The following is a 71710-nucleotide window of genomic DNA, read 5'->3' as shown; positions in this document are numbered from 1 at the left end:
ATGGGCAACTACAGCTCACACAGGTGGCACTGTGGGTTAAAGCACAGAGCGTAGGGCTTGCCAATCAGAAGGTTGGTGGTTTGAACCCCCACGGCGGGGTGAGCTCCCGTTGCTTGGTCCCAGCTCCTGCCAACCTAGCAGTTTGAAAGCACGTCAAAGTGCAAGTAGATGAATAGGTAGGAAGGTAAACGGCGTTTCCATGCGCTGCTCTGGTTCGCCAGAAGCGGCATAGTCATGCTGGCCACATGACCTGGAAGCTGTACGCCGGCTTCCTCAGTCAATAAAGCAAGATGAGCGCCACAACCCCAGAGTTGTCCACGACTGGACCTAACGGTCAGGGGTCCCTTTACCTTTACAGCTCATGACCAGAAAGAAATAACCTGGACCAGAAAAGTTAATGCAAACAATTTGTTGCCCCTGCAAAATCATTGTGGCAAATGGTGTACATAATGACTTTATAGTCTGGCCTGCTGAGTGATCTGCAAACACGATAGTGTAAGCCTCTGCACAAATATATCAGCATTTATAACTGACGGGGAGGAGGAATAAGCTGTAGCAATGCATTCTTTTAAATTAGTTCCCTTTCAGTTGAATTTTTTTTTAGCAAGCTCTATTGTGTCTGTATTAAAGGTTTTTAAGTATGGCTTTGAATAAAGCTCAATAACAAGAAAACACACTCTCTCTCCCCCCCCTACCCCCCAACTTAGCTGCCAAGTATCTGTTTCCTGCTGTTCTCCCGAATGGAGAAAAATCCCGGAAATCCCCCGGATTTCCTACCTGCCAGGGAGCCTCCCTTTTGAGTGCCGCTCTTCCCATCTGTGGGCACCGGAAATCGGGAAGAGCGGCACCGGAAATCACTTCTACGCCCGGCGGCCATCTTGGTGGTGGCGGCATGGCGGCGGCCACCACCAAGATGGCCGCCGAGCCTGCGTAGAAGCGACCTCCGGTGCCGCTCTGCCCGATTTCCGGTGCCCACACATGGGAAGAGCGGCCCCGGAAGTTGCTTCTACACAACTTCCGGGGCCACGCCACTGCTGATCCCACATTTTTCAGCGGGAGACTTGGCAGGTATGCCCCCCAACATGACGGAATGTTGGTAAACTTTGAATATCTGACACAGAGGCATGACCAGAGAACAATGAAATTAGAATGGTAATTTTTAGTTGACAGAGCAATCTTAAACTTTTCTCTGCTATATTAATATATGTACCTTTGTCAGTTACTGGTGTTCACCCTCAGCTGGGCCATGATCAGGGTGACTGCACCACAAGAAAACAGAGGCAGAAATCTATCTTGAGGTGAACAACCTTAGGCTCCTTCTAGGTGCACACAAAAACCTTCCGTTGCTTTCTCTGTGGCATGCTTTCCACAACTTGAGCAGTTCTACATTCCTGCAAGACACAATCCTTTATGTTCTCCCCCCCCCCCCATTCTAAGAAACACCGCATATTTGATAGGGTGGTTTTGACAGAGAGCTTCAAAAACCCGCCTGAAACTTGTTAGAAAAAAAGCTAACCTAAAGTTACAACAGTCAAAAGTTTGACCGAATTCTTCTTACATGCTGTTTTCTATATCTATCTGGCATGGTGACAGAATGGAGAGAAAACCACCCTTACAGAGTGACTAATTTTTGTGACAGGGCTGTCTCTTGCTATTAAGTTTCTCTTGCATCCTTTGTAGTCCCTTTCTATGAGGGGGGGGGGAGTCCTGCAAAGAACTTGAGACAAAATGACCCAAACTTGCCTAAAATGTACTCTCATATGTGAGGAGGTTTATTAAAATGACACTATTCTCTGTTATAGAAGCATGCATCTGATGCTAATAGTTAAAGGCATTTCGGACCAATAAGTCATTAGTCTGTGGAAAACAGAAAGCTTGGGGGGAAGCACATATTGTGCCTCTAAACATCATCAGCCACCGTTGTTCTCTGACTCTTGAGCACCACTTGAAACAACCTCTGTATGGTGACTGGTTCCCATGAAGGTTTTATATGTAGCAAATTCGACCCACATCATGTAGACATTCTCAACCAGGCACTCCTAGTAGTAGCTGTTAGAAGTATGAAAGCAGTCAAAAAACAACTGATGGGACCCATCTGGCAGTCTTCACACATAACGTTGCCATGTATTGTTTTGAGGGGCCTATATGTGGCACTGGTAATAAGTAGACCTGCCATTGGCCTAAGCATAGGAAACTTCTCCATTCAGAGTTGGCCCACCTCCAGTGGCTAGCAGCAGCTCTCCAAGGTTTCAGTCATAGGGCATTGAACCTGGATCCTTCCCTTAAAATTCTGGGTATCATAATTCATAGCATTATGGTCCTGTCTTTGGCTCAAACTACTAAGCTCCATGCCTGGATCTCCCAATGTCTCCTGCTTTCCCTACAAGCAATTGCACCTATTTGAAGCATGGTGTTTGGGATCAGAGCCATAGCATGTATTATGAAAGCATGGAGCTCATAGCAGCACCGGGAGGGAGAGGTTTTGCACTGGGAAATTGCCTGCCCTGATCAAAATTGCCCTTCACCACATGGCTGCTTTTGAAGAAGAATCACACATATCCTGAAATAGGTGAAGTTTGTCCCTTAGTACTAGTTCTTGTTCCAGTATGCCAGTGCTGAGAACCCTCCAGCCTTGCCATTAGTGCAATAGCTATCCTTCAAACTGCTGTGTCATTTCCCCTCTGCCAGCTCCCGTGTGTCAAAGCAGTCCTGTACGAGAGTAATAACTGATAATAAGAGAGGGGTATTTGTTTCTTAGAAAGTGGAACTGAGTCAGCTTGGCATAGTCGTTTTCTGAATTGACCCAGCAATGCTTAAAACCAGGTTCAAGTTGTAATGCTTTCTCAATCTCACATTAATAGCGTCTTATAGCAGCTTTGTTTGAAAAAGTTGTTTCATTTTGTGAATTATCGGCATTTTTTCTGATGGTTCCCTGAATTGGTGTTGTCAATTGACAACGGTGATAAACCAAGCTTTTCATGTTACCAGCTGTAGAAGACTCTGCCAGTAGATACCCACTGGCTCCTTCTGTGCCAACTTTTAAACACCTGCTGATAACTTTTCTATTCTGCCAGCCCTAGGCAGGCCATTAAGAGTACATCCCCACAATTGTCTATAGATGTTTTCATTTATTAATTAATTATTGCTTTTAACTTTTTATGACTTTTCTACTGTCTGGTTTTTGTTTTGTTTTTTGCTTTATATTGTAAACCCCTTTGATTTTTTTGATTTTTATGTTGCAGCAGCATATGAATATTGTAATAAATAACTGGTTTTCTTTGATAAAATTATTGCAGTAATACGTTTCTCAGAGATGGCAGGGTGAGCTAGCATATGGCTACAAACCAAAATGGCTATGTTGTCCTTCCATTGTTGGAGGCAGTTTGCTGGGTATCACAAGTGGGAAGAGAGCTGCTGTGTTCCATTCCTCCGTTTGGGCTTCCCAGAGGCATCTGGCTGGCTACTGCAAGAAGAGGATGCTGGACTAGTTGGGCCATTGATCTGATCCAACAGGACTCTTTTTATTTAAGACCATCTTTTTTGTTGTTGTTGTATTCTCTTCTCCCCTTGGTTTGAGGGTAAAATGAAAGTTGATGGTCCATTCTAAGTCAGCTCTCTCTCTCTTCTATGATGGTCTTGCTCATTAGGCCACTTTGACTGATTTCCCCCCCCCCCATAGCACCATGCAATGAACAGGATCCAGATTGAAGCCACCTTTAGGTGTTGCTTCCTTTTTAAGGATTGCAGAGGGACCCTCTGTACATGTGTGCACACTTAGGGGTCCATGTAATTAATACCCAGTTCCTCACATCCTCCCTGCCCATCATACTGAGAAGGGCATTTTGCTCATTAGAATAACAATGGTCCGTTTCCTTACCTGTCTTTTTAAATGGATGAATGGAAGTGAGGATATACTGACTGCTCTATAAATACTTGGATACACTTCTGCTTTTGTCCCCCAATTCTCACTTCTCCTTCGTTTAGCTGCTCTTGCGTCTTCACCGTTCAGCACCTGGCAAATTCCTCGGTGATGCAAGCAGTTCCAGTCCCAGCTTGAGCAATGGGAAGAGTTCCCAAGGAAACCTGTAAATTGAACAAAGATAACCCCAATGTGTCAGAAGCAGCGCGGAATGGTAACGCACTGTCCTTTCCATCCAAATTGGTAAGGGTATCTAATTAATTTGGCAGTGTTTTCCAGCCCTCAATTACGGCATCTGTTGCAGCACAGAACAATCCAAAGCAACCATCTGTCTTTCTACATGTAAAATGAATGGATGAGCAAAGATATAATTTTATTTTAGCAGCAGAGGGTAGGAACGAGCATGATACCCAGGCTGAAGCTGCGCACTTCAAATTGTCAAGGTTAATTACCAGAGAAATATACAGAGCTGCATACTGGGCTGCAGTAGGCCTGGTGTTCTGTGCCAAAGCACAGTTGGAAGAAGATTAGCAATGAGCAAGTTATACAGGATCATACAGGTTTCATTATATTGGATGTATAAATCTCTCTACCTCTTCCAGCTAATCAGTGCTCCTCCCGGTTGCCCACCTGAGGCCCATCTTTCTGCCAAGAGCATCTTGGGCAAGAGAAGCAAAAGGGAACCGTACACCATCCGCTGCGCCTGGATGTAAGCCCAGCATTTGACTGCAGCTGACCCACTTAGGGGCTTGTAATTTAAGACCTGTTTCTGATAGCACCCATTTTGCATGTGGAAGTGGAGATACACAACAGTAGGCATGGTTGTGTGTGTTTTTTGGGTTTGATGAAACCATCTCTATGGGGTGTATGTAAATAAGCAATGAACTGTGGCTCCCGTACAGCAGAGGGAAGATATCATGTGCAAACAGGTGCTGCGGATGTCTCTCTCGGGGTGGGGTGGGGTTGGGAACAAGGGTCTAAAGTTGAAAAATGAGAGTGCAAAAAATGAGGCCTTATCAAACTGTTTTGAAGAGCACCAATAATCAGTTCAGGCAAAGAATTGGATTCAGTCCACTCATGCATCCACACGTGGTTTTAAAGGTGATTTCAGTGGGGCTTCTGTCCCCTGGCCCAGGTCTTTCCAGTTCTGGTAAACACATGTGTTTCACTTGTTGGATCAAGGCAATAGCTTCACCATCCTCCATCATGAGCTCAGACATGCAGTTGAAGGAGCTTTTGCCTTCAGATGAGCAAAGCAGGAAACCTCTGCATGTGTAGTGTTTTGGTTTGTATGGATCAGTTACATTTTAGAATATACAATGTGGCTTTCTCAGATCTTCAGCTGTTGTCATTGCATACATCTGCAGCAAGTGTTGCCAGAGATGTTGATGTTGTTTAAACAAGTTTCAACAAGAAAGAATCTTTCCAAAGCTCATGGTGTATAAAATAAAATACATAGGTGATTTTCGTCAGGGCTACATAAACCAGAAAACAAAACACAAACCGTTTAGATTGCAATCCTATGGCCCCTGGAAGGGCATCCCTGGGGTGATAGGATACATCAGATTGCTTTAAGTGCTCGTGGAAATTCACCACCAATTTAGTGCAAATTTCTTCCAATACAAACATTTTTTCTAGGAAATTTTGCCTAATAAACATGTTTTGCAAAACAATTTCCCATAATATGACACCTTTGTATGTTCTTATCACTGATATATGCATTTTATGCACACTTTACCCTAGTATATGTTTTTTTGTACAGGTTACTTGAACATAGATCTGCATTGCAAAATTCTGAGGTGTGAATTGCAAATGATGGTCGGTGTTGTTGTTTTTAGTTTGCATATTGTTTCAGAAAGTGCAAATCTGGTAGGTTCGCTTTTAAATTCAGCCAGAAGCAAAGGGCAACAGGGTCATGGCAAAAGCGGAAAATCCCAGCTTGAGCTCCTTAGGTTGCACTTAGAGTTGTATGCCCAGGCCTATCAGGAATGCTTTTGTACTGACAATACCAGCACTCTTAGACCTTCAGTTCTCTTGTGTGTGTCAAACTGGAACATCCTGATTTAAATTTTATTTGGCCTTTATTGATCTTTCTTCTTTTTCTTAGCAAGGAGAAGACATGATGTATATTCCTGTGAGCTAGAAGGAATGGAAAAGCACGATTAAAAATGACCTACTTTAGTATGATAAATAATACGCCAAAAATTTAACAGATGGACCCCCGCTGCTACGTTCAAGACTAATTTCTCACCCTTCTTCATGCTCAGGATTGGTGCTACATTATAACTGCATCATTCTAAGCCTTTCAACTTGACCCGTTTGATAGACGGTGGTTCCTGTATTGAATACAGTATATTCTCTACAGCCATATTTCTGCATGGTTATCTGTGTTAAATCAAACTTGCTGAGAGTGGCATGGGGGTTCCCTGTAACTGCTGGCTTCACCTTTGACTCTGAAAGAGTCTTCAAACTGCATTCAAGTTGAATGCATCAGCACAGAGGCTTCTATTGGAAATGCTGAACGTTAGATGCCTCTTTTACACAATGGGAAGTGAAGCTGGTGGGGAGGAGGACATTGGCAATGGCGTGCAAACCCCCCCCCCCCAATGCAGCTTTATTTCAGCACAGAGAACTTAATGTAGGGTCCGCCAGTGTGGTGCCAGGCTGCCTGCTGGTATCTCCTGTGGTGCCTGAGAAATGTCTAATTATGTATCCCCTCAAAAATCAACACTGTGTGAAATATTCTTTGCTCTTCCTGTGCAATTCCTGTTTGCACTGGCTCAGCCTTTCATACATAAAACACTCTAATAATAATAATAATATAATATATTATTATTATTATTATTTGTACCCCAGCCGCTCTGGGTGGCTTCCAACAAAGATTAAAATACATTAAAATGTCACAGATTAAAAACTTCCCTAAACACGCTGCCTTCAGATGTTTTCTAAATGTCAGGTAATTGTTTATCTCTTTGACATCTGATGGGAGGGCATTCCACAGGGCGGGCACCACTACCAAGAAGGCCCTCTGCCTGGTTCCCTGTAGATTTGCTTCTCGCAGTGAGGGAACCGCCAGAAGGTCCTCGGCGCTGGTGCTCAGTGTCCGGGCAGAACGATGGGGGTGGAGACGCTCCTTCAGGTATACTGCACCGAGGCTGTTTAATAAGCCCACATTTCATTGGATGCCAGCATATTCAGTGGACACTCTCTCTTCTGTTCTGAACAAAGAAGCGGTACACGGAGCTTCTCTTTTTAAGTGTTGTATTGACTGATGTAGGCACCTTTTCCCTATCACATGCCCACACTAATATGTGGTCCTATCTCTTTTTTCTGCTCCTTTAGGTGTGGAAGCCATTTTGTGTTGCCCCACATTCCTATGGCAACCATTTTGTGTTATACTACACTCCCATGGCAGCCATCAAAGTCCCAAATGTTCCCACTGGCCACGAAAGGTTAGAAACCCTGATATAATATCTGAATATTGCTGCCATTATGTTTTTATATGTGTTGGACTTCGGCCAGTGTGGATGGGGCAACCCAGCCAGATGGGCAGGGTATAAATAAGAAAATTATGATCCTCATCATCATGTATGTATATTGCTGCCATGTACTTAAATTGTGCCCATAGTGGTACCCATTTGCTGATTGCCACTGAAAACCTTACTTTATTATTAGAAATAACAATTAAATTTTTGTACTGCCTGTCCTTCATCCGAGAATCACAGGTGGTTTATAAAAACCACAGAAATAAATAACATAGTGACAAACAAAACAACACCCCTCACTATTTTGTGGCTACTAAAATTATGACATCTCCAAATTTCAAGTAATTTTGAGTCTTTTATTTTATTTTTGGAGAGGTGCATTACGCCACACTGCAGAATTCCATAATGTTTTTATGCTGTTGTTCATGAAGCTGTTGTTCATGGCTTGTTTAATGCATGTATCTAGTAAACATTCACTTAGGTTTGCTCACAATTCGGTACATCCTCCTTGAGAACGAACTATTCAAATTAATTATATTGCTAATTAAAGGAGACGGAAAAAAGGACAGACAAATTACTTTCTGTAAGCTCCTTTTAGGTTGAAAAAATACGGTATGTAATACTGGTGCGTGTCTTCTGAATTACATAAAATGTTCATTTTGAACTTAAGCTTTGAACACCTCTTTGGTGGGGAAGACCACCACAATCCAAATGTAGGGTTGCCATATGTCTGGAATTTCCCAGACATATCCGGAATACCACAACAACTTTTCTGTCTGGATTTTCAGTGTTTAGAAGGCAACCCTACCAAATGCATTTCTGTGGTATTTTATTTGTTTTGCTTATTCACCACCATTGACCCTCCACAGCTAATTAACACAAAATATTATACTTATTTCCTGAGCCAGATTTGCAGGGCCTGCCTTTCCTATACAAGGGATCAAAGAATCATATCTGGTAGGTATACCAGCTTTCCCCAACCGGGTGCCTTTTAGATGAGCGGCTACAACTCCCATCATCACTTTCCATTGGCCATGCTGATGGAAATTGTCTAAAGCATCAGGAGTGCACCAGATTGAAGAAGACTGGTGTAAACTAACTCATTTATATCAATAGAATCGTGCACACTTCCTGTGCCCCTTTCAATTCAGTCCCCCATAGGTTTCTGAAGCCCCTCAGAATTGAAAACACAAGTTGTCATCTCCTACCTCCACTAGTGCCTAGTGAAATGTCAAATTCTTCTGAATACTTGTTTGTGGCAAATTGGTGTGAGAAGAACTAATAGTAATGGACAGAACCCCCTACCCCATGTACACGGACAGTGGTACCTTGGTTCTCGAATTTAATCTATTCTGGGAGTTCGTTCAACTTCTGGAACGGTTTGAAAACCAGTGCCCGGCTTCTGATTGGCTGCAGGAGCTTCCCGCAGCCAATTGCAAGCCGTGTAAACCATGTTGGTTGTTCGGCTTCCAAAGCACATTCGCAAACCAGAACACTCAGATCTGGGTTTGCAACGTTCGGAAGCCGATTTGTTCGATAACTAAGGCGTTTGACAATCAAGGTACCACTGTCTTTAAAATCCGCTTTGAGCCCCCCCCCCCCCAATCAATCGGTGTATACATTTTATGAAATAAACAAATATAACCTCTTGCTGTCATATGAGGAGTTTTGCTGAACTGAGACCGCTGTGTTGAAAAAAGATGGAATGGGACTTGACACAGTTGAATGGGCATTGGATCAAATTGGTTGTCATGTGGAAACAACCGCTTTTCAGTGCTGTCATCCAGCTGGCATGTCTCTTTAGTGCACAACTGGCAAAGTGGAACACATCTTGTTGACGAAGATCCCCTTTCCATAAAAAGTAACAAACCAAAACCATGGCAGAAAAATAATTGACACTTCACATCCATTATACATTCGTACCAGTTCCAAAGATGGTGTAAATCCAACCTGACATGGCACATATGGAAAATACGTGTTCCTTATTGCTCTGAATATAATGTTGGAAGTGCTTTTAATGTAACATAAACTTCCGGCTACAGGCAAAGGATTCTTAAGCCTGTCTTCCCAAGAGTAGCAAGACTGTTGGCAGAGGTCTCCTTTTATGCTTTTTGGCTGCTTACTCCTGTATACAAGGACCCAGGAAGAATCAGGGGAGAGTTTGTTGTTTGTGCTTAGCAGGAAAGGGTTAAAAGGTGCTTTGTGTATGCCTGGTTCATGGGGGAACTGCAGGAAACAGAGCAGGGGTGCCATACCGGGGTGAAGCCGTCTTCTTCTATTTGTCCCCGTGTCAGTTTCAGTTTATTGGTTAAATTTACTAGGGCTGTTTCCCATACTATTAGGTACCATTGGTCCATGCTTACTCCTGACAGGTCTCTCCAGTGTCTGGTTATGGTGTTTCTGGCTACTGAGAGTAAGTGGGTTATGAGTTCTTTGTGATGTAGGTGGGCAGTATTGTCTTGGAAGATGATGTTGTAAATCAAGAAAATCTTTAATTTAAAAAATCAGAGCAGGGGTGCAATGTAGGTAGATAATTTTAGACTCTGGACTTAATGTTCTGGTGCTATTTTTGTGTGTTGCGGGGGAGTGCTCGTAGGTGTATTACTTCACTCCAGAATGTGGCAAGCCAGCTGTAGTATAGGGGGGGGGCTTCCTGCTCTTTCTGCAGAGGGGAGCCATGGACTTTCACCTGGAAGTCTTCACCTGCACCATTGCAGCAGAATTAATGCTGGCTGGGCCTTCAGCCCTAGCTGCTGTTGTAACCTGTAGCCTATCCACCAGCCAAATCCAAAGAAAAGGTGAATGTATGTGCACACAAGGACTGATGTGATTTAGTACCCACCAACTAGTTTTCCATACAAAACTCTACATAGTAGTGATTGGATTTGGTTCCACAGGGTGGATGTTTCTATCCTCCCAACATGAGAATGGACAGTGGCAAATAACTGGAGTGCAGACATGAGTAAATAAGCGTTGCCTGCCTGAGATATGAGCAGCTAGCATACGAAACATGAATACAGTGGAACAAGTAGGAGGCAGCTGTTTATTGTGGAAGATGCATACATTTTTGGCTGATGTAATCTGCTGAAAGCATGCAGGTGAATGAGCTGTTGATGGTGTGACATTATTAGGACAGGAGTGCCAAAGTAGATGGAGGGCCTGATCTAGATTTGGGGTTTATTCCCTAACTGTTGCTTGGTCCAGTTCTGCTGATCGGAGGTGCCAATTTTGAAATCAGTAGGGGGGTCATTTCACATGGGTGAAATGCCTGCTTTGAGATATATTCAAGATACAAGATTTGATTCTAGTCACACTTATGTAGGAGCAAGCCTCACAATACACGGCAGAATTTGCTTACTGAGTCAACATGCGTAGGATTGTGCTAACTTGCAAAAAAGGAGAGGCCGCTTTTCCTAGCTCCATACCCTGTGGCCCTCCTAAATGGCACCTCTGCAGTTGGTCAGTAGCTGTTTCAGATTGGGCCTTCTCCCAGATAACACCTAAGAGAATTGTAATATTTGAGTCTTGAGTATAGAGATGCTAACTTGTCAAATTCAATGGGAAAGTAGGATGCTGCCAGGATAAAGATATCCCTATAGCAGCCGCTTGAATTCTGTGAAACGCAGTAAACAGAACTGGGGATGGAAGCCTTATAGTTTATATCATATGTCTGGAATTATTACTTTGGCAGGAGTGAGGTTGGCACAGGTGGCATTCTAATGCCCCAATAGGTGCATGAGCAAATTCGTACTTGGCAGTTAGCTGCCCTCTGTCAAACTGCAGTTTAAGGTTTCCGAACACTAAATGCTGCTGTGGCAACCACTCACACATCTACAGGCATTCAAGTCTTGGGAACTTGCATTTTATCTATGATCAAGTACAACTCAGTAGGCAGACACAAGCTCCCAAGTCCATTCATTTCATGTGTGTATTTATCATTTTTGAATACTCAAGTCTGGCTCCCCATGATATTGTGCTTGTTGCCATTTCTTTGGGTGCTTTAAAAAATTGTTGTTGTTGTTTAGTCGTTTAGTCGTGTCCGACTCTTTGTGACCCCATGGACCAGAGCACGCCAGGCACTCCTGTCTTCCACTGCCTCCTGCAGTTTGGTCAAACTCATGTCCGTAGCTTCGAGGACACTGTCCAACCATCTCGTCCTCTGTCGTCCCCTTCTCCTAGTGCCCTCAATCTTTCCCAACATCAGGGTCTTTTCCAAGGATTCTTCTCTTCTCATGAGGTGGCCAAAGTACTGGAGCCTCAGCTTCACGATCTGTCCTTCCAGTGAGCACTCAGGGCTGATTTCCTTAAGAATGGATAGGTTTGATCGTCTTGCAGCCCATGGGACTCTCGAGACGATCAAACCTATCCATTCTTAAGGAAATCAGCCCTGAGTGCTCACTGGAAGGACAGATCGTGAAGCTGAGGCTCCAATACTTTGGCCACCTCATGAGAAGAGATGTATAATTGTTCTGTTGTATTTTACTGGGAATCAAATGTGGGGCACCTGCCAATAAGAGGAAAAATCCCTTTGGGTACAATATGTAACAGTTTGAGATGTCCCTCTCCCCCGTCCCCAACAACCACTTACAATATTTTTCTGATTTAATCATGGAATGCCCCACTTTTCCTTAGGATGTCCTCATTTTCATTGGAGAAAATAGGGACATGAGCTAATTGAGGGTATGACCTTCGTGACTTCTCAGTTCCAGGATACACATGTCAGGGTCCTTTTTGCATACCCCCAGGGGAAGCCATGCCACATCAAGACTGGGGCCAATGTCACATAACTGTGGAATGGGGCCATTGGCGCAGTCTCACTGCCCCTTTCTTTGAGAGGCCTTTTGTTGCTTGTATAGACCAGACTTGACCACTGAGAATTCATATGGCTCCCTCAAAGACAGCCAGAGGAAGCTAGAGGGGACTGTACAGCTATCTGTTCCATCTCTTGTTTATCTTTTCTCTCATTGGCAGCTGATTGTGGTTGCTCTTCCCAACTCCTTGGAAAAAATAGCCACCAAATGAGAGAGATATAAGTGTCTCAACAGCAGACAAAAGTGGTCAGTGGAGCTATGATGAGAAGCATGAAGGAATACTGGAGAAAGGTGATCAATGGGTCTGCAATCCCTTCCAACTTTCTCCTTGAAGAACCTACATAATTCTCAACAGTCAGAGTCTTGCTCTTCTTCGGAACAGTTTCATGTGATGAGGTAATATGCAGCCAGGGTCTCAGTAAATGGGAAGCTGCAATGGGTTAGGAAGGCATTTCCATTTTCCAACCCTGTTGAAGTCCCAACTAAAAAGGATGTGGAAAGTTATCATTACAGGGCACAATGAGACATCCCACAGGGAAGTGTTGCGGAAAATTCTTCTGGTCCAGTTAAGATAAATCAACCTGACAATGTCAGAAGTGACTATCAGACACTTGCTGGTGCAAAGGGAGCGGAAAGGAGACATCTCTTTAGGGACAAGAGAGGTAGAAACAAAACAAGAAACAGAATGTCATCTGATACCATAGGACAGCCGACACCAAGTCTGAGGTCCAGTCATGTCAACTAAAGACAGCTCTGAAATCTGGCTAGGAGGTTTGCTGAACCACTTTCTTAGGCAATCAGTGAGATTCTGGAAGCAAGCAGGCAGAAGGAGGCTAGATATTGACTGCTGTCTTGTTCTGCAATTAGGAACCTACGAGCTGTGAGTATTGGCAATATGATATTCCAGGGCCCAGGGATTCACCTAGACTTCCAATATCTTGCCCCCCAACATGTCTTGCCTCTCCCAGTACCTTCCTTATTTCGTGCATTAAGTCAAAACATGAACAAGGAGCAAGTTAGTGTCTAGAAACTCATGCTTTGCAAATGGAGATTTTCCACAGCTGGTCAGGGAGCTCTGTGAAGAACCTCCTAAGAATTCTTAGCACCATTAACAAACTACAGTTCCCAGGATTCTTTTGATGGAAGCCATGACTGGTAGAAGAGTGCTTTAAAAGTATGTTGCAGATGTGACACCTTATTTTGTTGACCCATGTGAAGTGGAGATAAGCAGGAGGGTGGAGCAGGCAACAAAACTAGCATTCTGGGGTTTGCATCTTGGATCAGCCCAGAGCAAATATTAAGGAACTAGTCTCATTCAGCCCGTTAAGAAAACGGGCGCTAGAGGTGCGACAGGGCCGCGGCCTTCCCTCCCTTTCTGCACTCGGCCGCGGGGCGCGGCAGGAACGCAATTAAGTGAAGCGCTCTCCCGTCGTGTCCCGCGGCCGAGCGCAGAGAGGGAGGGAAGGCCGCGGCCCGGCCGCTCCTCCCACAGGCCAGGTAGGGTTGTCAGGAGGAGGAGGCGGCGGACCAAGATGGCAGCATCGGGCTCCGGGGCCGCCTCATCCCTGGAGCCCGATGCCGCCATCTTGGTCCGCCACTGCAGGGGAACGGGAGGCAGAGGGTTGAGGGGGGGGAGAGCACGCGTGTGTGTACGTCCCGCCTCTTCCTCCAGTCCCTGTGTCCGTGGGGCACATGCACATTAGCGCGGACACAGGGACTGGACGCAGAGACACAGGGACTTTATTATATAGGATGGGAAGTTAGGAGGACAAAGAGATTTCCTTCACCATCCTATATATACACACCAGCATAAGTCTTGTCACAGGGCTGGGTGGAATGCTTAAATAGTTAACAAGAAGTGCTGTGATTATGTAAGTGTGTTTTAAAATCTTGTAGTGAGCATGAAGTCTCATTCCTAAGGGCATAAACTAACTGCTAACCAAGGAGGAGGGGGAGAAAAAACACACACCATCCCTTGTGGCGAGGTCATTCTATAAATGTCTGCTGCCAAGTCTGTAAAGTGCTCTGGAAGCTTTTGATGAAAAAGAATTCACAAGTATTTGTGGAAGGAGGGAGGGGGGGGGGGAAGATGCTGAATGGCCTAGTAGGTGTCCGATTAGGTCTTTCCTTCCAGTCTCAGAATGTCAGTCAAGTGGTTTACATAGTGCCGCACCAAAATTGTACAGCAAAAGGGAAAAAAGAGATACCCGAGTTTTATCACATGGCCATAGGAGCCAACTCCTAGGGGCTGAGGTCCCTTCGCCCCCCCCCCCTAAAATATTTGGAAGGGCCAGTTCCCCCCCCAAAAGTTGATGGGCATTGTCATTCAAATGGTGTGCATGTGTTGCATCATGTGATCAATAATTTGGGGTGAGGCTTACCTGTCCTACAATGTCCTATTCAAGTTGGCACTCAACTGCAGCTTATTTGTAACATTTCAAAGGCATTCAAATTTGTAAAAGCATGAGTAAACAGACAAGGAGACTTCAGCTGTGAGTTAACATGTAAAGGATCGGGCTGCAGGTCACATATACAGCAGAGCAACGAAAGATTCTCATTGAATGCTGCTTGTAGGGAAGCATGTTTCACAGGAAATCATTAGTGCACTGATTTGATTTGAATGTGCTAACTTATTTCCCATGAAGCTCCTGGAATTTGGGGCAAACAACAAGCACTTCTGGTGGAAGATTACCCCAAGGTACTTAAAAACGGCTGAACTGGAGGTTTAGACACCTCAAAGTAATCTCATGAAATATATAAACTCTGGAATGAAGCTAATTAAAGCCTCCATAATCCTTAACTCTACCACTTCTGAGAAGGGTTTCGGAAATCTTTAAGATCTTTATAGAGAATTTAGTCTAGGTGCTCAGTTGAAAAGAGCACTGCTGAGAGACCCACTTCTTGGGGAGAATTTACTACAAGAAGAGGGGTGGGTGGGAAAACTGTTTGGATGGAAGAGTATAGGTGTTGGACTGTCACATATGTTTTCTGGTGATGTGGAAGGGAGAGATTCTGCCCCCAATGAGCAGTTTCCTTGCTCCATTGTTTTAAGCACGTTTAACAGCTTGATCGTAGCCTTATGCTCACTTTAAAACAACACCCAAATGATTAAATGTCTTCTCTGACAGCAGTACCCCAAGGTCTCAGGCATGCGTCTTTCCCTTGGAGATCCTTTAACTAGAAGAGCATGCAAAACATGTGCTCTCCTAGTGAGCTAAGGCTCCCTCCTGCCTGAGAGAGGAAGAACAGGGCAGCCATTGATTAACCAGTGCCACTTTTCAACGGGAAGGGAATCACAGGCTTTGAGGCCTGATGTGGCCCTCGATATCTCTTTGTCTGGCCCTTGGGACTTTTCCCAGGCTACAGTTCTTCCCCAGCCACACAGCCCTCTTCACAGGCCACATTGACACTTGGTTGCAGCGTCCTCAAGTGTTTTCACCTGGCTGGAATGTATGCTTGAATTCTTGCTTGCTTAGATGGAGGATAGCTAAACTTGACCTTCATTTCTCCACCCAGTCTCTGGCCCTGCCCATCACTGGCAAGTGGGGCTGCTGGAAGGTTTTCTATCAAAGGAAGTAGAAGTAGAAGTAGAAGAGGAGGAGGAGGAGGAAGGTTTCCCATCCCTGCCTTAGGATATCCCTTTTAAACCACACCTGAAGCAGCAGTGATACTCGACTTTGCTCTGACTAGCTGAAGAAAAGCTTTCTGAAAGTAATGACAAGGCAGGTCTTTGATCATAATTTGTAATACATTTTGAAGTAGCCTTTGTTATGCTGGTCCCTTCCATATACTTTGGCTCTCATCAGCCTCTGTCATGCTTGCACCAGTGTGGCTGTTCTTAGGTAATATGGAAAACTAACAATGCACAACCCCCCCCCCCCAAGTAATACGGACATACTCTTAGGGAAGGACAAAATAAATACAGACACAGTGAAAAATAGATATACTATATTTTAATAAGCTATTGCTCCTTGGTATTCTCTCTCTCTCTCTCTTTTAAGATTGTACTTTCCACAATGAGAAGCAGCTCAGAATTCTGCTTTTGATCAAGCAAGGTAGCCCTAGATTTGCACAATCTCAACATAAACAGTCATGGGTTTGTGTTATAGGCAAATCTCTGAATATAAGAAGATTAGGGGCAACCTAATCAGGGATTATTGTTAATAAACTTGAACTAAGCCACACGTGGTTAGGTAGCAAGAAACTGACCCAGTAATATGACAGCTCCCGTGGAAATGAAATCTTAAATACAAAAATAAAATAAAAAATACACACGCACAGATATACTCTCTCTATTCAAGTGGCATAATCATGCACTGTGATTATGAATAATAAATAACAATAATTATATTTATAAAGCAGCCTGCACAGATAGTATGATGGCACTTGTGATTCAGTGAGCTGTTTCATCAAGCAGAGTATGATTAAATGAAACAACACTTATTTTGAAAGTACATTTTAGAAAACGAAACAGGGAAAGGATGAAAAGCATATCTGTACTATTTTATATTTTCCAACCCTGTTGTTTCTTTCGCCACTGATTAGTCCAGGCCACTGGACTTGCCTGTTCTTATATAATATTTGACCCAGTCACAGAGATATACATGCCCTCCAATTGTATACATGTCTACTCAGAAGTAAGCAGGCCTACTGAATTCAGGGGGACTAACTTCCAGGTAAGTCTGCATAGGAGAGAACAGAAAGTTTACCAGTTTGGGGGGGGGACTAGTGCCATGTTGATTTTTGGGGATGTGTAAAATTCTAGCTGCAAAAGTTTTTTGGGGGGTGGCATTACAAAAATGTTCACGAACCTTGCACTCTGCATACATAGGGGACAATCTCATTTGATTAATGTGCACTAGGGCTTTTTCTGCGGTGTTGCCCCAAAAGTGGAAAACACTCTCTCAAGAGATTCGGTTATCACTCTCTCTTTAATTAAACACTGTTCATTGAAAAGATCCATGTTTAAATAAGCTTTTGAGTCTGTTACTGCTTGACGTGTTGATTTTCAGTCCTGAAATTGCCACGTTGTTGTTTTGGCTGCTGTCTTTAGTCTGATCATTTGTGTTGGATCGTCGCTGGTTGTTTTGTGGAGGGGAGAAATAGGGTACATTTTAAATAAATAAATAAATAAATACACAATTATAACCGAAGTCACTAGAACTAGAGGGTTGGCTAAAAATATAGGTGCTCTGCTGGTGAATTTACATTTAATTCGTGGAAACCCCACTTCCAAATTGGGGTCTCTGCACATAAGAACTTCTGTATAATGTCTTGTTTCACTAGCAGCAGAGATTTTGGTTTTTAGCACACGTTGCCTATTCAGAGGAGCCAGTTTGTCTCCGGCAATTTTTTCTTTTTCAATATTTGATTTGCAAAGGGTTGAAATAATGTTTTGCTCAAGAGACTCTGGACTTATAACACTATAGAACTGCCATTTACTAGGATTTTTAAAGGACATCATTACAGTACATAAATACCTAGTGTGCAAGTGACTCTTCTTTTTTCAACTGCCCTTGAAACTTGAGCTTATATGTAAGCACAGGGCCAGGACTAGCTTTGTCTGAAGATTAGCAGTCAATCAAAGAGCCCCTACAGATTAAACCTGCATCAAGGTAGACCGGATCTACTTTGGTATTTGGTAGGAAACAGCTCATTCCATAAATCCAAAGAGGGAAAACAGAAGGAAAGCAGCTGGCGAAAAAAGATTACTTTTATCATTCCACAGTACATCACATTGTACTGCAGCTCTCAAAGGGAGAATAAATGACGACTAAATGTTCAGTGACTGAGGGATTAGAGAGTTCAGTTTAATAAACAGGTAGAAGCCCTAGTAATTCCTAGTGAAAAGAGACTTTAATAACTCACTTTGGATACGTTGATAACAGGAATAGGCGAGCAGTATAATAGAGACAGAGTGAAAAGTGACAGTCACTTTCAAACTTGCTACTTTGCCGAATGATTGAATCGCAATCATTGAAGTCCGATGGGCTCTTGAGTTTGATGGAACAGGGAAGCAGCCATCACTAGGAATAATTTATAAATAACTTTTCTTATCTCATGAAAAGTTCCTGTTTGAGAAGCAGTACTTTAGTCTTCCTTGTTGGGTACAAAACAAATATATATTCTCGTGCACTTAATTATTCTTTTCAAAATGCTTCCAGATTGCTAAGGAAGGAGATGGCTTACATTGTTAACGTACTATGTGCAAATGTGGGTCCAGTGGCTTTATTTGTACAGTCAAGATTGGCCTTCATTCAAACCGCACTTGATTAAAGCTTTGGAGTCTTACTACTTTTAAGCATTACGCAATATGATCTGAATATGTATGCACAGCAGGGCGGGTCCAAGACATGTTACTACCTGAGGTGGAGCAACAAATGATCTTCCCCCTCCCCCACGAGTCATGCCGTTTTGTATCCCAAGGTAGCTGAGACAGAAAATTTCACAATCGAGGATTTGTGCAATCCCTTCCTGGCTGCAAAAGTACAGCAACAGTAAATTTAATAGCTAACAATATGCTCTCCTTTCATGATACCCCAAATCAGCTGCCTGAGGCAGTTGCCTCCCTCTGCCTAATGGTAGGGCCAGCTTTGTCTCACAGGAAACCTGTTCTTTGCCATATATTGGGCGAAGGTTTGGTACCATTTCCTAAATCTTAAAGTATTTAAATGCAGGCAGCAGAAAGATAAAATGCTCTTGTTTTTAAAATTAAGGACTTAAAAACCAAAACTCGTTTGTCTAGAAATGACAGGGAAGTGTCAGAGCATCTTCCGTGCATGCAGAAGATTCCAGGTTCAGTTGTTGGCTGGGAGAGAATTCTGCCTGCAATTCTGGAGGGCTGCTGCCAGCCACTGCAAACAATACTGTGCTCAGTGGTCCAATGGGCTGACTCAATATAAGGCAGCTTCCTATGCTCCCATTCAATTATTATTTCTAGCTAAACAGTATAGTGGTACCTCGCAAGACGAATTTTTCGCAAGACGAATGCGTTTTGCGATCTGATGGTGATCTGGTGACTCGGAAGATGAATTCGTTTTGCGAAAAATTCGTCTTGCGAATCGCGGTTTCCCATAGGAATGCATTGAAATTTAATTAATGCGTTCCTAGGGGCAAAAAAAGAAATTTCAATGCATTCCTATGGGAAACCGCGATTCGCAAGACGAATTTTTCGCAAAACGAATTGACTCGTGGAACAACTTAAATTCGTCTTGCGAGGCACCACTATACATACATTCAAGTAAACCGTTTGCACAATGTGCTGTGGAAAGAGTAGGTTCAATAACCTGCAGTCCTTTCCCCCTAATTATGCCAGGTCAAGATTGCATATGATTTGGCCTATGCGCCTTGGACTTTGTGCTCGTAGGCATAGCTGATATGTCAGTTCTAATGTGCAAAGAGGAGTGCCAGGTTGCTAGGTTGGTATGAGCAGAGGTGAGGCAGGTTTGGCACCAGAACAGAATTGTCTCCATTGCCCCACACTGTACTCTCACTTGCATATGAATAGGGTTAGTGTAGATCTGCGTTGCATAATTTACGCATTATGCAAACTGTTTCCTAATGCTGCACATCTTCCTCTGATTTTGTTTGGGAAATGTACTAGTTAGAGGGTTTTGAATGTCTTAACGAGATAACGCAACTGGATGCAAATCAATAGCGCACAAGGCTTCAGCATGCAGCTGAGCACAGACTTAGGCTGGGAGTGTGTCTGAGAAGGCAACTGAAACCCTGAGCTTCCCTGCAATCTTGAGGTGGGCTTGTTATGGGGTTCAGAGTTCAGTTTCCTCAGAATGAAGGTCAGCAGAGACTGGGGGGTGGGGGAAGCCCTCTGAACATTGAGGGTGCCTGGCCCCTTTGAAAACAAAAAAACACAAAACCCATTGGCCCCTAGGACCTCTAAAAACTATCTGTAATTGCAAGTAAAGTCTTGTAAGAGATAACCTCACAGTAATAACACTTTCGTTTCCCTGTCTCATCCCTTCCGTTGCCCATGCCTACTAGTGCTAGGTGCTGCATCTTGTGACTTCAATTTGCTCTGATTTCTGAGTTGTTGTTTCTTCCATCTCTGCCAGGAATGCTTCTAACAATAAGCCCCTGACAGTTTGCACTACTGCTAAGTAACTTCATTTCGCATACCTCAGCCGCTTAAAGCTAACAAGCCATGCTGCCAAAATTCCTCCACAACATTACAAAACTATTTCCATTATCCTTCAAAGCTTTAGGAGGCAGGGTGTGTTTCTGTGTGCCCAATGAGCTGATGGCGGACATTTGGGCCCTGGTCAAATTGCCACCTTTGGAACTTTAAATAGAACTACCAGGTGCTAATTCTTGCCTTTTAGTTGGGTGGTTTTTAATTGTTCCCTTTTGTTTTGCATGAAACTCCTTGGGTATCGCTGTGCTTGCGTTTTCACAAGGCATGTCAGCGCAGCTGTGAACTAGTGTATAATTGCATCTTTAAAAATAAAATTCCAATGTGTTCGAAACAAATGCAACAAGCCTACCTTCCCCTACCAGAATTATGGGGGAATTTAGAAGGGCCATTAATGAAATCCACAGTCAAATTGTAGCATTTTAAAAATAGTAGGTAAAAGGGGACTGTTGTAAAAGCTAAGGGGGCTTCCCTGCCCCTATAATTCAAGCCCTGCCTTTTCTGCCACATTCAGAATCCTCTGTGGAAATCACAATTTGGAAAATAAATTGTTTGTGTCTGTTGCATTGCTTGAGAACTTAAATGTAACTCAAGTTGAAAAGTTTTGCTGGGTTCTTTCATAATAAAAAACGTCATGAAACATTAAAGCAGAGTTTGTTTAATTGTGTGTCGTTTCTTGCGTATTTGGTCCTTTAGGCATTATAAACAGCAAAAGCCTGTCTCTTCCTTTCTCTCTACAGACACTTGGAACGTTTCTCTTTGCAAAACGAGCGCTCCCTTTCCATAAAAAATGAAAGCCTTGCAACCAGCACCAGGGCACTCAAATATCATTGGAGAATTGAAACCTGTCACACTGCATTCCATAATTTTCCAGCATCACAGGAATGATTCACCCTGATTGAGACTGCAGGCAAGTGACAAAATATTGCTGTATTAGCCAAATAATAAAAAAGCGATTTTTGCTTGTTTTGTCTCATTTTTAATCCATCGTATAAGGAAAAGCACATGGAGATCCTAAAAGCACAATTGACTAATGCAAAATCAACACACTTTAAAACTCTCTGAGTTGTATCCAATTGTGCTTTTGCTAAAGCAAGTCAGGGCACCTGATTTTTGCTGACCCCAATCTTTGTTCTGGGGCCTCTTTCTCTGGCTTATATTTTAAAAAAAAGCTCAGAAAATCACGCTAAAATGAGTTGGGTGGGGTGCTGTAGAATGTCATATTGTCAAAAGTACCTTCTATTGAATACCTGAAGGTAGGAGATCCAAATTTCAGGCTGAGCATCAGAGATCTCTCACATCTGCATTTAATTTAAAGCCACAAAAAAGCATTTAACAGCTTTGTGCAAAGGTTCCCCAAGTTTAGCCTTCACTATTTGCAGGCAGGGACAAATTCTAAAGTTTCTGCTACGGATTTAGCCTTTCGTGCAAATTTTGTGAGCGAGCATTGCTCCTGATCCACAGCTAGCCCCTTGTCGAACAAGAATAGCAAGGGAGATACAGTCCAGTGTGCTCCTGAGATAATTACCGGTGCCTTCTTTTTCATATCCTGTCAGCCAAGCTGTACAATCCTTTAAACATCCACACTAAAGAATATTTCAAAAGGCTTTACCTGATGTCTGCAAAAGCAGAAACACTTGAAAACTTAATCCCGCTTGATAAAAGCTGGCTGTGCTGATTGATTTAAATCAGAAACACAGGATCTGGCTATTGGGTACAGAAACTGTAGAACAGTAAAATCAAATTCCCACCCTTTCTGTACAATGGATTGCAAGGGAATTTCCAAGATCTTAGTTTGATTTACCGCACATTGCTTTCTTGAAATATACTTTTGCATCCAAACTGCTAATTGTTAGCACTTAACAAAGTTATTAGTGAAATAATAAAAAATTGAGCATCAATGCTACTGTTGATATTAGTAGTTTGGGGCAGAATAGTCTTAAAAGATGGAGGAAAAGAAATGCATTGAATCTCATTATTTTGAAAACACATGTGGAGCAGGACCAGTTTCCATTGGAGTGGCCTGTTGAAAGGATACAGTTAAGCAACATTCAGTGCAAACTGCAATCTATAGAGCTGGAGTGGGTGTTTGCAAAGTGATTGTGATTTTGTAGACACTGAATGATAAAGAATGAACTTGCTATTTGGAGATGAATGACTGGATGTGGTTCAGAGGATGACTGCTGTGGTTACTACTAGCTGGTTTATTTTTGGGATGGAAATCAGCTGTTTGTAGTATGTTCTGATACCTTTTAGGCACTTGCGTCAATATTGCAGGTGGCAATCTCTGGGGAAATGTACAATTTCTTTAATGAGGCTGTTTGTTTAAGGAGCTTTTGATACTGCAGACTTCGATCAGCCCCAGCCAGCAAAGCCAGAGGTCAGAGAAGGCAATAGACATGGCTAACTTTGGTAGATTAATTTCAGTGGGTCTACTCTAAGATTTAGCTGAAGAAAACCCAGTCATGGCTCATTGTTATGCTTCTCAAGAAGAGTCCCTTGCTAGTAAAACAGGCATGACGAAACAAAGAGTAGATGGTTTTGCCTCAATGCCAGGCTCTCTTGGCATCGAGGAAAAGACCTCATTGCCATCATATTCTTCTGTTTTTCACTGTTTGGCATATGCTTTATGTTGTAGCTGTTTTGCATGCAATGTCTAAAGCAAGGAACCTGTGGCTTTCCAGATGTTTTTGGAATGGAAATCCCATAATCCCTGGCCACTGACTGGGTCTGATGGGAGTTGGGAGTCCAGCCACATCTGAAGAGCCACAGGTCCATTCCTGGAACAAACAATTCCTCAAATACACATTTTAGTGATAGAATTTGTTGCCGGCTTTCAGATTTGTAATAAGTCCAGCACTTTGCATATCCAAAGCAGTAACAGGATGTTAAGACAGCAAGCTTTTGCCTGGCATCGTATTCAATAATCTAGTTTTTCCTGTTTGAGCAAGGAGTTGGTCGTGGCATCGTTTGGAGTACCTGTCAAATAATTTGTTGTACAGGAAACAAAAGCGTAGGAGGTGGCAATTGCTCCTGGTACTTGTGTTTGAACTCCATGGTAGTGATCAGTCACTACTTCACCCTGCAGAAGTTTCCTAATGAATTAGTGAGCTTGTCATTTCTATTCAGACAGACAATGAACTGCATACAAAGGAGGAAGAACCACCCATCACCTCGCTCTTTTCGTGTTTCGCAGCCCCTCTGCATGTTCTGGTAAGTTTTACACAAATGATGCCGTTTGCAGTAATTTGTTTTCTCTTGGAGCAATTTGTCAATAGCACTATCGCTAGCAAGAAGCCCCGACATTCTGTTTTGAGCTCTTTTTTTGGTGTTCCTGCCAGGGAAATGACACTCCCAATTTCTTGCTTTCCTACCCAGGGTTTGTAGAACAGGTGTTTTAGCTTTTCTTCAAGCTGTTATTACTTGGAAGTGATTTCCTCCTCCTCCTAAAGTAAGCTGTTGGTGTTGTGGGGCCACAGGCAACTCGTTCCTATATTGAGCATTTTTCATTAGTGTTCCTCATAGTTAAGAAAGCATTTATTTACATATTTTATTAGCTGGTTGACTTCTGCCTGGCTTTCCAGAGATTAGGCTCCTTGGAGGAGATGGTAACTTTGAGAACTTGTCTTAAGAGGGGGGTAGGTAGGAATCCTGGAGCACTCCATTGTCCCATCAGCTCATGAGTGTCTGAAACAGAAGCTCCAGTAGAAAAGGTGGGGAGAGTGAAGAGGATGAATACTCGAAGCCATTTAAGAATATCCAAAGAACAAATGGTTTCTCTGCTGGTTGAGAGTTTGGGCCACTAGTAAATCCTCCATCCAAACATGTAGTATGGCATTTGGGCACCCCCATTGTAAACTCTAAAGGGACCCAGGTGGCGCTGTGGGTTAAACCACTGAGCCTAGGGCTTGCTGATCAGAAGGTTGGCGGTTCGAATCCCTGTGACGGGGTGAGCTCCCGTTGCTTGGTCCCAGCTCCTGCCAACCTAGCAGTTTGAAAGCACGTCAAAATGCAAGTAGATAAATAGGAACTGCTACAGCGGGAAGGTAAACAGCGTTTCCATGTGCTGCTCTGGTTTGCCAGAAGCGGCTTTGTCATGCTGGCCACATGACCTGGAAGCTATACGCCGGCTCCCTCGGCCAATAATGCGAGATGAGCGCGCAACCCCAGAGTCGGTCACGACTGGACCTAATGGTCAGGGGTCCCTTTACCTTTACTGTAAACTCTGTGTGCGTCTCTGGTCAGAAGGGTCAGTGATGGCAGTAGCAGCTAGCATGTACATGTTTTAGCAAGAATTGGCACTGACCAATGTTGGGCTCTTTCAAGTAGAAACCCAGTGTTGGTAGTGGAAATTTACCTATTATCATGCTGATTCATGTATTCTTTTTGCAGCTGCTTCTTCCCAGTCAGTGCCAAGCCCTAGAACTAAGGAGGGAAAGGCAATGCTATATTTCAAAGGAAAGATGCTAGCGTACCCAAACCCAACACAATTAAGAAGGAAATGCTAAAAATGTACAAGTTTACAGCTGATTAAAGTGCTTTGTTGATGGGCAAGGGAGGGAAGGAACTGAAGTCACATGAGCTGTATGCTCTGTACTAGAGTTGTTCATCAGCTCTCTGTGTAACCCAAATAATGAGATGATTGGGGTGATTTTGGTTGCACTCTCACATTCCCGAGTTGGAACATGACATCAACAAGCTGTCTTGAGACTCTCTAAGCTTCTGAGTCATTCTGTGGCCTGGTTTTTACAGAAAGTTAAAAGCACAACCTGCCCTCATATTTTTTGAGAAACAAATTTCAAAGTTCAAGAGGGGAAGAGGTAATGAAGTTGTTTTCTTCTACGTTTTGGCTGAGAGTAGGGCATAAGTGCGGGACCCCAGGTGGCGCTGTGGGTTAAACCACAGAGTCTAGGGCTTGCTGATCAGAAGGTTGGCGGTTCGAATCCCTGCAATGGGGTGAGCTCCTGTTGCTCGGTCCCAGCTCCTGCCCACCTAGCAGTTCGAAAGCACATCAAAGTGCAAGTAGATAAATAGGGACCACTCTGGCGGGAAGGTAAACGGCGTTTCCGTGCGCTGCTCTGGTTCACCAGAAGCAGCTTTGTCATGCTGGCCACATGACCCGGAAGATGTCTGCGGACAAACGCCGGCTCCCTCGGCCTATACAGCAAGATGAGCGCCGCAACCCCAGAGTCGGACACGACTGGACCTGATGGTCAGGGGCCCCTTTACCTTTTTAGGGCATAAGTGAAAACAGAGGGTACTTCCAGAAAATGGGTAGCAGTGGCAAGGAAAAGGTAAAATTGCCGAGATGCTTGACCTACTATTTGTCTGAACTTTGGCTGGTCATACCCAGGGACACTTCTCTCATGTCCCTCTTTTTCAGACCTAGGAGAACATGCTTTTCCTAACATCCCAATATTATGCTTATTTGCTCAGAAATAAAACCTGCAGCCCTTTGGTTCTATAAAAGGCAAAGGCATGTGTTCAATGGGGGGAAAGGGCACATAACACAAACACAACCTAGCAGCATGTGCTAAAGGCTGGTTATTTGTATTGTACTAAAGTCGATGGGGCTATACAACTTGAAGAATTTTCTCTAAGTTACAAATGAGGTAGAATGGAAGGGCAATGTAATATTTCATTTAAAATACAATAAAAAAGAGCAAGAAACGTAACTGAACTTTGAAATGTCCAAACTGTGTCTGTTAAGAATTACAATGAACCCATTTTTCCTTTTTGTTTCACAAATGCAGTTATTTATTTATAACATATTAAAATATAAAACATTATCTATCTGATCAATTTTACATAGAAAATATGAATACAGTAATAAAATACTGAAAATATTTGAAGCACCAAACCATTAAGAGCATTAATTGGCATATGCTTATGAATATATTCTGAAAACATTTAACAAAGTGGAATTAAATCTAATCCAACTCACTGATAAGCATTTTAAAAAATAATAAAAATTTGAGACTTGAATTATTCTATATTTTGTTCCTTACTGAGGAACTACGGTACAATAATAGAATTTAACTGAAGGTAACACAACTGATGAGAGACCAATTAATCAAATAGTTTTGGCTTGTTTGTGAAATATGAAGTGACTTGCATAAGAAAGATATGTTTCTTATGATCAGCTGAAACCATAAGCCAATACAGAACAAATCCATGGGCACAAAGGTAAATTCTGTAAAAGCATTTCATACCTGTATCATTGAATGCTTGACTAAAATCACCTTGCATTTTATTGTCTAGAATATGTTCCATTTTATAAAAGTCAATTCAGTGATCAAAACCTTTGGTGAATGTTTCAGTAAAATGAGTAGGTAGCAAGAGACCCATCTTCCTAGGGTTTGGGATTTGAAACAAGGTGGCACCATATAGGAAGGCAGCAGACTCATAAATTTATTATAACAAGCCAAATAAATCTGCTGTCATCCTCTCTAATTTCAAGCTTAGCTAAATGAACATAGCCAAATTCTACACATTAATGTAACAGTCAAATAGATATACGTGCTTAATCTACTGAAACCAATAGCTGAAAATTTGTTTAACTTGTAAAACTGCATTTCCCACAAAATTATTACTAATAAATTAAAAATAAAATACAAGAACCCATAAGAGTGAGCAGCATTATCAAGGTGAGATACACTGTAGTGGAAGAAGTAGTATGTGATATAAATTATGGCCTCAATTATGAGAGCTTAGTGCCACTGGAGTGAAGCAACATCACTTGCAGAAGCTCAGCTACTCAGGGATTTTTTCCCCTTTACATAAAACAGGAACAGCTGAAGAGTGTAGGAAAAGGTGCCTATGTGCACCTAGAGGTTCTCATACGCAGAAGGAAAGAGGAAGTCCCTGCAAATGCTGTATGCTCCAGAGCATTACCAATGAGTGCCCAATTGCGAGTACAGGCTGGTTTAGATTTTTTGCTTCAAGTTATTCTACAGCAGAAAGAAGCGCTGAGAACTGATCTTAGGACTGCATCTGCAAACATGACTTACTGTACCATGGATTGTTACAACTTGTCTGATTTACAAAAGATTAAATGTTAACCAAAACATGAGCACTCTCTTAAATTTCATATAGCAGTGTTATAGTTATGTAAAAGGAATGTTTAACTGGGAATGTTTTTCGTCATCTTTTAGAATGCTTTCTTGTAATGGTTTTCAAAAAGCACTATTTGCAATTCCTCTGTATACCTGTGTCTTCCTACTTTTCTTCCATATCACACGTGATTTACAACACATATTTGAAAAAACTACACTTACAGGAATTATTCCAAACTTAATTACAAATAATTTATGGTGCTCTATTTGTCCTTGAATTGTAGGAGAACACCAACCTAGTGGGAAACTGACAGTAAAATTTCATGGCATAATATCACTCCTGAACTAGCTAGTTTAGTTCTGTAGACTAAGACACACTGAAGAATGGAGAGTTGTGTTCCTGCACAATTCTTTTTCATGTATCATGATATATAGTAATGTACTATGGCATTCTTGGAAAAACTAACTTTTATTTTGGCTCTTTGGAACCATTGCAGGCATTTCCAGGCAATTATGGCTACAAGGTATTCAATGCAAAATAGTATAATCTTAAATATCTGTAATAATTTCAGAGGGTGGGGGGAGTGAGCAAGAATAAAGACCACCACCCCCAGAATGCAGTTCTTCAATTTCAATGTGTATCATTTCCTTTTATGTACAAATAGCATAGGTGAGGCTTTCCTATATTGTTACTAATTTGCACTTTCATTTCAAGGGAAATACATTTTATGCACAAATTGTTTTGATACATCTTGTATACTTCTGCATGACAGAAATAAAAGTAAAAATACATTAAGTCATAAACATCTTTTGTTCTGTAACAGTTATTAGGTTTCCCAGTGAAAATGACTCCTTTAATATCCTGTTTTACTTCCTGTACTTTAATAAATATCAACAAAGTCACTCTACTTGTTGATTAAAGGCATAGATCACAATCTTGTGATTCACAGTTCCTGGAGAGTCTCATATAGATCTCCTTTTTGGCAGTTTCATAGTACTGGTTCTTTTGCCTTTTCCAAGTGAATTGCAGAGAGGGCTTATCGTACGAAGCATTGATACTTAGCTCCTTGGCGCATACAAGTAGAAACAAAAGGTAGTACTGGCCAGTAATAGAAACATAAACAAGAGAGTCAATTGCTGGAACCAGACGCAACGATCAATCTGTTCTCGGAGTCTTTTATTAGCTTGCAATAATTGTGTTAGCTGGAAAGGGGGGGGAGTAAACAAATAATAATAATCACACAATTTTAATGCCTAACATGTATTTTATCAGTTAGCTGAAAATATGCCTATGTTCTACTATATAAGTAAGGCCTAAGTCTCTGAAAGCATGCTATGCGCTAGCCATACATTCATAGTACAGGCATCCCCAAACTCGGCCCTCCAGATGTTTTGGTACTACAATTCCCATCACCCCTGACCACTGGTCCTGTTAGCTAGGGATGATAGGAGTTGTAGTCCCAAAACAGCTGGAGGGCCAAGTTTGGGGATGCCTGTCATAGCTCTTTCCTTAACACTATTACTGTTCCTGACATTAGATACTGTGGCCACTACATGGCCTAATGGCCAGTTACATAATTTAACTGTGCTCTGTAAAGAAATACAGTACTTCATTTCTTTCTGTCCTGGTTTCCTATCTTTTTTTTTTTAAGAGCAGCTCCTTAGAATACAGCAATAGTCACCCTGGAGGGGAGTCTCCAACCTTCAGTTCTTCAGGTTTCCAAGGGCAGTAAAGGCTACAGGAGGAAGGAGGATATTGAAAGCCCCCAATGCACTGCATATTCCTACAGATCCAGCTGGAAGCTATATATTAATATGCACAAGTGTTACCTGTACGTGTAAATCTTCGTTCGTTTTTGCAGGAATATTGAAGGAATTTTCATTTATTGTTAAAGAAGAAGGTTTGCTGCTTTCCACAACATGACATCTTAACCTGGAACAAATAGAAACAACAGAGCAGTGAAATGTAGTACAATTGTAAGAGGACATGGTTATTTTTTCTTTCTTTCTCCAAGCCTCTTCTGCTTCATAGATTCCATTCCCTGCTGGTATTTGTTTCATATGTTCAATGATGCAGCCTTTATTTCTGCTTCCCTTCCTTGCCCCTGCCCACCACAGTGACCAACAAAGAGAAGATCATCAATTATAACAGTGCTGGACTCAAAGGGAAACCTAACCATATTGCTGAGGAACCAGCAATCAGAAGGACAAGATTACCTGCACAAAACATAAATGGTAATGGTTTGGTAAGCTTGTATAGGCACTGACTAGCTACAGACAGTGACATGCTAGGGAGAACACAATCTGAAAGGGAGTGATGAGAACACTATTTGGGAGACTGGATCTCATCTTCAGCTGTGCACATGTACTAGATTTGAAAGGGAAAGGAAGGAGGCTTGGAAGGGCAATAGATGATTCTGGCTGGATCTAGACACATCAAAGAAGCATTTCAGTTTAAAGCTTTGTAAATTTGAACAGGGAAAACAGGTAGAGAAAAACGGGACTCCATGTCGCCATCTGGTGGCACAAAGTTATATTGCACATACAACACATATAAATCGCTTTTTCTTTACCAGTCTAGCCGATTCCTCTATCTTCCTGTCTCTTATTCCATGACAGAGGCTCTGAGGGTTTTTTGTGTGGTAAAGCTTGCCATGCATGTTCTGCAGCAGGCTACACATGCTGCATTACTCTTCTGCCAGTAGCTTTTTTAAAAAAAAATATTTAAAAGCTGCTCTGTACTCTAGAACAGGCAGTTAGTTACTAGCAACTTTCCTCTTCTTAAATCATTTTTACATATATACCATACTTGTAACTATAAACACTAGCAGTAAATATTTCAAAGAGCTGTATCTGGAAGGAACCAACAAGTCATTCTTTATCACACACCATGCCTATCTGTGGCAAATTTCACCTACCAAGATACTAAGCCAGAGGTAGGCAACCTAAGGCTCGTGGGCTGGATGCGGCTCAATCGCCTTCTAAATCCGGCCCATGGACGGTCCGGGAATCGGCATGTCTTTACATAGTAGAATGTGTCCTTTTATTTAAAATGCATCTCTGGGTTATCTGTGGGGCATAGGAATTAGTTGATTTTTTTCTTCAAAATATAGTCCGGCCCATGACATGGTCTGAGGGATGGTGGACCGGCTCACGGCTGAAAAAGGTTGCTGACCCCTGTACTAAGCAGAGGAACACTTGTTTTCAGTTGCATAGGCAGCTCAATATGTCCCTCAAAACAACATGAAATGCTTACCTATGTTCCATCACTTTGTTTCTTGGAACTTCCTTCCAAAACTGACCCAGTTCTTGTGTTCCTGTTCCAGAACACTGCTCCATTTCTGCTGCCATAATCAAAAAACGGTCTTGCAGGGAAGCTGCACAACCTGTTTAAACAACATGACAATTTTACTTCCTTTGGATTAAAGCAGTTATTTCAAAAGTTTATAGACTACGAGCAAAAAAATCCACACCCCTGACTATACCTACCAGTACATATACAAACAGCTAGTTTGTTACTGAAGATATGCAACAATTAGAAGCACTGAACAAAATTTGCCAATTCACAAAAGTTATGAAAGAGTAGAAGATAAATTCAGAGATTAAAATGTAAAACTATAAAGGCTGTACCTGCAAGAAAGCCACTTGCTGCCATCCTTCTGAAACCTTGTTGGATTTGTCCCCTCAAATGAGGCTTCCATGCCTACAAATTTCACCCCTTCATTTATAGGTGCCCCCCTTAATCTCAATCTACAAGGTGCCCCTTGTAATTGGCAGACTTTATCTACTCAGCAAATTTTATTCACTTTGGTCAAAAGTGGGCATGGGTGGGTAGGTAGGTGATAGTTTTGTTGTTGTTTTTTTAAAAAATAACAAAAAATCCCCATAATAGTAGCAGAGAAAGGCAGAAAGAATCATTTCTCCGAAGTGGGATTCAGACTTTGTGTCAATCTGAAGTACTGTGGTGTGAATTGGGCTGTTTTCCAAAGCATGAATGTGGGTTCAAATTGCATCCTGTAACTTGTGTTCAGATCTCGTAACAAGCCCTGGTGGACATAAGCTAATTGTAGGGTCATGAAAATACCCAGATCTACAGCAGATTCATGGGGCATATACTGGTAAATAATTCGGGATGAATTTATTTTACCATATACCTATCACACAGCTGTCCTAAAATAAATTCTAAAATCTAGTTGCTGTAATTTTTCAAACACAAGTGGTATACATTCTAAGTCTCTCACTCCCTCCCCCCCCCCACATTTTTATAGGATCCAGTATATTTTGAATTCTTAAATTCTCTAGGGCAGGGCTCAATATGTTTACACTATGCACAAACAAAAAAGAATCAAATGATGTGTGTGTGTGTGTGTGTGTGTGTGTGTGTGTATGAGATAGCAACATCAATCCAAGTGCACTCCTAATCATTCTACAAAATAACTCAAATATATTTATGGTACATCAGTAAGGCTGCTACTTATCTGAAATATGTCCCTAAATGTCAAAGCTTTGATAAGCAAAAAAATGGTCATTTAAATAGTACACAACTTGAATCCGAGGCCTCTAACAGTATATTTATTTGTTAATCAGTAGCTAACTTTTTGCATATTTACAGGAAGCATGATGAACAATAGAATTTTTAGAAACAGGCTAGTAATGATAGAGGTTTATAAAGAGATTGACCAATGAACTTTATTAGGGTTTGTTTTGTTCAAATTTTGGCCTATGGAATTCTACCTATAAGGGACTGCAAACAGGCCTCATCTGGGGATGAGTGAAAAGGTTGAACTGGGAGATTTGGACTAGACAGAAGCAGTCATATGAAATCTGAAGTTATTTGGTTTCATGGGGTCACGAAGAGTCGGAAACGACTAAACAACAACAAATGCTTATGTTCTAGTACATGTACATAGAATTCCAGCTGTCAGTAATGTACATTACAGAACTTGTTTATTTCATCCATACAATAGTGTACAAGATTTTACTTACCTCCATGAAGAGATACTATTATATCTAGTGATGTGCCTGGTTCACAGCTGCTGTTACTTGGCTTCACTCTGTACTTGTCAGGAGCAGTTGTTCTAACCTAAACAAAGTGTAACTGTATTAAATGCTACCAGTTTTCTTATTTAACAAGGTAGAAGACTAGATTCTGCTCACAACTTACCAGCAGGACAAAAAATTGATTAGTATTCTCCATTTGTGTTATTTTCCTTTTGAACACTAATCTCCTATTTAACTTCAGCAAAATGCCAAACTTTACTCTCCCAAGTGTGTGTGTGTGTGTGTGGGGGTATCAGGCTTGGGGGAACCCCAAAGTTTGCAATGGGGACTTGGCATGCACAGTGGCCACATAATGCTGTGTGTGTGAGGGAGAGAGAGAGAGTGCAATAGCACAAAGAGGGAAGTACAGGATGCAAAATCAGCAAGAGTTCTGGGAACTTTCTGCATGTTTACTCAACAGGAAGATATGGGTGCCAGACTGTAACCCTGAACAAGAACACTTCACACTAACCTTTTATTGTTGATACCACTTATCCATAACAAATAACCAATGATAACACCCAATTATTCTTAAATGTAATCTAAGTAATGAATTATGTAAATTAAGCCAAAGAAAACAATATACTCTTCTGCTCTCAACTCACTGTACTGCTAATTCTTCATTAGGACACCTCAAGTTCTAGTATAATGGGAGAGTAAGATCTCCTTCTCACTCTTTCCATGTAAGTTTTACACACGTTTCCATATTAGCTTTATAAACTGCATATCATGTTCTTCCTTGGGGTATCTTTCCTGATATTTCACTATTATCTGGCATTTCACTGCAATATTAAAGTGACAAACATTTGATGAGATCCAGTTATACAGTATAATATAAAAAATATATAGTTTATCTAGTCCTGGTTTGACAGTTTTGTCAGCTTGGCATAGAAAGTTATGCATACCTTCTGAAAACCATTTCATCAGCTATTATGGTTACTATTCAGTCAGGTTAATCACCACATAAACACAATATTTACCTTAAATGCCACTGTATTTTTGGTCACATTTGTGAGAACTATCAAGCATTTCTTCTCTCCAGTTTCTTTGGACCCAAAATGCAGTTCTTCTGCTGGACTAATGAAAAATCACAAATTTGTATTAAAGTATTTGCATTACAGGTTTACAAACTTCATCCATTCTCTTAAAGTTTCTGCTTATTTAGAACACTATCTGTCAGTTAACAGGCTCTAACCCAATCCTTCAACGTATACTGTTAAATGTCAAATACTTTTAACAGTCCTTTCAGTGTGATTTTCACTTGAAAAGCAATTCATACGTGTATTTTACTCATATCATTTTGTGTTCCAAGTTTTCAGAAATGTGTTTTTTTTTGTAAAATACACATGTATTTTAACAAAGTATCATGAAGCATCAACAAGCCAAGGGCAAAACAACTATTTGTCATCTTTTTGGGTAAGTAATATATATATATATATGTATGGTGTTACCTGACATGAAATCACATCACTAGTCCATCTAGCTCAGTACTGTCTACTCTGAATGGCAGCAACTCTCCAAACGCTTTCACAGCCCTACTACCGGATATATTTTTTAAACTGAAGATACATAACATACATAACATAACTAGGCTGAAATAATGAAATAATCCTTTTCTGGAAGACAAGTGGAAGTGATGAAATTTCAATCATTCATTTATAATCACATGAAGAATTTATTTTAGTGACAAAATCAAACGCTAGAAGTTCTGAATAATGTTTCTTAGGTTGGAATGTTTCTAGGCCATAGAGTTCCAATAAATCCACTTTCTAAAAATTATCTTCAATTACCTGCTCAGAAACCCATGTGGTACAAACTTCAGATGTAATCAACATCACAATATAATGCAACTGCTACAGATTTTCCACTGCTTCCCCAAAATCTAGATTGATACCAATTTGTATAAACAAAAACTTTAATTCAAATTTCTAATGAAACAGTCACATTTCCAAATTCTTATGACACATCAGGATATTTTCTACATATTTTATGTTACAGCATATGTAAAAGTAAACATCTATATTACAACAGGTGTTACAGTTCAATTTACAGATTTTTCTGCACTATACAAATTAACAAAGTAATAATTAAAGCCAGAGCAATTTTGTAGATCTCTTTTTTCTCCATTCAAGGTATAGTATTTGACTCCCACACTATAACTACCTAACACTAACTGACTACATAATAGGATACTGCTGTGAGGAGGGGGGGGGGGGAAGGCAGCTACAATACACTCATAAAACGTGTATCCATCACAACATATTCCAAATTCATCAGAAATCTAGGTGTCTGAACTTCTTTGCCAAAAGAACCCTGACTTCATCAACACCACCGTGTCCTTCGTAAAGAAACATCATGAGCTTCAGAGAAGACCTCCGAATCAGATGTGAAACAATTATTAAAATATCAAATATATTTCCCTTCACATTCAAGTAATTTTCAAGACACAGAACAGCAATATAACAATATGGAAAGATCTACATTTTAAATGAAATTATTACTAATACCTGATGTGCAATAAAGGTCCTTTAAAAGTGGTTAGTGCTTTCTTTGCATTTTTTGTTTTGGAATCTTGTTTTTCACTCTCTTCTGATTTTGAAGTTTGTTCTGCAAAATTTGCCTAGGGAAACAGAAACAAGGAACACTATTCAGGAGTTAATTATATTTTACTATCAAGTAAAATGACATGCCAAAACATCTGGAGGGCCGAAGTTTGGGGATGCCTGCCCAAGAGGAATGGCGTTCTGGCTGTCCTGTTAGCGCTCCTCTGACAGGAGATAATCATGTGGTGATTGATAATAGTCAGACAGATGGTCTGACTATTCATAAGTCTGGAAGATAAGAGTGATCTGGGAGCAACCTCAAATACTTTGATCAAGGCCATTTTCTGCTGTCTATGCCTGGCAGCTTAGACAGGAGTTAAAATGAGCTGGCAAGCTGAGAAATCGACATTATGCACCTTTCATAGTTAGAAAGATCCACCCCCTCTCAAACACTTCTGGGACAAGCAAAACCGAAACTTAAGAGAGATCCCTCTATCAGCTGGTGAAAATTTAATCTGGAAATTTCTAAGTACTGCTTCCTGTTGTTAAGAACACAAAGGAAAACAAGTCGTTAAAGTGTCTAAGGCAGAGCAAAAAGCTTAATTTATGGTTAGCAATAAAGATTAAACAGAGGAAGGAATACCCTGTATGAAAATTCTTTAACTCTTTTTCTGTTTCTTGCCACTAAAGAACAAAGTACATCAGCCATTACTCCAGCTGCAGGGAAGAATTTTTTGTGAGAGATCATATCCATAGCCTGTCTTAAGGTGGAAATATTAAGGTAGACTGAGTTGCTAATAATATCCAGTATGGCAAAAGTACATCTGGATCTCCCAGTGACTCTTGGTATTTTTCCACAGTTGGTGACTGAAAATGATAGGATCGGTGTTTGATAAAACGGGGAAAGAAAATGAATCAGAGATACGAAATGGAAAATAGCTAGAGACTTCAGACCAAATCAATGAAAAGTTGGCAGGACTGAATGATGAAGTAACTATATTGAAGACATGGACTGAATTGTCTTAACCTTTTTTTCTTTTTTTATGTAACTGACAGTTGGAAAATTGGTCTGGGTCTGGTCAGTGCCTGAGCAACTGACCACCTGGGATTCACATGTACACTATCTTTGGGGTCCATAACAAAATGAAAGTGGGATATTAATGTAAGATCATGAATAAATAAATGCTAGGAGTGTGATGGAATATAGTGCATGCTTTCGAAACTGTAAGAGCATTCAAGTAACTATAATGCCCCAAACTGGAAAGGAACATCTAGCAGAAAAAAACTATGTTTATCTCCATAGTAACCCATACACAGTACTTTTTAAAAAGTGAACATAGACGTTACTTGTAATAGCAGTACAGTAGATCCAAATATGTTACTTTCAACATGTACTCTCAAATAAATAAGGCACCCAAATTATTAAGACAAAATATTATCAAGGCAGTACCATATCACATGGATACCACTTTAGTTGCCAAACCAAGGGTTAAATGAGACATCTCTGATAGTAGTTAGGACTTTAGGGAGAGAGAAAAAGGCTAAAAGTAAGTAAGTAGGAACAACAACTTATATAGATTCTCTGTTCAGGTTTGCAGGACCAAAACTACTGGTACTCTAATGCAGACATTACCTAAGCTCAGATATAGACAAACACACAGGAAAAGAAAAGGTCGATAAACTTTCTATCACTTAAATCATTTATGAAGTGTCCACCACTCAATATTTTAAAGCATGCAAATTTTGCTGAGTGTATATGCTTCACAAAGTAACTTCAGTTCTCATATGAAGTAAAATAAGGAAAGTGTGTGTTTGTGTGCGAAGTGTCTCCTCTAGGCAAAGTCTTCTGGTATCTCAGAAAGATTGCTTAGGATTCCTGGATAATTGGTGCATAATGCTAACAGCTAAGCAACACATTCACAAGCACAGAATTAGGGTACTGGGAAGGATCATCATCCTGGGAAAAAATGCTAAGTGGGGTGCTGCATGGTTCTGTCCCAAACCTGTTGTTCAACATCTTTATAAACAACGTGAACAAAGGAACTGAGAGGATACTTATCAAATTTGCAGATGACATAAAACTGGGAGGGGTAGCCAATGCCGCTGAAGGCAGAATTTGGTTTCAAAATTACCTTAAATATTGTAGAGAACTGGGCCCAAACTAACAAAATAAATATCAACAGGGACAAATGTCAGATTCTACACCCAATGATAGTAGCACACTATTCTGTAACAGTACCACACTATTCTGCCTTGGTCAGACCACACCTGAAATACTGTGTCCGGTTCTGGGAACCACAACTTAAGGATATTGATAAACTGGAATGGGTGCAAAGGCGGATGACCAAGACTATAAAGGGTTTGGAAACCAAACCTTATGAGGAACAGTTGAGAGAGCTGCGTACGTTTAGCATGGATGAGACTGAGAGGAGATATGATTGCAATCTTCAAGTACAGTGGTGCCTCGACTTACAAAGACGATCTGTTCCGCGATCGTCTTCATAAGTCGAGGTCTTCGTAACTCAAAGCGCTGCTACGATGCATGTGTGAAGCGCGATTTTGCGCTTCTGCGCAGAACGTGCGCACCAAAAATACTTCCGGAGGCTTCGACTTCGTAAGTCGAGGTATGACTGTATCTAAACTGTGTAAATCTAAATTGTGTTTTAATTTGTTGGACACCACCCAGAGTGGCTGGGGTAACCCAATCAGATGGGCAGCATGTAATTTTTAATATTGTTGTTAATGTTGTTGTTATTACTAACAGCTGTCACATGAAAGATGGTGCAAGCTTGTTTTCTCCTGCTCAATAAGGTAGTAGGGCTTCAAGTTACAATAAATGAGATACTGACTAAACATAAGGAAGAACTTTCTGACAGTAAGAACTGTTTGACAGTGGAGCAGTCTCCCGCAGGAGCTGGTTTTTAAGCAGAGGTTGGATGACCATCTGTCAGGAATGCTGTAGTTGAGATTTCAGCATTGCAGGGGGGTGGACTAGATTACCCTCAGTCCCTTCCAACTCTAAAATTCTATGATTTTCTGGGCTGGTTTCTTGATTCTGACAGCAAGAACATAATAACCAAACAATGACACTTTAGGCTTTATTCACTGTACTAGTTTAACATTGAATGCTTGGAGGGTTTCCATAAAATACTTTTTTGTATCATTCTTTCCTATGTAACCTTCAGTCCAGGGATACCTTTTTTGAATTAAGTGCTTGTTCTTCATTAGAATCTGGACTCTCCTTGTTATCCATGTCTGTTTCTTCTTTGGTTTCAACTTCATCTTCACCAGTCATGGGTCCATTTTCACACAATGGAGTTTGAAAATCATCATCAACCAATGGAGGATAACTATACTTGAAGGTATCCTATAATACAAAGATGTTAGTGTGTTATCGAGATGGTGGTGAAAGATAAACATAATTACCAAATCATTCTTTGGTCCTCAACTCTGACTGGTTTTATCTGTGCATTCTAAGCAGAAGAAAACATCAATAACTATATTGCTACATTTAGTGTTTAAGGGAATTACGTAAGAATATAAGCAAATTAAAGCATTAGTGTACCATTGGGTATACAACCTGGTTAATGTCCAGTTAATATGTATTAATTCAGCAATTCTGTTATCTCACAAATCTTAATAATTGATGGGAAATGGTGTTCATATCGCATTTCCAGCATTTTCTGCACAGGATGCCTTTTAACAAATTATGGTTGATGTTTAATGGAATTAAAGTATCTAAAACTCAAGTTGCAACCCAAAGCAGGAATATAATAAATGTGAATAGTATGTGCTTTCAGAAGACTGCATGATAGCTTCCACTGCTGAGTGGTAAATCATTATTCACTTTAATGAGAGCCTGAAAGTCTGCCCTCCCAGGAAGCAGGTGGTCTCAAAGGTGACACTACAGGCTGGATTGGAAGCCCTAGTAGGCTCAATCCATCCAAGAAGCCAAAAAAATGATCCCTGCTCTAGAACAATACTACTGCTACTCTGGAAAAAGGTGGTTTGATGACTGTGAAGACTACAGAATTAAAAACAGTATTTAATTATTTATATGCTGAATTGCAACTTCACAGTCCCCAAAGAGGGTCATAATAACAAGACGGAAAACCAGTCAAAACAATCACACAACACAGAAAAAGACCATTGAAAAAATAGCAAAAACAGCTAAAACCAGAAATTAGTAACAAAACAGTAGAACACAATCTTTGAAAACAAATGTACAGTGTTATAATTGTTTACTTAATTCCAAAACTGTGTACAGTACAGTCTATACATTTATTATACTTCCCCTTCACAACATAATAGAAACATTAAGATCAGCAGCAATATACTTACAGTTCCACCCATATAGGGTGGTAGATATTCAGCACTGATATACTCCTGGATTTCATTCTTATTAGTCAACTTCAGCAAACTCACTGCTTCCGGACCCAGCCAACTTTTCACAATTTTAAAAGCAGCTGGGTAAGAAAAAGGTAGTTTGAAAAGAGTTCTACTATTTTGTTTACACAGACCACAATCACAACTTACATTCCATTAGTTTTGTTAGGTACTGTACAGTGGGTCTGCCCTAAAAGAACTTGCTGAGACTTAGGGTTGTAATCGTAGCAAATATTGGAAGTCTATATTTTAGGTGGTATTTGATAGCTAGATTTTTTTTTTAAAAAAAAGCTGTCACTGCCTTCCCTAAATGTTTGGGACAGGAAAGAATAAGACACAAGATACACTATACAAAAACATTAAAATCATATAAAAATTTCCCTGTTAACAATAATAAAGAATTTGCATAAAATATAACTCCCATTAACAATCCTTCCAGATAAGACAAGTTAAAATTTTAACTTACCATTCATTATCCAGGGCAGTTCAAATATCACAATTTTTGCTGCATGAATAGAAGAGGTTTTTTGTGGTTAATATAGCATTTTAGCACTGTCAAATTTCCTATGAAATGAAAATACTTTATTTGTTGGGTAGTGAAACCTCCCAATTGTGACATAATCTTGAAAAGACTATACTGTGAACATGGCAGCTGTGAAGAATTATTTTCTGCTGCTATAAAAAAGTGCCACTTATTTCCTGGGATCAATCTATTTTATGCCTACTGTGATCCATTTTGCAGACAAAATATTTAGGCAGGGGCAGGGGGACAAACAGCGCTCGAATCCACTGAGCATCTCAAAATATACCTCAGACTTCTATGAACTCTTCACACTACCACTTTGTCTCAAATTTCCATTTTCAGGAACCAGCTTCTACTATGGTTGATACCACCCTCAGATTCTAGAAACTCTTGTTTTTCATTTATTTTCTAGATCTATAGTATAATATAAATGCTATTATAATACTTACTGAGGTAATTAGGGTAATAAACTTTAAAGCAGCTGATGATGTATCGGACAAAATCCATATCCTAAAATAAAGACATATTACCAATTAATAAAAGATTAAACCCAACTTAGAGCTTCAACAGCTCCAGTGCTGAAGGTGCTTCAACATTTTTAATGTTAGAATATCTCACCTTATTCGAAAATACAGTGGTACCTCGGTTTAAAAACAGTCCAGTTTAAGAACGATTTGGTTTGCAAACTCTGCAAAACTGGAAATAGTCTCTTGGTTTGAGAACTTTGCCTCAGTCTAAGAACGGAATCCACACTGGCGGCGGAAGGCCTCATTAGGGAAAGCTTGCCTCGGTTTAAGAACGTACTTCCGGAACAGATTAAGTTCGTAAACTGAGGTACCACTATATATCAAGATGATTCTGAAGTAACCCTATAAAATATATGCAAACTGGTCTAAACTGACATGCAGGTCAGTTTAAAGGGTTACTTTATGTATATAGGGCTGACAAATACTTCTGTGATATGGTATCATCTGTGTTGAGGTAGTATAAGAAAATCCAGGCTAAATCTTATATGTGGTACCAGGAAGCATCTGGCAGTCTTAACAAGGTTTACATGGATAGAAGACGTCAAGGCCTTTATTTTTAATGGTTAAGAGTTCTGATACTGTTGAGAGAACAGGCCCTAAATCCTGTGAAAATCAATTGAACCTTGATGCAAAACAGAATGTATGATTGCATCACTTTCTACTGCTAATTAAGTAAGTAGTACACTCAGTATAGTTCTTATTAAACAACTGGTTTTGGCTGTGATTCATAAACAAGTCAATCCAGAACACTTAGATTTATGCTGAAAGGCAAATAATTTAAATCTAAGTACTCCATTATAAAAGGCTTCATAAAGGCAGTATATAACTTTCCAAATGGAAAGGTTTTGTTTAAGACACATCAACAGGAAAACAGTAATATGCATACTTACTATGTTACCAATTCCAGTTTCAGCCATGTCAAATACCACTGTCAAAGGCTTTCCGTGTTCTCTTCTGGCATAGCGTTCCAACCAAAAGGCTACTAGCTTCTTCTTTTCAAACTGAGTTTTAGAATCTTTTACATGAAGTTTCACCCTGAACCAAACTAATGGAGTGGGGTGGGAGAAACAGAAATAAACATGCATGTTTGCCTAATAGCTACTTATGGCACAACCCAGACCCTTGATGCTGCCCCATGGGGCTTTAAGAGCAGTGAGGCAACCACCATATCCAAAGCCCTGCCACATTTGCTAGAGTAGTAGATAGATTGGGGTGGGGTGGGGATTGATCAGGCAGCCTTAAAATGCCATAGCAATCAGGCTGAGAGGTGTGTTCCAATAGAATGCTGCTTCAGAGCTTCAACCTACTCACATAAAAGATGCAGGCCAGCAGGGCTAAGCGAAGCATCACCTCTATACAATTTAACTCACCCCCTCCCACAGGTTGGATTATGCCCTTATTCTTGACCTTTCTATCTCCTAAGGAGATATTCTTATTTTCTAAGGTACACACATTTCTATTTATCATGCGTTAGTTATAATATAGTTTTGTTCACTGCATTTTATTTTAAAGCCCTGGAAGATTTTTTTTACCGAGAGAAGAAAGACGTCATAAAGAAAAATGTGAATCTATATTTTTGCCTCCTCCCACATGCTCTGAAGCATGAATGCAAGATATAAAACATGTCTTCATGCTGAGCAAGTCCTTTTAGGAAAGGATTTTAAAATCAACTTATATATGGTTTGCCCAAATATAAATTTCTCAACGAAACAAACATGATCTATTATAAAATCATATATATGTCTACTCAGAAGCGAGCCCCATGGAGAAGAATAGGGCTACAGACCTAAGAGAACAATCTAGTGAGGTAGTCGAGCTGCCTTTTTTTTTTAACATCTGGCAATGCGCCCCTTTGGTTTCAGATAGTACATGGGCCGGGGAGCCTCCTAGTTTGGTTAGAATCGGGTATACACTTCCAGAGTTAACAATAAATAAATTACTTCTGGTAAATGAGCCACCATAGCTGCTAGAGGGCCATGAAAATGTTTGTCCTGAGCTTTTTAGGTTCATCTACTCACGTACTATCTGAAATCTAAGGGGTCCATTGGTTGGCAGATGTGAAATATATTGCCATTATTTCCAGCTTTCCTACCCCACTAATCTTTGTCCCATTCAATAAACATTTATTTATTCCAATGGAACTGGGTTGCACCATCAGATGCTTTCCTAAGGCATCCACTATGTTGAAAAATTGAAACCACCAAAGGTCTTCTTCAAAAGGTGGAAGAATTAGCAATCAAGTGTACAAAATCAGTCAAATTTCAAGAAGCTATAATGAGGAAAGGGAAAGACACATAAGCACTTTTGAACAGAATATGCTTGAGCATAGTTAAAGTTTCATATGATACTGAAGATGTGTCTTCTAAAACGAAGGGCTAATTAAGTGTTTATACCTTGCATGCCTTCATTAAATAAAATATTGCCCAATAACTACCTCCCTGTGATATGGCCTCAGTATTGTTTTATTACTTCTCAAATATAGATGCTAATAACCTGTTACTGTCTGTATTATCATAAAGTTTAGTTTTCTTCACTCTGAAACCATAATTACATTTGCATTACTTGTAAATGAGTAAGCAGATAAACAGGCAGACTTACAGATTTTATAGCCTTCCTTATCATAACCATGTAGGTAAATGGCACCAGTTTCAAAGAACCGCTTTGGAAGTGAAGATTCTGTCAAGTCTACAGAAAAGCAAGATTGTTATAAGCACATATAGGTATACTATAACAAAATTCTGAAGTTCTAAAGCAAGACTTGGGGGCAGGGCAGTTATTTATTTCAACCAAAACACAGCATCATAACTCCAAATAGTGTGTGTCCACATTATTTAGGGCAGTAATATTTCTATATAGTTGGCTTTGCCAGGGATGCACACAATTGTATACATACTAATTAAACACCAGCTCTCCTTTGCTGCTACCGGTATTTACTTGCAGTATTTTCTCAATATAGAATGTAATGTCTTTACTGAAAGGCTGTTTTTATTAACAACTCACCCTAGAAGCATAGGGACATAACTATCAAGTAGAGGTGCGTGTGGAACAAGTAGCAATGCAGTTTGAAAAGCAACTGCTTTTACACTTAGAAATCAAACATCTTACCATGAACTGCATATTCTTTTCTCCACTGAAAGCTTTCATCAATCATCTTTAATGTGTCGTCCACAACATCATGTCGCCATATTAGAAAATTATCAACCCAGGTATCATCTTGCTGTAGTCTCTCTGTATCTCTAGAATCATATTTATCTGTTTTTGCTGGTCAATAAAATAAGAACGGTATTAGAAAATATGACCAGATTTAAAACTGAGACGTTCATATGTTTCCCAACAATTTGAGCAGGAATACTACAATTTTAAGAGAACATGTTGGGATAATAAAGACGTTATTCCTACTTTATATGTTTTATTATCAAGTGTCTACATATATAAAAATACTAACATATATTAAAATATATATGTTAGTATGTGTACCCTGCCTTTTGACAAGGCCCACAAGGCAACTGTGGCCTAGTAAGGTGTCAAACAAGTCACAGAAATGTTGGTAAATAGGACTATCAGGCTGGAGATGGCTTATATCAGGAGCTGTAATATGGAGCATAGCCTCAATGACCAAGATAAACCAGGAAAAGTCATTAAAAGCTTGTTAAGTTTGCATTTGGCGCGCCAAAAATGCTTACAGGTAGGGAAAGGTCCTTACAATGTAATAGGGTTGTGTAACTGGTTTGTGGCTTTTTTAAAAAACACTAGCTCAGAGCTTTCCAAGCTTTTCATGTTGGCAACACACCTTTTAGACATGCATCATTTTGCGACAAACGTAATTCAGTTTACTAGCAAACCAGAGGTTAAACCCATTTCCAGCCCCAGGCCAGGAGGAGCACGGGGAGTGTTCATGCAACACACCTACACACTAATGTGTTGTAACACACAGTTTGGAAAGCTCTGCACTAGCTCATGATCAGAAAAGGGAAGAATCCGAGAGTGAAAAAAAGTGTCCCCTGACTAAGACATCTTTTGATTTCATTCACTGAGCAATGCACACAGTATCAGAAGTTCACACAACTATATTATTATCAATAATAATAATAATAATAATATTTATACCCCGCCCATCAGGCTGGGTTTCCCCAGCCACTCTGGGCGGCTCCCAACAGAACACTAAAAACAGAATAAAACTTCAAACATTAAAATCTTCCCTAAACAGGGCTGCCTTTAGATCTCTTCTAAAAGTCAGATAGTTGTTTATGTCCTTGACATCTTATGGGAGGGCATTCCACAGGACGGGCCCCACTACTGAGAAGGCCCTCTGCCTGGTTCCCTGTAACTTCGCTTGGAAAATCATCAAGACTTACTTCATCCCAATCCTTCACGTGTTTAGTTTACAAGCAGGTAGCTTTTAGTTAGGCTACAAATTCCTAAGTACCGGTATGTGATGGAAAGTCAAGGCTGATTCAGGCAGGAACAATGACACATTAATGGGGAGGATCACCACAGTGAAAGAATATATTGAACTGGATGTGTTTATTAGGAAGACAACCAACCTACACCTATTAACTAGTTGGATGGATTGCTAACTAATAAAAGTAAGTAAGTGTCAGAGAACAAATAAGAGAACATAGCCTTGTTCTTACTAATATATGTGCAATAAATGTTCACTTCCCCTTTCATACAGCCTGCACTGGAGTTTGCCCTGCAACCATCAGTGGAAATGTGTCAAAATGACAGCTCATGATGCAGCAAGTACACCCTGCCTTTTGACAAGGCCCACAAGAAAAGTATGATCATTTCCAAGTGTCAGACAAGCCATAAAAATTTTGGTAATTGGATCTACCAGGGTGAGAAAGGGCAGCTATCAGGAGATCTGTAGCATGGCACATGGCCTCAATGACCAAGCCAAACCAGGAGAAATCACGAAAAGTTATGATGAGAAGTCAAGGCTCCTCATAAGGAAGAAGTGCCAAGAAACAAGTAGGACACACAAAAAATATATGCTTGTCATTACATACTACATGGCATTGTTGATACAAACTCAGTGTTTCGAATGCATATCGTGTTGCCCTACTATTTCAAGTCTTGCCCATACTAAAAATGGAACACATCCAACAATAGCTAGTTAAGGCTCATCAGCCCCAGGGCAAGGTGCAAAGGTACATGACAAAGAAACCTTGTGGTAGTTACATAGGGCTGGCTTGGTTAGGAAAACTAGGAATTCCATGTACTGTATACTACTGAGGTGTTAAATAAATTAGATGAATGATTGACACTGGCAGACAAGAAAACTCCGCTCACAGAGGCATCTAAGTCTGGTAAACAACTGATAACCTAGTAAGCAAAATGTGAAGGTTAACTAGAGGCGGCCATATAAAATTGTAGCATTTCACTCAAGCTGTCTGTCCCTTGATGTCCAAACATTCCAAGTATAAAAAAATCCTCTTTTTTTAACCCAGTACAACATATTTGGCCTACAATGGGCTACTGGGCTTAAAAGCCACCATTCCTGTATTTGCCATGTCAGGAATACTGCAGGTGTGAGATACAAATAAAATGCTTTGATACTGCACCAACCTTGTATATATTCTGCCTCAAAGCGTCTTCTGGTTTCACTTATTAATGAAGCCCTGGTGTCCTGCTGAAAAGGTAAAAGGAGCACATAAAAGATGCCATTTTCACAAACTTCTACAGAACAGGGTCCTCCTAAAAGTGATAGTTTGCCTTCTTAAGTTGCAGCAGAGCATCTGCCTCATTTCCAGGTCAGAGAATGTTGTTAAGTGACGGCCAAACATCGAAAAGTCGAAAACCAAGGACCCAAAACAATAAACTCAGAGTTGTGGAACTGTGCAGCCCAGACACATTTGACGTTAATGAGGCCTTACAAAGAGGCTGAGCCTAATAGGCACAATGTCGAATTTCATCTCTCTCTTAAATAACTTTAAAAAAAGAAAAAGGGGGAAGCCAAGGCACACCCAAGAAGGGTGTCTGCTGTGCCACAAGCAGGGCCACCTGAGGAAGACTCCCCACCTGTGAAAGAGTTGGGCTGGGGGATATCCGTGCGGCTTTTTCGGCGCCCCACAGGCTCTACCTCAAATCCCCTCAACCCAGTCCCCTCAACTTTACCGACCTAAGCAGCAAAAAGTAAAGTAAAATAAACCCAATAGCCACTATCTCTTTGACCAACCGGCTCCTCCCGCGGTTCTGCCCCGACAGACCCACCGCCTCAGCCCGGCGGATAATAATGTAAACGGGCCGGGAATTTCCCCCCTCCGCGCCCGCGTTTTCTTGACTACTCACATCCGCCATGGTCCTGCCCGCACCAGACTAGAAGTACAGTACAGTAGTAGAAGCAGCAGCAGCAACGACGCGAGGGAAACGGACGAGACCAAGAGCGCGAGTGGGTAGGGGGTGGGCGGAGGCGCCGGAGAAAGGGAGCGCGTGATACAAGGCTGAGGTAAGGAACCAACACCAGCCGACCGCCGAGCGTGCGCACGCACACCCGCACAAACACAGCACGCCGCCCTCCCGGCCTCAACGGCTAACAAAGTCCCCGCCCTTTCTCTCAGCGACTACCAACCAGGCCAGCTCTCGTTCAACAAAAAAGCAAACAAACAAATCATACGTTTCGCACACGCGCGCGCAGACGCGAAACCACAGCCTCCCACTTCCTCCCCCCCTCTCTGGAAGCCACGCCCATTCATTTCCTGGCGTGATTCCGTCCTATCCTACCGCGTCTGACCCTTCGTATCTCCATTTTCGGCCCCGCCCATTTTGTTTGCAACAGCCAATGGCGCTCGGCTTAATGACATAACGTGACGCCATTCCCAGGATTCTTTTGTTTGGCGGGAATCGCGGGATAGTTGGGAGCCTGAGGCTCCGGCTGCTGTTGCTGGAGGGGAATGAATGGGGCTCCCGCGGTCTCCTCGCACGTTGTGTTGAGGCTCATCGGGTCCTTCCCCCACCCGCCCCCTTTGCTCATTCAGATCAGTGGGACCTACTTCCAAGTAAGTGCGCCTAAGGTTGCTCTTTAGTATTCCTACAGAGGGATGCCGACCAGGCAAAGGATGGATATTTCACTCCCTCCCCCCCATGCCAGCGTGTGCCTGTGTGGCGGTTTACAGAACTAATCCCACCCGCTCACAGTGAGGGATTAGTTTGACAATGCTAAAGTCGAGGGATTCTGAGGAGGCAATCTGAACACCTCTTAACTGGGAGTAAGCCCCATTGAGTTCAGTGGGGCTCCCAGCTCAGACTACATGCTTGAAACTTGTGTTCTGTATTTTGTACCCAATAGTATTCCACCTGTATTCTCCTTGCTGCGTGGAACAGTGCATGAATCAGACCTTTGGATTTTGCAAGCAAAGCATTTTAAACTTACTTAACAGAGTGTGCTCCATTTATTGCCAGAGCGCTAGAGAGAAGGGCAAGCTCTGCAAGCAAACTAAATCATTCCCATAGCATGCTGCTGCTTAACTGACTGTTTTAAACCTTGCTGGGGGCTCTTTCCGGCTGGAGAATGTGTAAAGCCCTGCATTTTGAATCTAGGTGCCCAGCCGATTCTTATATTTCTTACTCACACGTGGGTCAGATATATATTCCTCCCACACAAACCAGAGAGAGAAAAGAGTGGTTGTAACCTTATGTGTCATTTGTGTCCTACACCATCAGATAACTAAGATCACATGTGCATGTACTTTTAGAATCGACGCTTCCTTTAAAAAAGAACATATGTGATCACTGGCTCTAACTCAGTGCTGCTGGGTTGGTTGAAATGCAAAAGCTCTTGTATTCTTTTGTAGCTGTTCAGAAGAAACTCTTTAGATTTTATCTCCCTTGATAGCATGACCAGCTGTAGTTGTCAAAATGTCAACTTCCACACAGTGATTAAAGTTACAGGCTTGTCTTCCATTGCATCTGGTCACCTTGGAGCCTGTCTCTTGTATTCCATATCAGTAGTGTATCCCCTATGACATTCCTTTGAGGTTGCTATTGTATACTGTACTTGTTTAACACACGTACATTGAGCTTAGTGGGGCTTGCTTATAAGTAGACATTTTATAGGCGCCCACTGTGAGTCCCTTATCTCTGAAGGATGAAATATCTGAGAAACCGGATCATCTTTAGATTAGAACTTAGCTATTTGTAGCACCATTACTTTTGCATTCCAGAGCAAGAAATGCCTTTAAGGCCTGTTGGTTGAGGTAATTTACATCCTGGGGAAAGCTTGATTATGCTGGACAGCTGTAATTTCCCCTGACATTACATGTGGGATTTACTAGATTTCTGTGTCTAATCTTGATTAGAAACTGTCTAATTTCAGATATTTAGATGTTTGTCACTAGTGACGATTGGCTGGACTAATGCCAGGACTGGATTCAGTGGACCTTACTTCTTGAACATCTATAGGAATTGGCAGCTAAAGAAGGTACCCTTCTGCTTTAACTCGTCTTTAAGTGTAAACAGTACATGGGTGAAAGCAGGGGACCTTATTCAGCCTCACTTGCAGCCTTCCGGGGCCACATCAGTAATAACAATTGCCAAACACTTATTATTTTTCAGATTGGAAAAATGCTGCTCAGGTCAAATGCTGCATTAAACAGAAGAATCATCCTGATGAAAAGCAGGAGACTAACTCATGGTCTTCTTGCAGTGGATGTATTTTAAGGAAATATGTTGATGGATCAGCAAGAGAAGTTGTTGTCATATAATGGGGAACTCCTGATTTTCCAGCTGTCAAAACTGAAATCCACACAGGGCGGCAGTACAAAAGTGATGAAATTGCACGTCAGGAGAATGTCATTTGACAGTTGTACTAAACAGTTTATTGAGACGTCCACCGGGTCATTTAGCGATTGTGAGGATGGTGTGGAAATGATTCATTGCAGCTGTGGATCTGACTTCAGAACAGGAATCCTTCACCCTTGTGTTCTATTGAAGAAGAAGACAAAGAAGAACACAAAATATACTTTACTCTTGCTTCATAACAGTAACAAATTTGAGCTGGTTCTGCATTTTAAATTGGATTATGAACTGAAAGAACCCATAAAGTTGCTTTCTGGCCCAACGGTTTTATGGAGCCATGCAAAAAGCCTGTTTCACATTTCTCCCCAAACTTGCACTGTTTTGTGTGCCCCTGTTCAGCTTTGTTCCATCCAATGGGCGGGTGAGATTAAGGGCGAGGGTGCTGTTGTTCTGGGAACCAAAGCTGCTTGTTTGACAGAGAGAGGCAATGGGCAAAGTGTCCCCAAATCAGATGCATTCATCTGGGGCACTGAGTGCTTTGCCTATGCAGTGGAGAAACAGCAAGTGCTAACAAGGGCCAATTTTGTTCCTCATGCTTATGGCGGCATGGTATCGTGTGTGCACGTTTGCGAAGTCGGTGCCGTGGGAAGCAAGTTCAGGACGTCAGTTGTCGTAGTCACATGCAAAAGCCAAGTCATCATTTTCCAAGATGGTCTGCCAAAAGACATTCACCAGCTTCCATATGAGAATCCTTGTTCTATACAGGTAGCAGCAGTGGAAGGAAACAGCCAGTTGCTAGTTGTAACCTTTGCTTCAGGAGATGTGTGTGCACTATGGAAGCGTAATTTACAGGTATTGATCTGATACTTTGTTCTTAGGCTTGCAAATGTTCTGCCTTCTTATGTTACGCAATATGCTCAACACAAATCTCTGCAGAAACTGATGCATGTATTGAGTGATAGAGCTTGCCTGTATTCTGTTTTTCCACAATAAGCAGGGCCCAAAACGGCTTACAGAAAAACATTCAAAACATTGTATTTCCAGTGCTCTGTATTTCAAATAGAACATATCAGTAAATTCAAAATGACAAACAACAACAACAACAACAACAAAACGCAATTTGGAAAACACAGAATAAATTCAGTATTACAAAAATGCTCGAAATGTCGGTTATAACTGTAGTTAGTGCATTGTGGTCTAGCTGCTGCTGCACCATGCTAGCTTAAGCTATGTAATATGAGAATATTTTCATTTCATGTAGATATTAACAAAATGAAAACATTTCCAATGTCACATTGCATTGCAGGTGGTTTCTTCCTGGAAAAATGTGAGGTCTGTTCTAGTAGATGATTTTGCTGGCATTGGAACAGAACAAATCTTAGTTCTTCTAAAGACTGACTCCATTTCGGAAAGTTTAAATACATTTCAAATATCAAATTTTGGAAATGTTCACCATGTGGTAAGATTTACTGATTGGGGAAATTGTTGGGAAAGGTTCCAGTAAAAGGTATTTGGCAAAGAGTCATTTGCTTTTTAATTAATGTTTCTGTTGTTTGCAGTTTAGTGTGGGGTTGGCATCTATTAATTGGATGCTTCACAGCTTGCTTTGATTCATATTGAAGAGGTTTGGAAGAAGTTGTGCCTTGCAGAATCAAATGCCTTTCATAACTGCAGTGACCTTGTTTTGACATAATGCTGAACCATGCCTCTGAGAACCTTTGTCTTGCATATGCTCCCATCTCTGGCACGGCTACAAGGAAGAATTAAAAAAGCTTCCTTTTTAGATTAACTGCATTTTGCAGTTAATTCAAATGAACCAGTTAATCTTAACTGTAGTCTATTGAACAACTCAACTTAAAAGAATAGTTTCTGAAGTTAAGTTGTTTCAGTTAAGCACATTGAAGATCAATGGCACATGAAACTGGTTAATCTGAAACAGGAACAGAATGTTCTGGTCTTGCAGAGGTGAGATGGGAAGTGCTTGATCCTAATACTTAAAGCTTACCTGAGAACAAGCTGCAGTTATGTCCAAACTGGGCTACTGTGCACTATCAATCTCATATTTCAACTGAAAACCAGTAGGTGTGGTGTAGAATATTTTTAAATGGTTAGACTATAATTAAAGTACATATGTTTTAATAAATCTATATTGCATCAAATCTACAATATTATAATTAAATGTAACATCTATATATATAAAAATGTAAATTGGCCATGTCTGTTAGTATCCACGTTTCAACAAAACTGCTTGACCGATTGCATTCAAATTTTGACACAATGCCGCTTGCGGATATGAGACCAACCCCGTACCGTTTTCAAAGACAGATGTCACACCTGTGCCAGGTAAAAAACCCCAACCCCCGTGTTTCAAAACACACCACTCAGACGAAAATGCATTCTGGGAAAAGAACCAGGTTGCAAACCAGCGCCCTCTAGTGGCGGCTACACTGGTACTGCACCTATAAAACCTTCCCTCTCAACAGCACCTCAGCTCCCATTTACATACTAGGCTGAAGCCTTTACAGACTAGGCCAAATGGAGGTACTGACTCGCCTGGGTGGGGGTTGGGGGTAGGGGGGGGGCGGGATAGGTCAGGACATGGTGGGACCAGTCACAGGGATGAGCTGGGGGTGGGGGGAAGAGGGGGTGTGATACTTGATCGGCACAGTGGGGGGACTCACAGGGATGTGCCTGCGTAAACAGAACATGTGTAAAACAGGGGGCTCTGAAGGTGAGGGGAGTCTGAAGGGGAACTCTGAGTCTCCATTTAACAGACTGAGCCACAGCAACATGTGGCAGGGCCAGCTAGTTTATTATAAAAATACAGAAATGTAAGCTTTGAAGTGGATACAATTGTCATTTTCACTGAGGTGGCATATGAATGGAAGACTTTTACTTGGTCCTTGTGTGGCTCAGAGTTTTCCACATTCGTGCCTCGCTTACTTTCAGGCATAGAGCTAAATATGTTTTGCCTGTCTTTAGAATAACATAAGCTATGAAGATGACTCACATTCTACACAAGAGCTACAAAAGAACCACTTCCTTACTATCAAAGGACTTGAAGCAAGATTGCAGGTTTGGATCCATTATCTGCCTCTTGATATGTCTTGACAACTCGGGGTTTGTTTCGTTTTAACGAACTTCCATGTAGCATAAACTCTGTTTTGGATCACTCCATTTCGTTGATGTTTGCAAATGCAGAACCAGGCAGTTGTACTGAGTATTCCCTGCTATAATTACTTTTGAGTATAAATACAGTTGTGTTGAGGGAATCTTAACTTCCTGGAGTGTTTAACTTGCTCGCTGTATTCTGTGGCGCTTACTTTCAGGTAAATGTGCACAGGGCTATAACCTTGCTGTCTTCAGATTTTGAAGTACTGATAGCCATCACTAGTTTGTTTGGAAGCTAGGAAAGACAAGCTTATTGCCCATGATTCACTTTCCAACCCAAATTAAGCACTAGGAATTACAGTATTGTCGCACTGTTGACTGGCCTCCTTCTACTGCTTTGTATAAGTCCTTGGAAGCCTAATGTTGAGATGATGATGCTTTTCTTATTGTATGTGCCTTGCTGCTGACTTTATTTTACATCACGTTTTGTGCTTGTCCACTGTGGATGACACATATAATCTTAGCTGCTACTTTGCTGTGAATTCCTATGAAACACTTATAAAGACCTTTGATGGGAACATGCCAGTGGCCAGAAATGATAGGAATTCATTCATTCCCATTCAACCTTTACTGGCATAATTTAGAGTTGCAGATGGGCAAAATCGGGAGGGCTACAGATTAGCAGTTTAGGTGTCCAAGGGATACATGCAAAGAGCAGAAGGGGATCTACATCAGCCTAGCTGAGGACAGGGAGTGTAAAAGTAAGGCAGGTTGCTGAAAGAAACTTGATGTCCAAAGTTCAGGTAACTGTACAATTTCTGCAGTGAGTAGCTACAGATTTTTTCTCTCTGCATTGTCGGTTTCGTCAAATAATTATCACAGCAACCACAGAACTTCCCATTTCTATGTTAAGCTATGGTTTTTATTTTAACAACGAGAGAGGAATCTACAAGTGTTAGCTCGTACCGGTCTTATAATACCTTGCAAAAGAAAAGCATCTACTCTCGCAATGCCATCATCATGAACTCTCTAACTCCTTTTGTATCCCATAGGCTGGCTTTGCTTCTGTTCAAGAGCTACAGCAGCATTTACGGCTCAAAGAAAAGGTTCTGGTGGAAAGTTGTGGAGCATTGATTGACCTAGTTCAAGACCAAAAACACAGTCTTCCAAGTGCGGAAAAGGTATACTTCATGAAGATTTTTTCCCCTCTGTAACAGAGACATGGTTTTTTAAAAAATATATAAACAGGTTTTGTTTCCATTCTTCTATAACAGGCTTCCAATACTTTGCATAAGAGTCACTCATAGGTAGCTGTAACCATGTAAGAAATATTTCTCCATGTTTGGGGTCAGCTTTTTTCACTAAAGCCAAAAATAGCCGATCTTTAAGGAAATACAGGTACAAAATTTTGTTGCTAAAGGACATGACTATCACAGAAAGGTTCCTATGCCATACGTATATTTTCAGCTCAAAGCATTGCAATCACTGGTTCTTTTCCATAGTTTATGTGGAGTAATACAGAGCTCTATCTGTTCACCAATTGGTGGAATTCTCTCTCAAATTAGAACAAAGGAACAATTCAAAATGGGCGCAGTTTTTGAAGTTTTCAGATAGGTACATAGCTGCAACTGTTAGTTGGAAAAAAAGAACCCTATAGAGGGTTACGGAAACTCTTCAGCATATTTTTGTTGTAAAAGTGGAGTGTACCATACTGATTAATCTTTTAGCTGAAATATATAAAGAGTAGTAGTGTTTTCCTGGTTCCAGAATTGTTTGAACTGTGACATAATCTTGTTTTGGGCATACGTGTAAATGTGTGTATCTTTTCTTGAAAGGCAGGTCTTGTTTCCCTCTGGGATGAAACGTTGGATAATGGCACATCAACTCCATCTATAGACAAAGAGCAGCTTGTACAGGAGGTTTGGTACCGTGTGGTGGACGACAACTTAGTAGTTGGAGTAAAACTAATGGACACATATGACTTGTAAGTTGCATAAATCTTATACATTGACTACCGATAAACGCTGTTATTGGTAAAGATTATATCGCCTACAACTGCAACATTTAAAAATAGAAAGTAGAAAAGTTAAGAATTGCTCTGAAAGAAGATGCAAAAATAAACAAATCCTGAGTTAGATTTCCTGTACGTTAGATTTATATGGTGTACAGTAAATGAAAGGTATGTTTTTGCTACTATGAAGAAACTGTAAATCTCAAGTATATCAAGAGAAGATCACTGTACATTGCCAATCCTGCATTTCTTTTTTTTTTATTTCTTAAGTCTGCATTTTTCTTTTTTTGTACAGGCTGCTCAGTGACGTCCGTTTATCTTTGGTAATGGGTCGGAAATGCCCTTCGGCTTTTCCAGCTAAGTGCCGCTGCAGCATAGTTGCATTGAAGAAAGCTGCGCTGGCAGAATCCGCATCCCATTGGCATCAGGGGCCGCTGCTTAAAAGGATCAAGCTGGATTGCCATAATGGGAAGGAGGGCAATGGGGAACCTTCTCAGGTGAAGGCGGATAGGACAAAAACCTTCACTGCAGTTACCCAGCTGTCCCCTTTCTTAGCATTGCACGAAGTAGGCTGCGTGGTACTGTTACACGCCACGAAGAGGAGCTGCAGAGACGGCGAAAGTCTGCAGAGAAGCAAAAAGATGACTTTCTTATGTGGGAAGATTTTATTAAGTCTGGCTGAGATTTCTGCTGAAAAACATTCGATAAATCTAAAAGATTATAAATACACAGGTAAACTTTTTTATGCAGGGACTGGTAAGCTACTTGCTGTACTTCTTGTACTATTTATTTAAAAGCTAGAACTACAGGTTTGTAGTATATGAAATGTTGAATTGCAAGTAAGTCTTCAAAAGGTTTTATTTATGTAATGATAAGATGACTTCAAATAGGAATCAATTCCAGTATGATAGTGAGGCAAATAAAAATAAATTCCAGTGGAAAAATCCCAGGACAAGGCCCTGTTTCGACAATTCTTCATCAGCAATGTTTTAATGGTCAGAGTGTACCAAGTATTTGAATTCATCTTATCATTACATAAATAAAACCTTTTGAAGACGTACTTGAAATTCATCTTCCTCCTGGCCCGAGTTCTTACAATTTACTGTTTATTTCTGGACTTCACCAAGAACTCCAATTTCTGCAGTATATGAAATGTTGACTTTAGTTTGCAGACCTGATCAGGAATTGAACCCAGAACAGGTTTACTTGGTTTCTGACTTAGATATTTTGCCAGTTCTGTCCCAAAGAGCTGAATAGGTGGCAATAGTTTTCTTTAGAGCCAAAACATTACTTAAAAAAACAATGGAACACTTAACATTTCTCCCCATCTCTTAAACAATGTCTCTTCTCTCTCTCTCTCATTCCACCCCACTCTGATCTGGATGAAAGCTTCAAATTTAATTTGTGTCACTAGGAAGATGACTTAGTATTTCTGAAGAAGCCACCTGAACAACAAAGAGCTTGTTCTGGGTTGGTTTTAGGGATGATATGCAGTGTTACTACGCTGATTTTAAATTACTTGTTGGCACCAAGAGTTTAAAATAGGGCAGCAAAAATTAACCACAAATGCCTTCCTATCATAAAATTATCATAAAATAAGCTAGTCTAAAGGAATGCAATATCTAGATCTCAGATCTGATCTAGGATTTTGCTTAATTGAAGGATTTAAAATGAAGGGGAAACAGTTGAAGGGATGCTTTGAATTCCCTGCACACCGTTTTAATTTCACGAATGCTTTTCTGCCCCTGCTGCAGGCTCCATAAAAGATCTTGTTGCACTTTGTGCAGTATCACACAAGGTGTCACTTCAAATCATTTCCTCTGACTATACATTGATTCACATAAAAACATGGCTGCAGGAACAAATGGAGTGTGCAGCAATAAAAGAATATCCTGATACTTTCATCTCTTGTAAATCCGGAAATCTGAACGGCACTGTCTTCAGGTGGAATCTCAAAACACCATTCGAAGGAACTTTAACAGTGTTTTACAGGTAATGGCAATTGAAAAGCTGGAGATACCTTTCTCACCTCATTTTGCCTTGTGAGCATGACAGCTATAGACATTGCTGTGCTAGCAATCTAAGTCCATTTTGAATGGCTGTGCTATGCTAGCTAGATGAGTAGGTTATTGGATTCGCTTGTAGACATTTTAATTGATCTGCATAGGTGAGCATGGAAGACCCCGCAACTATAATTACAGCGGCTTCATTCAATGAAGATGATATAAACTTGAAACAAGACACCTTGTGGAATTTTCAGAACTAACATTGCTATCTACCTTATGGAAACATGATGTCCCACTTTGAATTTGGTATTCAAGCAAACCAGGTAGAAGCAGATGGGCACAGCCATAGAAAATACATGTAACTACCCTATAATTTTGCTCAGTCATTTTAGAGGATGTTTTTTACAGGATAGGTTTTCACTGTTAACATGATCAGTGAATATTCTTCCAAGTATTCTACCTTAGTAAGAGCTTTTAAATGCAATAAAACGTCAAGTTGTGAAACACATATCTGTTATGGCTTAATTCACTCTCGCAAACATGTTTAGATCCTATTTCACATAGGGTTTCATTGCCTTGGTCATGGAACTCGGCTCACTGAATAGCTTCAAAGAACCTCATTTCCCCTTTCAAAGATTACTAACACCAAACATAATCAGTTACAATGCATATTTTGAGCACAGCATTTAAACAGATTGTTTAAGTGGAAGCCAGGCGTGGGGAACTCACAGTCCCCATAGGCCAGGCATAGGCAAACTCCGGCCCTCCAGATGTTTGGGACTACAATTCCCATCATCTCTTACCACTGGTCCTGTTATCTAGGGATGATGGGAGTTGTAGTCCCAAACGTCTGGAGGGCCGGAGTTGGCCTATGCCTGCCATAGGCTATTGGGCTCCGACTCTCATCAGCCCTAGCCAGCATGGTCAACAACAAAGAAGGTAAGAGTTGTGGTTGAGAGGACTGTAGGTTCCTCATCCCTGCTCTAAACCTTAATTGTCACTTGACACCTCCTCCTCAGGGAACATTACTGTCAGTATAACTTGCTGAGCCCTGCTTGCTTCTGCCTTTCCCCATACTTCACATTTGTTCCAAAGGGAAATTCCCCTTTTCACCTTTCAGTTAAAGCATAAGTATGGTGCTTCGTGTTCTGAAAGCTTCTGGTTTACATTTAAACTTCTGCTGGTGAATTTTTATGAACTATGATAACTGACCTTTTTTGCTTTCTTTTTTTACAAATCTGCTTTACAGACATAAAACGATTTTGTTCCAGTGCCTTCATAACCTCACCGGATCGTTGCCACCAGCCTGTAAGATAAAACCACTAAGGGTAGGAAGCAAGAAGGTACTTGCTGAACAGCTTGCACTAACTTTAGAAAAGGAAATGGTCACTCTCCGGCAAGCTTCCTCCGCAGCGCTAAGCCAACCTGAAAACCGCTTGTCTCTGATTTATGAGGAGAGCAAAGAAGCAAGTAGCGTCTCTGCAGTGCAGCAGTTCAGAGAGCAGTTTCAAAGGGAGCAGAAGCAGTGCATGCTGGGCATGAACCGAACAGTGGGTGGTGCCCTGTACAGGAGACTCATTTTGAATGTATTTGAATCGCAGCTGAGTTCTGACACAATTGCATGGCAGTGCTCATTACTCGGCAAACTTCTTTGACTTATTTCTTAGCCAAAGCTATAACGCGGCGCACTTCACATTCCTGTTTATGATTAAATTGAGGAATCCATTAGTGCGCTTATTTCTGTTCAGCAAGTGATCAATTGCAAGGGAATCATTTTACAACGTTTCAAAGAGCTACAGTGAAATGCCTGCCTGAGCAAAAAGTATGGTGGTCAGTAAGCTGCCTTCTGTCAGTATTCTGTATTGAGACTCCCCACGCTTGTGCATCTCTACTTAGAGCAACAGGTTGGGAAAGAGAGACAGAGGCCTTGGTTTGCTGTCACCTGCCTTCTTCTGTTTGGCTCACGCTGCTGTTTCGTGTACCCAACAGATTTCTAGGAGTCTGTATTTCACTATAGCTTCGGAAAAGATCCTGCATCATAAACTCGGCACCCTGATACAATGGGAGAGTAAAGATAGCCATTGTTTGTTTTTTCACTGAGAATTGGTTGCGCAGCAGCTTGCTATCCTAAATAGGTCACAGAAGTACTGTGGCCAAAATACTCAACTGAAAATGAGTTGGCAAGAGGTATTTCTACAATTTTTTCAAAACTGCATCTCAGTACATTTCTCTTCTCATGGGTACACGTCTGCTGTTCCGTGAACAAAGATACCCAGAATATATTTCCATTAGGTATCTTTTAAACTTCTATGCATACTTGTGCGAGGAATGTTGCAGACGTTAGCCAACCTGTTGGCACATCCCAAAGTCAGCCTCTGTTTCATGCTTTTATGTTTCCAAAAAGCCTTTCTCCAATGATACTTTTCCTTTCCAATAGCTCCACTACACTCATTTTTCTTTGGACACTTTTTAATCTTTTTGTTGTGGTGGAGTAGAAGCTTTCCACTCATCTTTGCCCAGTTAACATAAAATACATTTGATTCTCTTGACTACAGTTGGAAAATGTAATGCACAACATACATTGCATTTGTGATTTTACAGACTGATACTTGAGTTGCTGAGCAACCGAAAGCTAGCAATGTAGGCAAATCAGATTCTTGGGTTTCTAACAAATGTTAAATCTTGGTATGTCTGGAGACAGGCTTTTTTAAATATTTGCCTTACTTGTTTACATGCATGTTGTAACCTGTTTTTTAAGCTACAGTAACAGGAAACTTGAACATGCCACCTATTAAATATCATCAAACTTCCCAATAAACATTGTTTATTCCATATTGGGATTACAGAATTGTTCTTCATTTCATATATCGGTGAAACGAAGCAGTTTCCCTGCAGCTGTGCAGAGAGCTGAAAGCTCATTAATAATCTTCATGTGCTAAACGGTGTTTTTAATGGGTTTCCAAATCTCTGCTCAGACCTATACATTAGCATGGCTATTTAGTATATGCTTCCACCACCCTTCCACCACCCTTCTGAGTGATCCCCCCTCCCCTCCCCCTCCCCACCCCTCCCCACCCCTTCTCTACATAAGTGCCTGGGGACTTCTATTTCACTGTATCTGAAGAAGTGTGCATGCACACGAAAGCTCATACCAAAATAAAAACTTAGTTGGTCTTTAAGGTGCTACTGAAGGAATTTTTTTATTTTACTTCGACCCAGACCAACACGGCTACCTACCTGTAACCATGGCTATTTAGTGTCATTCTTCTCAATAGGTCCCTTAGATGTTATGTTCTGCAAATGGGGCCTGCTGCAAAATATTTCGGATTGGGAGTCTTCCTGTTGAGAGTTCTTGCCAGCCACGTTCTCTCTTTGTCCCATGCCCTCTGGTCCTCCTCTTCACAATTTTCTGCTTTCCTCTGCAACAGTCCCCTTCTATTCCAGGAAGCATGTTCGGTCTTTCTCAAGCTCTTCTGTGGGTTTTTACCTTTCATGGTATTTTTTTACTGTGTGTCTGCAAACTTGAGGTTTTCTCCATGGATGTTGTCTCCTGTGATTGATGGTGCCATTCTGGCTACGTAAGGGTCTATCATTTATAGAAGAAGCCTGTTTCTTCAAATTTATATCCTTACTTTAAAATTGTTTTCTTCATGTAGAAGAGATGGAGAGGGGGAAATACAGAATATTGTAGGCTACAGCTGCTTCTTTTGCTAGAAGCCTATTGAGCGACAACTTTCTTAGGGCTGGGTTTACATGTGTTGCAAAAGATGTTAAGCTTTTGATAACTACCCCATGTAATAAACTGCCTGCAAATACAAAGAAATATCCGGCAGCCATTTGAGTGACTCCTTGGAAGCTTTGACTGGCAATTTTCTGAAAACATTATCATGCACTTGTAGAGAGTAATCCATTAAACACTCTTGAAAGTAGAATTCTGGTCATTGGTTTGATATGTGGAACGAACTGAGTTCATAAAAGCTGTTCATTTTTGTACTTGTCACTGAATGAAAGAATTTTACCCCTTTTGTGTTGGCCTTTTAACCTGGCAAGACTTCAAGCAAACATCTTCATAAACTCAAGTAACCTCTCAGGTTCGCCAGTGCTTCTCAAGGGCTGCAGAGCCTGCTTTGTTGCACCCATGAGTGCACATAAATGCTTCTGTGAACTCTTGCTTCTGGGTAGAGGAAAAGTGCAGAAATAACTGCTTGACGTGTTAGTATCTCCCCATATTTTCCAACCGGCAACGTCTATTTCAGAATAATTCTGCAGTTTGATTAGGTTTTTATTGTCTCCCTCAGTTCCACAGATTAAAATGATTGCCAGGTCATTGTAATGCTTGGCACAGGCGTGGGAGTCTGTGCAAAAAACAGGACTCCATGTGGCCAGTCATCGCTTGCAGTATTTTAAAGGTTACAGTACATCCTGCTAACCTTATTCTATCTGCTGATTTGCTTACTTCATTGGTGTGTCTCCAGTGTTTTGAAGGGAAGCACAACTTAATATATATATTTAAAGTGTTAGTATGCGCCCAGCAAAGCTATCAACTTTCAGATTTGAAAATAAGGGATCAGCAGCCTCACCTGTCCTGGGGACAGTCTACGACAGGCATAGGTAACCTTGGCTCTCCAGATGTTTTGGAACTGCAACTCCTATGATCCCTGTCCACTGGCCCTGTTAGCTAGGGATCATGGGAGTTGTAGTTCCAAAACATCTGGAGAGCCAAGGTTGCCTATGCCTGGTCTACGGTATATCTAACAATCCAGGATAGCAGCGGGAAACGGCGCTGGAATAAGGGAATTTTCAGCAAAAGAAGGGAAGGATGGCAGCTGTGGCTTGGAATAAGGGAGTTTCCCACAAAAAAGGGAGGGTTGACAGCTACGGTGCCCAGGTTTTTCCCACGTCTTAAGCGCTTGCATGGGCTAGGTGACTGGAGCACCTTCAGCGACCTTCCGATCACAGGAACATTCTCGGAGAACAGGTCCTGGTGCAGTGGACTCACATCTGCTCATTGTGAGCACCTTAAACTCAGCAGAGTAAGAACAGAAACAAAGCTGTGGAGGTTTTGAAGCATACCTAATTTATTTCTAATAGTTACTACAAATCACTACAGACATGCCATCTTATCTCTATATAGATAATAGCAAAACCTCTTTCTGTGTCAGGGACGGAAGAACAGAAGAGCAGTTTCCGCCCCCTTCCTTTTTCCATAACGTCAGATCAGCAGATTCTTGCAATGGGAGGGGTGAAAATACCAACAAAAAGACCTTGTGAATGTGCACTGATCCTTGCAGGTGCTTGTGCATGTCTGTAGCCTGCACAAGATGGTAGTTCTTTCTGAACTCCCTTCTTTTCAAATTGCTTCAGAAGACGCATCAGTCACAGTGTCCTCAAATCCATTCTAGATCACTTGCAAAAGGACAGTTACAGGTAGGTAGCCGTGTTGGTCTGAGTCGAAGCAAAATAAAAAAATTCCTTCAGTAGCACCTTAAAGACCAACTAAGTTTATATTTTGGTATGAGCTTTCGTGTGCATGCACACTTCTTCAGATACACTAGAAACAGAAGTGTCAGACCCTATATATATACAGAGGGTGGTGGGGGTGGGTGGGAATGGGTGGTGGGCTGATGGAAGTGGTAAACCTGGAGATGGCTGTTAATGGCTGCTGGTGGCTGCAATTAGTCCTGGGCTGAGGTACAAAAGGACATTTAGTTTAGACAAGTCTTGCCTGGGTTAGGATAAAGAGGGGATGCCACCTGCGTCAGCATCCTATCCTTCCCTGAGAGCCAATGTGGTGTAGTGGTTAAGAGTAGTGGACTCATAATCTGGTGAACCGGGTTCGCGTCTTCGCTCCTCCACATGCAGCTGCTGGGAGACCTTGGGCTGGTCACACTTCTCTGAAGTCTCTCAGCCCCACCCACCTCACAGAGTGTTTGTTGTGGGGGAGGAAGGGAAAGGAGAATGTTAGCCGCTTTGAGACTCCTTAAGGGGAGTGATAAAGCGGGATATCAGATCCAAACTCCTCTTCTTCTTCCCTAGAACATCACTAGCTGACCGATAGTGTGGTTGGTAAGGAGACCTAACCATTCCGTTCCTAGTAATGCATGTGGATGCACTGAATTTTGCCACTTTGGTACTGATTTAGTAGTTAGTGGAATCTGACAAAAATAGGGAGGTTATCAGAACTGCCTGGGAATTCAGTTTAAATGGGGCTGTAATATATAAGGAATGTCATCAACTTTCGATTTCCGATTGACAAGAGCAGGCTCAGTGGTTACAAGGCGGGGGTGGGGTGGGTGAGTATCTCCCAGCAGAGCAGATGGCAAGGCATTAAAGGAGGCCAAAGTGAAAGCTCTATGATACTTGGACATTTCTAGAGCATAAAGATAAGCAGCTGGAATGAAGGTTTTGCTGCAGTTTCCTGTTGCCTGGCAGCATGCGGTCCAAACTTAGTCTTCTTGCAGGGCTACATCCCAGATTTGTTTAGTTGTGTCCTTAGTTTTCAAGGCCATAAGTGTAACAGAGATTGGGGGGGAGGGGGGACGACGACTCAAAGTGTGATAGTTCCACCTTTACATCTCTCTCCCAACCAGAGGAGAAGTTATCTGATGAAATAAAAGAGGCTAAAACAGAGGGATTAAGATTTAATTTAATCCAATAGCAGTTTCTGGTTTGCATGCCAAAATGGAACTGCATTATGTAGTAGTACATTCCTGCTGTCTATACTGTACAGGGATTGATATGTGTTTTGTAACTTGTGGTTTGAGTGGAGTCATCCCAGATCCTACTCTTTGAGTGTGCAACATGGAACACCAAAGATACTGTGCAAAAAAACCCCTGTGTTGTATATCTACTAGGGGACCAAAGTCCTTGTAAATGCACAGCTGTGAGCCATGCGTAAATTCGTCTCTCGCCTTCAGTCACATTGAATGTGTGAGCCTCCTTTCGAGAAAAAGAACCCAGGAAGGGCAATGGTAGTTCTTTGGGCATTCTAAAAAACATATGCAGACTGGGCTTTCTGGAATCCTGTTGATTGGAAGACCACCAATATACAGTGGTACCTCGGGTTAAGAACTTAATTCGTTCTGGAGGTCCGTTCTTAACCTGAAACTGTTCTTAACCTGAGGTACCACTTTAGCTAATGGGGCCTCCCGCTGCTGTTCTCATCTTGGGGCAAAGTTCTTAACCCGAGGTACTACTTCCAGGTTAGCAGAGTCTGTAACCTGAAGCGTCTGTAACCCGAGGTACCACTGTATCTGAATGCCCTCACCTCTCTTTCATGGTTGTTGATCAGCGAGCATTTGAAAAAAAGACAATTTTTTTTAGTCTTTTGGTAATTTGTAGTGAGCTGCTCCTCAGTACAGGAGTAAGAAAAATCCCAAAGGGCTCTTCTGATTTTTACTGTTGAGCTTTTAGTAATGATTTTTATTGTAACTTACAGTACTATTATTGTTGTGTCTCTGCATTTTAATGCATTGTGATTTTGCATTTTTTTGTGTATTGCTTTTAAATTTTTTATAATGAAAGTGGAATAGAAATGCTTTTAATACATAAGTAAATATGTGGCTTCTGTTCCAAGCTGGCTGGAGAAACTCTGAACAAGAACACTTCTGTCTGGTGTTGTTGACCAATTTATTCTCATCTAGATTTTCCATTCTCTTGTCTTAAAGCCAGAGGTGTTTGTTTGGTTTAAAAAAATAAGAAGTTTGTCTTCCATTGACCAGTAGGAAAGCGTCAACTCTCAAGAGTTTGTTTTCTTTCATCTTTGTTGCATGAGTAAGTACATTTGTTATGCCCTGGTTAGCATTGGGGACTTATACTGTTCTCTTTTCATTTACGTAAGCTTCTGCTAAGGCATTATAGTTTAATTTATAACCAGAAATGACCTGGGTGCACTGTAACAATTAAGTCAACTTTCAGTTCACCAGTAGAAATTAAACTTTGAGTACTGTATATGGATTTGAGAAAGATCCTTGGCTTGTGAAGGTGAAGCTAAGCTCTGTCTTGATTCTGCCACAAAATGGAAACGTATCGGGCAGAATGAGGTTCTTGAGCCCTCCTGCTCCCCATCCAGCCATCCATTAAAACCCCCCTACTTTTTATCTAATCCCAAATTCCACAGCATCTCACAAATATGAGAGATAATGGGAAAAGCAACTGGCAAGACCAAGCAACAGCTTGAAAGGTATTAAGCTCCTTCTTCCTGTTTCAAGTTTCTCAGTAGAAAACTCTGCTTTCTTGGACCTAATTTGCATACAAGAAGCAACAGCCGGATTTTAAACATATCCTCATTAACTGTAGTTAGTCAAGGGTGCTAAGAATTAGCAGCAGACTCCTGTCTCCCTCACAGAGCTACAGTTGTCAGATTTCCCTGTGGAGAGGGATCGATTGTTATACCACCCTGGTAGCTGTGTGAGAGAAATAGGGCCGGGGGGGGGGGGGTGTCTCTTAACAACTCTCAGCAGCTTAACAAACTACACTTCCAAGCATTCTTTGGAGGAAGACATAGGTGCCTAAAGTGGCACGATACTGCTTTCATTGTATATATGGGTGCAGCCTTGATCTTTAAGCCTATGCAACTTGAGGATAGAGAAGAGATAGCATTGCCATGTGATCTGTTCATTCAGCTCTGATAGCTGCGATCACCAGTTTTGGAATACGGAGACAGCGCTTATAACTTTTTACACAGGGAGCTTCCTCCCTGCACCCCATGCCAGGGGTGCTTAATCTATGGCCCTCCAGACAATGTTGTACTCCAATTCCCATCAGGCCTAGCCAGCATGGCCAAAACTTTGGGCATAATGGGAACTGTTGTCCTGCAACATCTGGAAAACCAAAGGTTAGCTCCCCCTGCCCTATAAAAACTGCTGGTGTCTGGAGGAATGATCCAAAGTTTGACCATAGAAGTTACAGGCCCTCTTATCATCCATGTTAAGGTCTCTGGAAGAGACCACCGTGGTGACAATTTGTTTTTTGAAACCTGCTTTTAAAGGCACAGAGACAGCACAGCCTTTACCAAAGGTGTCATGGGCTTTGAAGAAACTCAGTCTCAGGACGCAAGGGAGAAACGTGCTAAGAGGAAGGCACGCTTGGCAAATCCACACTGTGATCAACTCCCGCCTGGAAACCAATGTCCCCACTGTGGAAGGATGTGTGGATCCAGAATTGGCCTCCACAGTCACCTACAGACTCATTGTTAAAATCGTGTTTATGGAAGACAATCTTACTCGGCTACGAGTGATCGCAGAAGAAGAAGAAGAAGAAGAAGAAGAAGAAGAAGAAGAAGAAGAAGAAGAAGAAGAAGAAGAAGAAGAAGAAGAAGAAGAAGAAGAAGAAGAAGACATCTAGTTTGGTCATTGGATGGAGGTGAATTCTGTGGCAATCCAATTTTAAGAGCCACCACACAGCCATCTGCTGTGATTGTCCTTCATTGGATGAGGGCCTGTGTATTGTATATGCATGTGTTCACATGCAAACACAGCGAAGAGTTGGCTTCAAAATATAACAAACGGAGACAGCTTGATTAAGCCCAGAGTCTGACAGTAATGACAGATGAGCGATGTCTGCTCTAAATAAGGTCTTCTCTTTCCCGAAGCGCTGGAAGAACAACAGATGAGAGTGGCATGCTCCAAATAATGAGGGGGGTGGGGAGGAGAGAAAGCGTACTGCCTCCTTCTAAAAGCAAAATATAACATCAAGCCACAAAAATTACATATGCATTATTGAACAGCATTACTGTGGCGAAGGAGGGAAATGGTGGAGAAAAGCTATTTAAGGAGGATAAAACGGGGTCATGAGGCATCTTTTACAAGCCACTTCCCTATGGCACTGAGTCTGGCATACATACAGCTAGATATCAGTTGTAGCAATTAGTACATTGCAAGGCTCTTTAGCCTACTCCATGAGCGCTTTAGTGACCGAGAGAGGCAGAAAACGAGATCTTCTAGAACAGGCACCCCCAAACTTCGGCCCCCCAGATGTTTTGGACTACAATTCCCATCTTCCCCAACCACTGGTCCTGTTAGCTAGGGATCATGGGAGTTGTAGGCCAAAACATTTGGAGGGCTGCAGTTTGGGGATGCCTGTTCTAGAAAGTTCTGGACCGATCACTCAGTAACATTCACTAGAGCGGGGCGGGCGGGCTCAGGTCTGGGTTCCCCTGGGTCTCTTGAGATCTGGCTCTCAGAACTCTCTCTCCCCCCCCCCCCCAGTCCTGAGTCGTATCTCAAGTGTTTTCTGAGTCTGTCCATAAGATAATGCAGCCCTTTGGGCCGAAAGGATTCCCCATCCCTGTGCTACAAACATCAGGTGTTGCCAGGCTACATGAGAGTGATGTAGGTGTGCAGGTGGGAGGCCTTAAAGAACTGCGATGAGTCTGAAATTTTTACTATATTCAGGCACGCAAAAGAAAAAGTTTTGCCTCTAAGAATATTAAATTATTTATATCTTATTTATCATATCTTATTTTGATGGCCGATACAACCAGATGTACAGAGAATGACTGTCCCTTACTGACGGCGATACACTGAGACATATTGTTATAACAAAAAAATTTAAAAAATCTTTCCAGTAACACCTTAGAGACCAACTAAGTTTGTCATAGGTATGAGCTTTCGTGTGCATGCACACTTCTTCAGATACACTGAAACCCTTATGTATAGTCAGAGGGTGATGGGCTGATAGGAGTGGTAAACCTGTTGACGACTGTTAACAACTGTTAACGACTGCAATTGGTCTTGCAGGAAAAAACAAGGGGTGAGATGGCTAAAGAAAGCTTTATCATGTATAATGAGATAAGAATCCAATGTCCTTATTCAGGCCAGGTCTCTCCATGGTTTTAAGCTTGGTAATGAGTTGCAATTCAGCAACTTCTCTTTCCAGTCTGTTTCTGATTTTTTTCTGTAATAAGACAGCTACTTTGAGATCTTGTATAGAATGTCCTGGGAGATTGAAGTGTTCTCCTACTGGTTTCTCTGTCTTGTGATTCCTGATGTCAGATTTATGTCCATTTATCCTTTGGCGTAGGGTTTGGCCTGTTTGCCCAATATAGAGAGCTGAAGGGCACTGTTGGCATTAGATGGCATACACAATGTTAGAAGATGAGCAATTAAATAGTCCTGAGATGGTATGTTTGATGTTGTTGGGGCCAGTAATGGTGTTGTCCGGGTGTATGTGGCAGCAAAGTTGGCATCTGGGTTTATTGCAGGCTCTGGTACCAGTGTCCATGTTAAGTCTGGTGGTGGTATTATTGTGGGTGAGGAGTTGTTTAAGATTGAGTGGCTATCTGTAGGCAAAGAAAGGTCTTCCTCCCAGAGCTTGAGAAAGGGAGCTGTCATTGTCCAGGAGAGGTTGTAGATCTCTGATGATGCGCTGTACTGTTTTAACTTGGGAGCTGTATGTGATTACTAGTGGTGTTCTGTTATTTCCTTTTTGGGGTCTGTCTTGCAGCAAGTTCTCTCTGGGTATCAGTCTGGCTCTGTTGATCTGTTGATTAACTTCATCGGGTGGATATTTTAGTTCTAAAAAGGTTTGCTGTACATCTCTTAGGTGAGAGTCTCTGTCTGTAGAGTTGGAACAGATGCAGCTGTAACGTAGGGCCTGGCTGTATACAATGGATTGTTTGGTATGTTTGGGATGGTAGTTAGAAGCATGTAGATATGTTTGTTGGTCAGTTGGTTTTCGGTATAGGGTGGTGCCTATACACCCATCCTGTATTTTTATAGTAGTGTCCAAAAAATGTATTTCTTGTATAGATTGGTTCATTGTTAGGTTGATGGTGGGGTGAAATTCATATTGTTATAGTTACACACTGTTTGTCAAACTTGCTTCCCCAGCCTTGGCAATGTTCACTGTATTGCATTCCGAGTGAACGCACAGCACTTCTGAAAACTGGGCCCCTTAAGTGTATCTTCCGCATCTGTCCAGCATGGAATATTCCGTTTTGAGAACCGATGCACATGGTGTTCTTTTTTGGCCAGATACCAAAAAAACAGTCAGAACAAAAGACCTGCCCTGAAGTCATACGCTGACAGAGCTGCTGACTCATTCGATATTCCCAGACCTTTCAAAACACTGGCTATTGAAGCTTGAGTTTAGGTTGTAAGAGCACATAAGTAATTTAAAACATTCCACGAACCCCATACTTAGCCACAGAAATGGACAAAACATTCAGTCAAACTTAAACCTAAATCTCAACACCAATTTCTCAAGAAAAATCAAGAAAGCTAGGATATAGTGTATTTATGTAGGGAATAGGGAGTCAGAGTCTGGGGAATGTTCTGTTCTCCTCCTTGAAAGTGCCTCCCGAGTACAAATGATGAAATATTTACAATTGCTCCACTTGATTTTGTGGGTTTAGGATTAGAGAACTTTTCATCTTCCTCAGCAGTTATATTGCCTCCTAACTCTAAAGGAATTTGAGTCTTAAGACAAGTCTAAGCTAAGCAAAGAGTAGGGAACTGTTGGGGGAACTTTGGTGGTGGAGCCAGACTGCTCCTTGGATAAATGGAATTGTCTCAGATTTCGAGTTGCATCCAATGCTTTGTAACAGATTTTTTTTGGAGGAGGGAAGATGAAGGGGAGGAGATGAAGGGCAAGGTCCCTTGTGTGAGCAGAAGCCTGTTCTGCATGTGCAATAGCAGTTCTCATAAGCCCCATAACAGTGTTCCTCTGAAGGAGAGAAGGAACGGGACAAGAATGTGGAACTTGATCCTGGCTTGGGAGGTGCTGATATGGATGCTGCTTTGGGACCAAACCAGGTTTGTCGAGAGAAAGAGAGAGCCATGCCTCAGTGACAGCAGACCCCACTCCCCAAAGCATGGAAGAGCCATTGTCTGATCTCATGTTCCATCCACCACTAGGGAGGCAGGCCCTATCTAAGTCAGATAGTGAGCAACCAGTGTTGACATGAAGTCGGTTGTAGGTTGCACAAGCAGGCCCAGCCTACTCACAGAGGTGCCCGCGTGCTTGCCTGGTCTCTTGGCTTGGGACAAGCTCCATGTGAATGAGTGTGTCCCACTCTTCAAAAGGATTGCTCAAGGGACGTGCCAGAGGTTGGAACAACATCTTGGCTTGCAGCTAGCCATGAACCTTAGAACTCTGCTTTAGCTGTTGATTTGCTTGGGCCATGTAGTCATAGAAAGCTTTGGCTGATCATTGTGCTGAGAGTCCATGTGCTGTGATTGCATTGTGCTGAGAAAGCCAAGGCAGCAGTGTTGGCTACAAGTCATTGGCTTTACAGGATTTGATGAGCACTAAGATTTCAAGAACATTTACCGTATATTGTTAAATCCCAGTAGCTGGGATTTCCAATTTTAAAAAGGGGGGAGGGTTACTTCTCTCTTCAGTACCTGCTGCATCTTTTCTAATTTTATCTGAGTTGGAGGGGCAGTTGCTAGACATGTTATGTGGAATTTGATTGGCAGTGATGGTAGCAACCAGCCAATGACTCATCAAGAAGCAATGACCTGTTCATAATACTTGAGAGAGTGCAGAGAGACAGGGCCTTTTGGTGATGGCACCAGAGTTTTGAATACTTCCTTTCTCCACAGCGCACTTTAATGCACCAGATGAAGCCAATTTTATTTGAGTGAGCTTTTAATAGATTGAGATTTAACTCTGTATTTCCTATTTAATGCTGATACATGAAACTCCATAAAATGCAACCTAGAACAGATCAGGTAGATACGTAAAAAAGGTGTTTAGTCACTGTCCTTCCTAATAAAATTCTAATTCGGATGCAAAGGGCTCGCCTTTTATCAAATTGGCATGTAAAGTTCTGCGCTACGTCAATGTGAATGGTAAGTAGAGCAGAACCAATCAGATCTTAAAATTTACCTGCTTTTATTCAGATCAGATTGAATGCATTAGTTAGAAATTGTGACTTATTCAGGTGTTCTCTGAAGTATAATATAAAATGACAAAATAATTACTGGCATAAATGGCATGACTATGTACATTATAGAAGGAATGATTATAACCCAGGCATAGGCAAACTCGGCCCTCCAGATGTTTTGGGACGACAACTCCCATCATCCCTAGCTAACAGGACCAGTGGTCAAGGATGATGGGAGTTGTAGTCCCAAAACATCTGGAGGGCTGAGTTTTCCTATGCCTGATTATAACCTGATGAGCTCATTTCTTTTTTTTTTATAATAATTTTTATTGATTTTTTTATAGAAACAAAACAAACAAAACACACAATACATGCTCTGTCCCTCCAATTTCCCTCCCCCCACAAGTCCACTTCTGCCACCAGTAGTACCCGTGGGCATTGAGAATCAGAGGGGTCCATTGTAAGGCTGGGTTTGACCTCCCACTCCCCCCTCATCCCCTCCCTGCCACTGAAAGGACAGGGATGGAGGGGCTCTGGGGATTGGTTTCCCCTCAGCTGCTCCTTTAACACAAGCCTTCAACAAAACATAAACACAATACCTATAAAAAAAGAAAAACAACACCAAAAAAGAAAACAAATAAGAATTTAAAAATTTCCAATTCTTATTTTCTTCACATTATAATTGTGACTTCCTCAAATCTCTTCTTCCTGGTTTTCCTAACTTCTCTAATTAATTGTGGCGGATTTTCTACTTCAATTCCAAATCTTATCCTTATAATATTAACTTATTCCTCCTCCTTCTTCATGCTGCCTCCCCACAAGTCCCCTCCTGCCACAAGAGGAACCTGCTAGGCGCAGCACTTCAAAGGTTCCATTTTTGTGTCTGGGCTTCCCTCCCCCCCTCTCCCCCCCAGAGCACCCTCTGCCACCAGGTGCTTCTGAGCAAAGAGAGGGGGGAAGGCGGCCCTCCATCCAGACACTTATCTGAACACAAACATGTCACTACAAATCCAAAAATTGTTTCCCAAGCCATTCTTCTACTCCCCTCCAGAAAACTAAATTTTTATATCTGTTCACTCTCCCTTCTCCTCCCGGTGTCTCCCCCCCCCCTTGGATCAGCAGTCCTTTAGCAGGCCAAGATTTCATGCCCACCAGAAAAGGGTAAATCCTTTTATGATCTGGAATAGGAAGAGCAGCCTGTGACCTGTTTTCACATGAGGATCTGGCTGTGCTAAGCCAGGCATGGAGTAACCAAAGCAACTGCAGCTCATGGCTTAGCCTCTTCTTTCTAAAAGCTGTGATCACATATAGAGTCAAAAACAGGGGAACTTGATAATTGTAATTTGACTGGAATAGTTGGGAAACATAATTCTGCATAATTTTAATCCATCACACTATTTCAGACATTAGATTCGTAAGTGGAAACTGGCAGATAGTCATCCAACCCTTATATTGATTCTAATCTAACGACATGTTCTCCTCACCAGGAATTGTTATGTTCTCATTTTAGTGATGAAATAAAGATGCAAAAGAGACACACTAATCTGGAGAGTCTTGCACAACTACTGTATAAGGGG

At 41.4% G+C, this 71710-nt stretch overlaps 2 protein-coding genes and 1 long non-coding RNA gene across 6 annotated transcripts; 2 read left to right on the top strand and 1 right to left on the bottom strand.

Moving 5' to 3' along the window:
- The first annotated feature begins 22424 nt into the window (after positions 1 to 22424).
- Positions 22425 to 34713, top strand: LOC118084819 (uncharacterized). 2 transcript variants are annotated; one of them, XR_004692579.2, is made up of 3 exons: positions 22425 to 22744; positions 23494 to 23577; positions 29282 to 34713. It is a non-coding gene; the product is annotated as an uncharacterized LOC118084819 (long non-coding RNA). The 2 variants fall into 2 exon arrangements; XR_009557453.1 differs by lacking the exon at positions 22425 to 22744 and having other exon boundaries at positions 23377 to 23577.
- Positions 27255 to 46946, bottom strand: MOSPD2 (motile sperm domain containing 2). Of its 2 annotated transcripts, none has more exons than XM_035114828.2 (15): positions 46730 to 46946; positions 46007 to 46070; positions 43544 to 43699; positions 43037 to 43123; positions 41329 to 41483; positions 40361 to 40421; positions 39855 to 39893; positions 39344 to 39468; positions 38199 to 38369; positions 34967 to 35079; positions 33440 to 33536; positions 32406 to 32502; positions 30676 to 30805; positions 29250 to 29352; positions 27255 to 28622 (listed from the first exon to the last, which is right to left on the bottom strand). In XM_035114828.2, exons 1-15 carry the CDS (start codon positions 46736 to 46738, stop codon positions 28479 to 28481), a joined length of 1551 nt encoding a protein of 516 aa, XP_034970719.1. In that variant the 5' UTR covers positions 46739 to 46946; the 3' UTR covers positions 27255 to 28478. The 2 variants fall into 2 exon arrangements, with proteins under 2 accessions (XP_034970719.1, XP_034970720.1); XM_035114829.2 differs by having other exon boundaries at positions 46007 to 46067.
- A 343-nt stretch (positions 46947 to 47289) lies between these two features.
- Positions 47290 to 59286, top strand: FANCB (FA complementation group B). 2 transcript variants are annotated; one of them, XM_035114830.2, is made up of 10 exons: positions 47290 to 47436; positions 48753 to 48857; positions 48992 to 50026; positions 50481 to 50633; positions 52157 to 52249; positions 53338 to 53466; positions 54121 to 54269; positions 54592 to 55028; positions 56051 to 56288; positions 57552 to 59286. In XM_035114830.2, exons 3-10 carry the CDS (start codon positions 49103 to 49105, stop codon positions 57955 to 57957), a joined length of 2529 nt encoding a protein of 842 aa, XP_034970721.1. In that variant the 5' UTR covers positions 47290 to 47436; positions 48753 to 48857; positions 48992 to 49102; the 3' UTR covers positions 57958 to 59286. The 2 variants fall into 2 exon arrangements, with proteins under 2 accessions (XP_034970721.1, XP_034970723.1); XM_035114832.2 differs by lacking the exon at positions 48753 to 48857.
- Positions 59287 to 71710: the final 12424 nt, after the last annotated feature.

The sequence above is a fragment of the Zootoca vivipara genome, chromosome 4, assembly GCF_963506605.1.
Source record: "Zootoca vivipara chromosome 4, rZooViv1.1, whole genome shotgun sequence".
Taxonomy (NCBI): Eukaryota; Metazoa; Chordata; class Lepidosauria; order Squamata; family Lacertidae; genus Zootoca; species Zootoca vivipara.
The sequence above is the reverse complement of the archived record's forward strand: the minus strand, read 5'-3'. Positions and strand labels throughout refer to the sequence as shown.

Excerpts from the sequence above, each read along its gene's own strand:
- MOSPD2 (XM_035114828.2), bottom strand. Across the intron at positions 43,700-46,006 it reads TGAGGCAGAATATATACAAG|CAAAAACAGATAAATATGAT; the intron begins GTTGGTGCAGTA and ends TTTATTGACCAG. Across the intron at positions 35,080-38,198 it reads AAGCACTTAATTCAAAAAAG|GCAAATTTTGCAGAACAAAC; the intron begins GTATCCCTGGAC and ends CTGTTTCCCTAG.
- FANCB (XM_035114832.2), top strand. The coding sequence starts at position 49,103 with ATGTTGATGGATCAGCAAGAGAAGTTGTTGTCATATAATGGGGAACTC. Across the intron at positions 52,250-53,337 it reads GACTTGAAGCAAGATTGCAG|GCTGGCTTTGCTTCTGTTCA; the intron begins GTTTGGATCCAT and ends TGTATCCCATAG. Across the intron at positions 56,289-57,551 it reads ACTTTAACAGTGTTTTACAG|ACATAAAACGATTTTGTTCC; the intron begins GTAATGGCAATT and ends TCTGCTTTACAG.